Genomic DNA, 72089 nt, shown 5'->3' with positions numbered 1-72089 from the left:
TTAGACGTGGAAAAGGCATTCAACAGTGTTGAATGGTCATATTTGTTTTACGCATTGGAAAGGTTTGGCATTGGAAAGGTGTTTCCCAAATGGGTCTCAACACTGTTAGTGATCTCAAAACAGTTGTGATTAGCAATGGATTAGGCTCGGATAGCTTCAGTGTGGATAGGGGCTGCCGTCAGGGATGTCCTCTTTTACCATTGCTATTTACGCTAATAATTGAGTCACTAGCAGAAGCTATACGGGCTGACCCTAATATAACGGCCCCAAGGATTGGTACAGGTAAACATAAAATTACCCTTTATGCAGATGACGTTCTTCTATTTCTCAGTAATCCCCTGATGTCCGTGCCTCGCTTAATCCAAGTTATTAATACATTTAGTGTATTTTCAGGCTATAAAATTAATTTCTCAAAATTGGAGGCTATGCCAATGGGTGGCCTGGCTAGTATATCCCACTTATTGGACGGATCCCACTTTCCCTTTCGGTAGTCCCTGGAGGGTTTCTTATATTTAGGCATTTTTATTACACCAGTATTCGGTCAGTTATACAAGGCTAACTTTGTGCATTTACTGGAAAGGATAAGGCAGGACCTCCAGCGAAGGGGAGACCTTCCAATTTCCTGGCTAGGTAGAATAGCACTAATTAAAATGAATGTCCTGCCCCATCTTCTATATCCTGTGAGAATGCTTCCGGTGATGCTGCCGAGGCTGGCTCTATGTAAATTATATGGCTGGCTGGGTTCCTTTATTTGGAATCATAGACGGCTCCTCATTAAGCTGAAGAAGCTACAGCTTCCACAGGCAAGGGGAGGATTGGATTTCCCAGATTTTAGGAAATATCAGTTAAGTTCCCTATTAAGTTACATAGCTGATTGGGTCTTGTCTGACCCGCAATCAATCTGGCTGGACATCGAGGCTTCTCAAGTAAAATGCCCACTTATTAACCTCTTCTTTTCAGACAAGAGGAAAATCATCACGGAACAATGTAAAAACCTTATAATACTAAACACAATTAAAGCTTGGAATATAATGCAGCAAAATGAAGGCAATTTACATAAAACATCCCCCTATGCTCCGATAGTGGGAACATGGGGATTTCAACTGGGGCTTACAGATGCCACTTTCAAACTCTGGACATCCAGGGGTATCTCCTGTTTAGGGGACCTATTTAAAGAAGGGGTCCTGATGTCTTTTGAACAGCTGCGTCAGAAATTTGGATTACCTAATGGAGACCTCTTTCGATACTTCCAAATTCGAGACTATATACAGAAGAAGACTACATCATTATGAATCAGATAGAGAATGTAAAGTGTTATGGCCAATGGGGGTATCTTCCGTCAGCACTATTTATCATTTATTACATGATGAAGTATCAGGAGATATGGACAATCTGTTTAAAATATGGGATCAGGATTTGGGACTGGAAATCTCTATAGTAACGTGGAATGACATTTGGGAAAATGCCAGAAGAATCACCATCTGCAACAGAACTCAGGCCATTCAGTTGAAGATACTTCATAGGGCCCATATAGCACCGGACCGATTGGAGATGCTCCTGCCTTAAATTTTGCTAATGTGTCCCAAATGTAAAATAGAGGTGGCCACTCTTGTACATTGCTTATGGACCGGTCATAAGATCTGTAGATATTGGACTAAAGTAGCAAGTGCTCTGACAGAAATCTTAGGAACGGAAATTAGAGTGGACCCTGTATTTCTCCTTTTGGGCTTTTCAAACTTACCCTCCCTGGATATGCATGGGAAGAGGTATTTCCTATTCTCTCTTTCTATGCAAGGAAAAATATTTTGGTAAACCGGGTGGCTGAGCGCCCTCCTGGACTTGGCACAGATTAATCATGGAATGTATTCCCCTTGACGTCCTTCCAAATATGGTGCACCAAAAGTCCGCATTATTCCATAAAATATGGCAGCCCTTCTTGAATTACATAAATACAGATATTTTGGCCATCCTAACAAGGGCTTTTATTTAATTGAGATGGCAAACCTGGCTGGTCCGGGGCCCCTTGGGAGAGGAATCCAACACGAATACGGGTTTTGTTACGATTTGATGTTAATACATTCCGATTATGTATCTCACTACCCAATTTCTGTGTTATCCGTCGGGTTTTTTTTCTCTTCTTTGAATAATGTAAAAGACTTAATTATACACTCTGGTTAGTTGTAGGTGAGATTAGTAGTTAGTTGAGTTTTGTTTTTTTCTCTCTCAGTATCTTTTTTTTCTGTTTGATAAATTTTGGTTATTATTTATTTAAGATTTAATTGTATATCAATGTTTATACTTGGGCTTTTTTTTATTTGCAAACTTGTAAAAATATGTTAAATTTTCAATAAAAATATCTATTAAAAAAAAGTGGTAGCAAGCAGAGAGTGATGGTCGAGGAAAGCTTTTGTGACTGGAAGGCTGTGTTCAGTGAGATTTCTCAGGGATCAATGTTGGGGCCTTGGCAGTCTGTGGAATATATAAATGATGTAGACTTGAATGAAGAAGTCTTGATTGGGAAAAGGGGACATGAGATAGCTTTGGCAAATAGGGTTAAGGAGAATCCAAAGGAATTTTATAAATACTTTATGGCCAAAAGGGTAACTAGGGAGAGAATAGGGCCCCCTCAAAGATCAGCGAGGCAGTCTTTAGGTGGAGTTGCAGGACGTAGGGGAGATACTAAATGAGTATTTTGCATCAGTGTTTATTGTGGAGGACATGGAAGATATAGAATGTGGGGAAATAGATGGTGGAATCTTGAAAAATGTCCATATTACAGAGGAGGAGATGCTGGATGTCTTGAAATGCATAAAAGTGGATAAATTCCCAGGACCTGATCAAGTGTACCCTAGAACTCTGTGGGAAGCCAGGGAAGTGATTGCTGGGTCGCTTGCTGAGATATTTGTATCATCGATAGTCACAGGTGAGGTACCAGAAGACTGGAGGTTGACTAATGTGGTGCCACTATTTAAGAAAAGTAGTAAGGAAAAGCCAGGGAACTATAGACCGGTGAGCCTGATATCAGTGGTGGGCAAGTTGTTGGAGGGAATCCTGAGGGACAGGATGTACATGTATTTGGAAAGGCAAGGATTGATTAGGGCGAATCAACATGGCTCTGTACCTGGGAAGTTATGTCTCACAAACTTGAGTGAGTTTTTGAAGAAGTAACAAAGAGCATTGATGAGGGCAGAGAGATAGACGTGATCCAAATGGACTTCAGTAAAGGCATTTGACAAGGTTCCTAATGGGAGACTGGTTAGCATGGTTAGATCTCACGGAATACAAGAAGAACTAGCCATTTGGATACAGAACTGGCTCGAACTTAGAAGACAGAGGGTGGTGGTGGAAGGTTGCTTTTTAGACTGGAGGCCTGTGATCTGTGGTGTGCCACAAGGATCGGTGCTGGGTCCACTGCTTTTTGTCATTTATATAAATGATTTGGATGTGAACATAGGAGGTATAGTTAGTAAATTTGCAGATGACACCAAAATTGGAGGTGTAAGTGGACAGTCAAAGTACAATGGGGATCTTGATCAGATGCGCCATTGGGTTGAGGAGTAGCAGATGGAGTTTAATTTAGATAAATGCGAGGTGCTGCATTTTGGAAAAGCAAATCAGAGCAGGACTTATACACTTAATAGTAAGGTCCTCAGGAGTGTTGCTGAACAAAGAGTCCTTGGAGTTTAAGATTCATAGTTCCTTGAAAGTAGAGTCACTGGTAGATAGGATAGTGAAGATGGTGTTTGGTATGCTTTTCTTTATTGGTCAGAGCATTGAGTATAGGAGTTGGGAGGTCATGTTATGGCTATACAGGATGTCAGTTAGGCCATTTTTGGAATATTACGTGCAGTTCTGGTCTCCTTCCTACTGGAAGAATGTTGTGAAGCTTGAAAGGGTTCAGAAAAGATTTGCAAGGATGTTGCCAGGGTTTGAGGATTTGAGCTATAGGGAGAGGCTGAATAGACTGGGGCTGTTTTCCCCGGAGCGTAGGAGGCTGAGGGGTGACCTTATAGAGGTTTATAAAATCATGAAGGGCATGGATAGGATTAATAGACAAGATATTTTCCCTGGGGTGGGGGAATCCAGAACCAGAGAGCATAGATTTAGGGTGAGAGGAGAAATATATAAACAATAGGTAGACAGGATGAAACACTTCCTCTTGATTGAAGAATCAATGAGCCAGATTTAAGGAAAGGGGTAGGAGGTTTAGATGGGTTGAGGGGAAAAAGCATCCCACCCAAAGGATAGTAGGAATCTGGAATTCACTTCCTGTAAAGGTGGTATAGGCAGAAACCTGCTAATGTTACAAAACTAAATGCACAGTTTTTTCAAATAAACACCAATGGTTTACAATTCTTTTGTAAACATCATTATGAACCATATCTATGAAGGAGATAATCTTTTTGTCTGAACAAATAATTTTGTTCATTATTAAACTGAGGTGAAGGCAGTTAAGGGACCAAAAGGTTAAAAAGTGAAATATTTAGTAAAATCTATGAATTTAATACACGCTTTATTAGTAACACACTATTGATAACATAAATGTAATTGTATGCAAGTGTGCTTTTCGAAATCCAATTACAATATCAACAGACTCACTTGCCAAAAGCAATCAACGGTAATTGCATATTTTAACAGAGAAGAGCTCAGTTGTCAATCAACCATGTGTGTGACAGGAAACACAATCTTCAATTTCAATTTATGGCCCTAATCCCACTGAGAAAAACATTAAAAGGTTTAAGTCTCTGATTATAAGACATTCATCTTGCAGCTCAAGATTGATGCCATTAGGTTCTTGTTTACAATGTCAAGTATCCTCTGCAAAGCAGCAATTTGTATTTTCATAGAATGCAATTATGTGTTAAAAATAACATAAAATTAATCTTTTAAACAAATGTTGACATATGTCATCAATAATTTTTTTGCATTATTTCAAAATCAAATATAGTGTTGTCAAAACTACATTACTACTGAAATAAAGTTTATCTGAAATAAAATCAGAAAATGTTCAGGTCAGGGGCAACTTTGGAGAGAGAAACATCTTTTGCATCATGACCTTTATTCACTCCACCGCTGAAGGCTATGATTTCAACTGCTTAAGCTGAAAGCTTTGGAATTAACATCCGAAACCTTTCTAATTGTATCCTCCTTTCAAGTTGCTCCACTAAATCTATCATTGACCAAGCTTTGTCATTCATCTGTCCTATCGTGTGCTTGAATTTGTATCAACTAGTAACATAGACAAATCGATAAAGGCAATTCTTACTTTTCAGGAAGTCAAAATTTCTCAACCTATTTAGATCTATAGGAGGCAGCAGCAACTTGTATTCATGTTACACATTTAATTTTGTGAAATATCTCAATGTACTTTGCATTCTTATGTAAAAAAAGTTCTTGCATGTAAAAATATAATTCCTCAATATCAATTTTGTTCCAATATTTATTATCCAGCTGCACACATTCTCAATGTTAGCCTGAGTACTAGTTGACAAAATCAAATACACATATGGTAAGCAGACTCCATTGAGACTGCAACTTGTAACCATGAAGAATGTAGACAGGACAGTGCTCTCTCACCACTTACTCAGAATTTAAAGTGGGAGGTTATTGGAAGATGACAAATTTTAATGAAAACAGTATGATTCTGGGAAATTAGGTACTTCATGGCTGGATTCTGAAGAACGATGCATGTAAATAGTGAGCTTCTATTAAGAAAAATGACAAAAGGTGGTGGTCTCTACCTTCATGGCACATTGACATTATGTCTGCATCACTGTAGCAAGCGCCTGGGCAACTTGATGCCACCTGTCCAATTCAACTGTTTGCTAATGCTGTTGAGGTACTGCACTGTCCAGCCATCACCATTCTGCCAGATCTGGACCTGAGTCAGTACATATCAGTGGGATGACTGGGTGAATAAAGCTGAGACAGAAGCATGAGTCACAGTCACCATGATGTGGAAACAGCTATGCTAACATGCACTTCCCACTGATTGCCTTGTGTACCCTGAATCACATTATCATTGACATTAACTGACTGTGCTGGACAAAAGTATATGCTCTTATCCTCAAAGTAAAGAAGCAAATAATGCATTGAAAATTAGAGGACAGGACAGGAAGTGTTTACATGGACTGCAATCCCTCTGTCATAAGCTCAGGTCAGACTCTGTTTTTTTTTTCCAATTCCCCCCATATCGTTATGATGGAGCTATTACATAGTATTTATAGCATGGGAATTTTAAAAGGATTAATTTTAAAAGGACATGTATTACTGCACAAGTGAATCACTTGGGTTTCTCAGGACAACCCAAGTGATTCACAGCCAATAAAATAGTTTTTGAAATGCATAATATATAAATACCAGACAGAAAGTCTATACCCGAAACATAGTTTTTCTTTGTCATACAGCGACAGTCTCTATACCTATCCAAATTTCCACAATTTGCAGTTTTGTCTCTTATTTTTCCATTCCATTCTGTGATCTCGTTGGTCTTTTATTTTTAAAAAAAGTCAATCTGGTAATGGAAATCTAATTGGGATTGTGGTTTCTATAGTTTATTTTTTCTTAAGTACATTTACAGTTTATAACAATCAGATGCAAGAGAAAAATTGCAATGTAACAGCCTTTGCTGCCATCTAGTGAACATTTCAGAACAAAACCTTCTAACATCTTCAGAATAAGTTGGCAGTTACGTTCGTCAGAAAACTTTGCAATCTTCATTTAAAGACAAATTACAACCATATAACAAGTTACTAAAATATCTAATATTTAAATGAGTATACTGTTTTGAATATTCACATGCACACAAAATAAACTGATAACACTTCATTCTATTAGACAAGTAAATGTTCAGTTATTAAAGATAAAACATTTTCTGAATAATAATGCAAAAGTATATGTTAAAAATCTATTAATGCCACTGAATAATAACTAACACTGCAACAAATGGATTTTACAGTTACTTAATGTTAAGACAAATGTTTCATTGGGTAATATTACCTTTAGGCTACAGTTGTTTCATAACATAATGGATTCTGGGACCTGAATTATTATATTGATATTGTATTTTGCAGCTTAGTCTTCCTCCCTAGTGCATTGCTTCAATAGCTATTACAATGCAGAAGACTGAATAGTGGTGAAGGTTTTTCAGACTGGAGGCCTGTTACTAGTGGTGTTCCACATGGATCAGTGCTTGGGTCCACTTCTGTTTGTCATTTATATAAATGATTTAGATGAGAATATACAAGGCATGGTTAGTAGGTTTACAGGTGACACTAAAATTAGTGGTATCGTGGATAGTGAAGAAGGTATCTAAGATTACAAAAAGATCTCAATCAATTGGGTCAATGGGCTGAGGATTAACAGATGGAGTTTAATTTGGATAAGTCTGAGTCATTACATTTTGGTAAAAAAAAAGGGCAGGACTTATACAGTTAAAAATATGGTCTTGGGTAGTGTTGTAGAACAGAGACACTTAGAGGTTCAGGTACATAAGTCTTTGAAGTTTGCATCACATGTAGACAGGATGGTTAGGAAGGTGTTTAGCACGCTTGCCTTCATTGCTCAAGCCTTTGAGTGTAGGAGTTGGGATGTCTTGTTGAGCTTGTACAGGACACTGGTAAGGCCTCTTCTGGAAACTGTATGCAGTTCTAGTTGCCCTGTTATTGAAAGGTTATTACTAAGCTGGAAAGAGTTCAGAAAGGATTTACCAGGATGTTGCTGCGAATGAAGGGTTTGAGTTACATAGAGAGGCTGGATAGGCGGAGACTTTTTTCACTGGGGCATTGGAGGTTGAGGTGTGACTTTACAGGAGGTTTATAAAATCATGATGGGTATAGATAAGGTGAATGGCAAGTTTATTTTCCTTAGGATGGGAGATTTCAAATCTTGGGGGCATATTTTTAGGATGAGAGGAAAAAGATTTTAAAAAGACGAGGGGTAACATTTTTTTAAATTGCAGAGTGGTTTGTGTGTGGAAGAACTTCCAGAGGAAATAATGGATACACGTACAGTTACACCATTTAAAAGACATTTGGATAAGTACATGAATAGGAAAGGTTTAGTGGGATATGGGCCAAACACAGTCAAATGGGACTAGTTTAGTTTTGGAAACTTGATCGTCATGGTCAAGTTGGACAGATGGGTCTGTTTCCATGCTGTATGACTCTAATTCCATTTGAGGATAAAGGTGTTGATCCTTTACTAGATGTCTTCAAAATAAGCCAATAGGACCTTTGCGAACTGTCCATGATAGGCACTGGAGCAAGAGCCTCTTATAAAAGGTACAAATTATATTCAAGAAAAATTACAACTTCTCAGCATCACTCCTTTACTAGAACAATTTTATAGAGTTACTTCCCGATTATTCCCTTAATAACCTTCTAGTGTCTTCAAGGTTTCTAGGAAGATTTAACTTTGTTCTCCCATAGTTTAGCCAACATGACTAAATTTCCAAGAAGATGACTTGAACGTTTCCTATAAGAAACGGAATTTTCAAAATAATCAGGCACAGATAACCTACAGTTCAGATGAAAGGCAACTTTTTTTCTGCACAAATATGGCTAGACCTGCTGAGCATTTGCAGCAGCATCTCTATTTACTGCAAATAGCAAATACATTTTTTAGCACTCATTTCTTTTGTATTTAAAACCCCATTACACTTGAAAAATACACTTTTACTAAAACAGCCACCTAGTGTCAAAAATTAGAATTGCAAAGAGTTGAAAATAATTAACTTTACAAAATACATGCAATTAATATGTCCAGGAAATCATCCAGCAGAATGAACCAAAAGAATGACAGGTTTAGTGTGCCACGGAGAATCATTTGTTTCAGAGGACAGAACAACCATAATAAAGATTTTCCACTTATGTCCTTACCAAATGCCCACCACTGATAACAGAGCATCAGGACCTACTGCAATATATTTCTTATTTGTGGCTTTTGCAGAAAAATTATTATTTCCTCTCAAACCATAATTCTGGAAGCACGTTGGTGATGTTGAGTTGCTCTCTGGAACCGTTGCAGTCCATTTGGCGTAGGTACACCCACACTTCTACCAGGGGCGGAATTCCAGGATTTCAATTCAGCAACACTGAAGGAATGGCAATACATTTCAAAATTAGGATAGCGAGTGGCTTGGAGGGGGACTGGTTAGTAATGGTGTTTCCATGTATCTATTGCCCTTGCCCTTTGAGATGGAAGTAGTTGTGAATTTGGAAGGTGCTGTATAAAGGAACTTCGGTGAGTATTTACAGTGCATCTTGTAGATGGTAAACACTGCTGCTATTGAGTGATGATGAGAGCAGGTGTTGTGGACGTGGTGCTAATCAAGCAGACTCTTGTGTCCTATGTTCTTGAGTGTTGTTGGAGGTGCACTCATTTAGGCAAATGGTGAGTATTTCAACACACTCCCGAGTGTGTTTGGAAGAGTCAGGTGATGGGTTACTCACTGCAGAATTCCTATTATCTGGCATGCTCTTGTAGCCATTTATATGGCTGGTTCAGTTCAATGCCGGTCACCTCCAGGATGTTAATATTGGGGGATTCAAATATGCTAATACCATTGAATGTTGAGAGATGATGGTTAGATTCTCTCTTACTGAAGATGGTCATTGTCTGGTTCTTGTGTGACACAATTGTTGCTTGCCACCTGTCAGCCCAAGCCTGGTTGTCACCCAGGCCTTGCTGCAGTTGCACACATACTACTTTGGTGTCTGAGAAGTCACATATGATCCTAAACATTGTGCAGGCAACTCAACTTCTGTTCATATGATGGACAGGAGGTAATTGATGAAGCAGCTGAAGAATCTTTGGCCCAAAGACTCTACCCTGAAGAACTCCTGCAACGATGTTCTGGAGCTGAGATCACTGACCTCCAATATCCACATCCTTCTTCCTGTACATTAAGCACACCTCCAACCATGGATAGTTTTCCCTAAATCCAATTTATTCTCAAGAACTTGGTGAAAAAAATTAAGATTAGACTTAATGAAACTAAAAAACATTACATCACCAAATGAACCACTAATATTGGCATTCTGTACAGAACTTGTGTATTGGAAAGTATAAAAATATGCATTCTCTTGAGGCAGGAGCATGTTCGAATTTGTACCAACTAATAAGAGAGTCAGATGAACTCTTACATCCTCAGGTTTTGCTATTGTACAGAACTTCAGAACATGTCCTAAAATCTAGAGTGTGGCAAATAAGACACACAGGATAATATGTTGGATCTCCACAGATGTCACTTTATCAGTAAGTAGACATGACCTATGCTGAACATTTTTGAAACAAACATGCAGCCAACATCTTGAATTAAACTACATATCTTTCCTGATGTTTCTGGGGTCAGGAACTATAAATTCCATTTTGCCAAACACATCTTGACTGTTGAAGTCTCTGTTTCCTCTTTCTCCGAATTGCACAATTTTCACTTGTCATGTGTCTACAGAATATTGAGACTATAAAGGTATTTTTCAGTCTTTGAATAAAAGCATCTTCACACTGAATTACATGTGCTAAGCCAGTTGTATTCCTTGCAATGTATTCATGTCAAAACAATCTCAATTCTGCTGACCTTGTGCAACCCTTCAACAGCATTACTGCTAAAGTCCTTATGAACAAGATCATTAAAAAGATTACCTCCATGTAGGCTGTCCCTTGAAGAATACCAACACAATCCTTTCTAAAAGTGTAAGAAGCATGTTTTAAAATCAAAAAATGAGAACAGCCCAACTTCAGGTTTCCTCAGCATTCTTGGTCAGTTTTGTATGGAGAAGGCTGTTTGGGACCAGAATCATTTCAACAGAAAAGCTGTGCAACTTACTTTACATGTGCTGCAAATGACATCAAAAAGAACATTTTCACCATAGATTTTGTATTTATTTGTTAAAGGGATGTGGGCATCACTGGGCTAGCCAGCACATATTACCTGACCTAATTGCCCTTGAAAAGATGATGGTGAGCTCGCTTCTTGAACTAGCTGGTCGTTGGAATGTACGTAAACTAATCAATAACAGAATTGTTTCCTTTGAGAACTAAATCTTTTTGGTGGTATATTCTCTTAAGTATAGGCATACTACAATTCTGCACTTCTAGGATGAATGTTAAATTTGTTGACAACTTTTTGAATGCAATACCTGAAATTTCTGGGGAAAGAGGAATAGTAATGCAAAAAAAAATTAAAAGGAAGCAAAAGATAACTCGATGCTTTACAATAAATCTCACCTTCATACAGCTAAAAGCAGAGAACAGGACAAATTCTTATGGGGCTCAAAAGACGAAAAATCATAGAATCATAAAATCATTTGTATTTAGACTGAAAGACTAATTAAATAACAAATTTATCTATGGGAATTCCTGGTAAATGAAATGCCTTCATCATGCTGGGCGGCATGGTGGCTCTGTGGTTAGCACTACTGCCTCACAGCGCCAGGGACCCGGGTTCAATTCCAGCCTCAGGGGACTGTCTGTGTTGAGTTTGCATGTTCTCTCAGTGTCTGTGTGGGTTTCCTCCGGGTGCTCCGGTTTCCTCCCACAGTCCAAAGATGTGCAGGTCAGGTGAAGTGGCCATGCTAAATTGCCCATAGTGTTAGGTGCATTAGTAAGAGGGAAATGGGTCTGGGTGGGTTGATCTTTGGAGGGTCGGTATGGGCATGTTGAGCTGAAGGGCCTGTTTCCACACTATAGGGAGTCTGATCAAATCATAGCTGACAAACAGTGCAATGTATGCATTAAATCCACTTCATTCTAGAGCAAAGGTTTAACAACAATGAAGGGCAAACTGTGATTCTACCTGAAAAATGAATGGAACTGCATTCATGAATATCATGACGATGGACCTGGAAAAATAACAAGTTATATTTAATGTTCCAAGGTGCTCCATAGGTGGCTTATAAAACAAAATTACACACCACTGCATATACAGTGACATTAAAGGTGACAACCAAACACTTAGTCAAAGAGGTTGGTTTTAAGAGGCACCTTGAAGCAGAGGTATAGAATCAGAAAGGGAATTCTAGATGGTGCAAAGGCAGCTGGAAATCCAGTCAACAATGGCGGTGCAAATAAAGCTGAAGATGTCCAAGGAGCAAGAATTAGATCAAAGTAGATGGCCTGGAGGTTTGTGGGACTGTAAGTACAGACATTGGGCGAGGCAGGGCTAGGCCAAATTTTAAAAATCTGAGAATTTTAAAATCAAAGTGTCGCTTGGCTGGCAGGACGCTGGAAGAACACTGCAAGCCAGACAGCATCAGAAGGTGGAGAAGTAGATGTTTCAGATTACAGCTGAAACAGCGACTTCTCCACCTTCTGATGCAACCTGGCTTGCTGTGTTCTTCCAGCCTCCTGCCAGTCTTTGGATTCCAGCATCTGCAGCTTTTTTGTCTCCATCCTCATGAAGGCCAGCAAACACAGCCAGTGATCAGTGAAAGGGACATGGTACAATCAAGGACCCAGGTAGTAGAGCTTTGGATGACCTCAAGTTTGGGGAAGGTACAATATGGAATGTCAATCAGGAATTCATTAGCATTGTTTCTATGGCAAGCAAACAAAGAGGGGCAAAATCAGGTGATGTTACAAAGGTAGAAATAGGCAGTCTTCATTATGGTGGAGTGTTTAGTAGTTTGTTTCAGGGTCATATGTAATACTAGGAATTGCAGTGGGGTTAGTAAATAGGGAACTGAATTTGTAGGAGGAATTGGTTCAGTTTTGCCAGCAGTCAATTGGAGAAAATTTCTTGTCCTTTGACACGTAAGAGTAGAAGTCTGATTACTTAGCAATGATTCGAGGTTAAATAAAGTTGGGTGCCAAAGTACAAGTGAAAACTAATTCAGCAATTTTGGACGATGTCACTCACTGGAAGCATGTAGATGACAAATAAGAGGGTTTCAAGGATAGGTGATTGAGAAGTAATACCATTGGAGTGATATTCCAAATGATATTATGTCTATAATGAGATAATAAGAATAGATCCAGGTGAATGCAGTCCCATACTGCTGGACGACATTGTTGGAGAAGGGGGATGAGCTAATCATTTTAAACTGCAGACAGTTTTAGCAAGACAAGGAGAGACAGCTTACCTTTGTCACAGTTACAAAAAATGACATTTGTGTCTTTACAGGAGTTGTTTCCATGCTGTGCCAAGGATGGAAATGTCATTGGAGTTTTGAGAAAGATTGATAGATTTGGAAAACAACATGCTCAAGGGTGCTAGACAGGAACAAGGGATTAAAACTCGGGTGATAGTTTACAACACTTGTTAAGGGTTAAGTTAATTAATTTGTTAACTTTTTCTCCCTGTTATTTTTATATACAGATCAATTCTCGTCATCCACATAAAATTTACATGCAGCTTTTATTTTCTCTGAACCTAGCAAATGCCTTGCTGTTTCGATTGAAGATGGCTTGCACTTTTTCAACATAAATTTAATTGAAAGTCACTAAAAATGGAGCAAGGGAAAACCAACATTTAACTCAGCCTCATTGCTACAAGAACCACAGGGGCATGTGATTTAATATCAATTTTCCTATTGTGCCCAAATGCAATCAGTTCAAAAACTACATTTATACTGGAGGTTAATGTATTATAGAGTCATAGAGATGTACAGCATGGAAACAGCCTTAGTCAGTGCTACAGATAAGGAGGGTGCTAAAATAAAGAATTCCTTGAACAGGAAAATTCTGATTTTTTTTTAATGTAAATTAGGCAGATTATAACCCATTTACCATATACAATAGTGACAATAGAAGCAAGCACAGATCGATATATAAGGTTCTCTTATATATGACAGAAGTGTTGCATATAAGCTGCATCCGAGGTAATACAGCTTTTATATTGCACACAAAAGAAGTGTTGCACTCTTATGAACAAGAGGAAGACTGACAACTAAATGCAATGAACTCTCAAAATATTTGGTTTGTAATGCATAAATACATTACAAATAAGAATTATTTACAGAAACATAAACCAACACTTCAAGCACCTATTATAAACCAGTACTCCATGTTCAATAAAGCTCCAATGTTGTTAACTATAAAAAAGAGCTTTGTTATTCAACATTCTATAAATGAAATGAAAATAGAAAAGATGCAACACTGGTTCTATTTTCGTACAAGTTTAAATACAGAACTTAATACATAATTTGTAACAAACATTGGTTATGAAGCATTGTAAAGAGTATCGTTAAATCATTGCACAACAATCCCAAGTCATTTTAGGCATCCAATGTGAATTATATTGAACAATTCAACCTGATATAAGTATGCAGTTTGGTGCTTTTTCAGTATCTATAGTTTTTCTAGTTTAATAACAAAAATGTTGGTGATGGTCTGTTTTAAATGGTTAATTAATACTGGGTAATGATAGTAATGTTAGATTGAAAAATTTGGTTCTATTACAGCTTTGCTGAACACTAAGTACTTGTTAAGAGTGAACACTTGAAATGAAATTAATCATAAACGAAACACCACTTTTTGTGCAAGTATACAATACTTAAGCTAAGACTTGCATCCAAATATGGAGGCGATTCCCTGCTATATGTACGAAGGCTTGGAAGCAGACACAAAAGCCATAGTTTGAAAGATTATGGCTTCTGGGCTGTTTAGAGGTGTTGAGGAAGGGAAGAGAACAGATTGACAAAAATATTGACATGACTTAACACTTAATGTTGCCCTTTTCAAAGGCACAGAAACATACAATAACTTCAGATCAGCACCCCAGCTTTTGTTACTTAAATAATTCTCTGGTTTGCTAAAATACTGATAAACATTTTTGATGTTGACCTTTGCCCACCCAATTCTCACGTGCTGAGAACAACTTTTAATAAGAGTAAAGATCATGATTTTAAAAGGGATCAGAAGTAGGAAAACTACTACTTCGCTTTGTAAAATAAAACATATACAACATTTTGAGGTTGTCGCTGTGAACTGAAGTACAACCTTGTAATATTAATGTCAATTAAAGTATTAGTCTTCTTCTTGACATTATCTTCCATCTTCGCAGATAACTGCATCAGTCACCCCATTTTTGGGCATATTTCCCTTTTTTTATCCATACCCAGACACGGACATGCAGATGCTACAGTTAAGCAGTCACAGCTGGCCTTGTTGTCCAAACATTTCCATTGAAGCTGGCCTGTAAATCTGAAGTGGTGAAAGGATGCTTCTGTATGGAATCCAGTCAATGGTTAAGGTGTGGTAGCCGCATGGAATTTAACAAAAGCTATTGCTGCTAACTCTTTACAGAACTCTTCCAACACAATTACACCTTCTAGCAAAGTCATGTGGTCAATGCTGTGGAAGGGAGGGGGAGTAAAGGTGAAACAAATGAGCGTCAGAAAATATACTTTATCTGGGATTATTCATGTTTATTATCCAATTCTACATACAAAATTAAATCCAAACTTTTGATACAATGACATTTTAACAGTATGTCAAATTCTGTGCATTCCCTCAAGAAAACTGTCACTCTAATACTGTAAAAGCATAATATAAACAACCAAATGATAGATGGTCAGTCTGAAAAAAACAGATCTCATTTTCAATATCACAATCAAATAAACTGAGATAAAATTGAGGGAGACAAATAGTTCAAGTAGATTGAAAAGGAAGATGCTATATTTATATTTACAATTTTTTGAGGAAGAGCATAATCTAATTGCTAAGTGGCAAAAACGGCAGCTGCTAATGATTCTCAAACTTAATCTGTGATTTTATTGAATTGATTGATTGCAACTTCTCACTCTACAGCCAAACAGTGACATGCACCAAATGGCATTCTCAAAATCTGCACTTTAGTATAAAGCCCTTCCAGTCAGATTACTTTTCCAAACCCATTACTCCTTGTCATTGCACTGGACCATCTCTTAGAATGGCAAGTCAGCTTTATGGCTGCATTGCTATTTCACTTGAAAAGCCTGAGAACTATAGACCGGTGAGCCTAATATTGATGGTGGGCAAGTTGTTGGAGGAAATGCTGAGGTACAGGATACACATGTATTTGGAAAGGAAAGAAATTATTAGGGATAATCAACATGATTTTGTGCTTGGAAAGTCATGTCTCACTAACTTGATTGAGTTTTGAAGTAACAAAGAGCATTGATGAAGGCATAGTGGTGGTTTATATAGAATTCAGTAAGGTGTTCAACAGGGTTTCTCACTGTACACTAGTTAACAAAGTTAAATCACATGGAATAGAGGAGAACTAGCCATTTGGATACAAAATTGGCTCCAAGGTAAAAGATAGAGTGTAGTGGTGAAGGGTCCACTACTGTTCATCATTTATATCAATGAATTGGATTTGAATACAGGAGGTATTGTAAGTAAGTTGCAGATGACCCCACAATTGGAGATGTAGTGAACAGCAAATAAGGTTACATTAGAGTACAATAGGATCTTGATCAGATGGGCCAATGGGCTGAGGATTGGCAGATGGAGATAAACTTAGATAATTTTACATAAATTCAGATAGACGTGCTGCATTTTGAAAAGGTCCTGGGGAGTGTTGCTGAACAAGAGACCTTGGAGTGCAGGTTCATAGTTCCTTGAAAGTGGAGTCTCAGGTAGTTAGATAGTGAAGAAGGCATTTGGTATGCTTTCCTTTACTGGTCAGAGCGTTGAGTCTTGGAGTTGGGAGGTCATGTTGCAGCTGTACAGGACATTGATTAGGCCACTTTTGGCATATTGTGTGCAATTCTGGTCTCCCTCCTATAGGAAGGATGTTATGAAACTTGAAAGGGTTCAGAAGAGATTTACAAGGATGTTGCCAGGGTTGGAGGGTTTGAGCTGAAGGGAGAGGCTAAGTAGACTGGGGATATTTTCCCTGGAACATTGGTGGCTGAGAGGTTACCTTACAGAGGTTTATAAAATCATGAGGGGCATGGATAGGGTAAATAGACAAGGCATTTTTCCTGAGATGGGGGAGTCCAAAACTAGACAGCATAGGTTTAAGGTGAGAGGGGAAAGATTTAAAAGAGACCTAAGGGGCAACTTTTTCACTCCAACGGTAGTGCATGCACGGTATGAGCTGCCAGAGGAAGTGTTGGAGGCTGGTATGATTACAACATTTAAAGGGCATCTGGATGGGTATATGAATAGGGAGGATTGAGACGGATATGTGCCAATGCTGACAAATTTGAAAAGATTAATTTAGTATATCTGGCCAGCATGGACGAGTTGGGCCGAAAGGTCTGTTTCCGTGCTGTATATCTCTGTGACTCTATGAGTGCAAGAAGCCAGACCTCTCCAATAGACATTCAACATGCTGCATCCAGAAGTTCTCATTAATTTAATGGCTTTCTATGCTTTATCTGCTGTGGAAGAAGGTTGCTTATAATTAAAACCAAGTTTGTTTTTCTGACTGTTACCTTTAGAAAGATGCTACGCAACAAATGGAGTCTAGGTGACAAGTCAGTTCATTCAGAAGTGGAACAATTAAAAAGGGAGAGGAGAGATTTAAATATGAGGAATATCATCTGGGAACAACTGAAGGATAAAAAACAAAGTGTTGGAGAAACCCAGATGGTCTGAGAGCGTCGGACGACAGAGAAAGAGAGTTAATGTCTTAAGTCCCATAATTACTTTGGAACTGAAGGGTGGTGAAGAATGAGATTTTTTTTATGCCCATCTCTCTTCAATTCTCACGTTATTTGGACTCAAAATGTTAACCCAGTTTCTCTCTCCACAGACATGCTGAGATTTTCCATCACTCTACTTTTATTTTCAATCTCCAGTATCTGCAATACTTCGCTTTTATCTGAGTGAAGGACTGGCCGCAGCCGTAAAAAGAATATGAAAGCAACACAGTAGGTGTTTCCAAAGAGGACAATGGAGAGATTGATATTCAAAATAAAGTTACTGAACAAAAACAAGAAATTAAAGGCCAGGTTGTGGATGTATTTTTTTTACCGGGGGAGGCATAAGAAGAATGATATTGCATCAGGAAGCATGGTAGATTGAGAAGTAGCTTTAAGCACTTGAAACACAAGATGGTTAGTCACTGCAACACTGTGACTGCATTTCAAAATGCAATGAACTGGACATAAAATGGGACTAGACGTTTTAAAAAAACAACCTCTTCCACTGAAAGAAGAGTCTCAGATCAAACTGAGACTGTCAAAACCATAAAAGATCTCAAGAGGATAACTTAAATATTGAATTGATAACAAGAAGCATAGAAGTGGGAATTATCATGGAATAATGAAGGTGACAACTAATACCTATTTTCACGAAGCATTATTAGAACATGGCTTCATTACAAATGCCTATTAATTACTATGAAAGGGATTGGTTATGCATTAAAAAAGAATATAAAACGACATTAAGAAAATGAAAGGAAATGTGATTACATTCAGTATCGACTGCTGAAAAACTAGCCCTATATGCTACACACAGGCATCAAATCTTTTTTTAGTCATGTGCTTTCTGAAATTGGAATGATCCAAGAAATGTACATTCCATTTATAGGGCTCTGCTGCAACATCCTGAATTTCGGCACCTACCAGCTTTTTACCTCCAATTATATGCACAATATCAATATTATAAAAGAGTAATCAGAAACATTGATTAATTTGAACTTACATAGGTCCATCTGGTTCAAAACCCAGCAGACGTTTTCGGACAAGCAAAAGCTTTGGTGTGAAGTCTGGGATACGTTGTATTCGCAACATTAGATCTCCAACCACCTAGAAATTTATTCATGAGAATTTAAGGTAATAGCCTTCATGTTTCCACAGTACTTTTAAAACTATCAGAAATTAAAAGAAATCTAATTTTTAACAAATATGCGTAATTTTACATCTAACAATATGAAACACCAAAGTTATGTACTTACCCTTACAATAACAGAAAACAAAGATCTGCAGTTGGGAGCCAAGTTAATATAAGGATCTAGTAAGTATTCATGTAGGTGGGGATGAGGAAATAAAGATAACTTGGACAAAACAGATGTCACTTGCAAATTCACATCATATGGCTGAAAAGGAGAAAAAAAGTTCCAAGTAATTAGCATTTTGCAAAGGTAAGAATATACAGGTCATTTCAAAATGCTTATAGGTTCTCCAATACAAGGAGACATTAGAAAGAAAATGTATTGATTATGGATTCTATATTAACTGAAAAACCAAGCACAAAGATAAATCACATTTTGCATTCAGTATTAGCTAAAATATCTGCTTGAAAGTTTTGTTTGCACTTAGCAAAATTTAGAAAAAAATGTCATGTAATCATGATTCAAGTAACTTAAGATTATATCACATCATCAAAAATTAAGTATTCTATTTAATTTGTCTCATTACTCTTTCTAATAGTTTATATACATGTTACAGAATTGTCTTGAATCATGGTACTATTAGCATTTAGGGGTTAATTAGCTCACTTGGCTTGGCAGCTGATTTACGATGCAGTGATGGCAAAAGCACAGGGTGAATTCCTGTACTGCCTGGTCATCCTGAAGGTCCTGCCTTCTCAACCTCTCTCTCGACATGATAAACCCTCAGGTTAAACCACCACCAATCATGTCTCACTAATGAGAGCAGCCTCAATGATCCTCTGGTACGCTGGCAATTTTATCCTTTTTTTAGCAATAATAAAAAAGTTCCTTCAAAATAATTAATAGCGTTTCACACCAGCAGTTCAGAGGTGTCATGCCTTATCTTTAACTGACAATTCCTCTTCTCTTCAAAGCCCCACAAAGGTTGACAGGGCTCAAAGAGTTCACTACATTTTCTGCATCTTTGCTTTCATCACATTCATTCACTATCTCAATCATGATAGGGTTCCCATTTTCCTCATTTTTACATCCCACCAGTCTCTGTATTCAATGGATAATTTTCCATAATTTTGGCCACCTCCAATGTGAGGCTACCACTATCTTCCTTTGACCTTTCTGGAGATACAATAGGGGCTGGGTCTGGATGGGGATGCTCTTCAGAGGGTCGGTGCAGACTCAATGGGCCGAATGCCCTCACCACCATGTTTTGTTTCCTTATCTTCACATTTTATTTCTGTATCTTCGTAAGTTTGTTTTCTTTTTTCCTTCTTTTTGCTGACATACAGTAAAACATCTACTGTACACACATCTTTTGCTTATTTTCTCGTTTCATCACCAATTCTTTTTAGTTCTGGTTGACCAGTGGTGCTGACATCAAATCTCTCCAGTCTCCCATGTTATCACAAAACATCCATTTGCTCCACCCTGCTCTTGTTAAAACTTATTGGATGTTGAAATTTTTCCAATTCTAACGTTAAGGTATGTGAACCATGTTTCTCTATCCATGGATGCTGCCCAAACTGTTCAGTAGTTTTAGTATTCTGTATTTTTAGTTCAGATTTCCAGCATCTGCAGTATTTTATTTCTTAACTGTCATAAGGCTATCGTTTTTGAAGTGCAAAGCTGCATTGACATAATTGTTAGATTTCAAGGTCTACTACCAACTCTAACAGCAGAGAGCATTGTATCCACCTCAATTGCACCAAACCTGATGCAGTCACTGGGTTAAAAAGTAGAAATATGCCACTTCCAGCATGAAAGTCCTCACCTTGATGAGTATATCAGTAATAAAAAATTCTGTTTATTAAGAGTAACTTCACCTAAGAAACACATATCACAAGGTGTTTAATTGTGGAATACTAACTCCATACTGTAATTCTGAGTTTAATTCAGTACAAAATGAATCTTTGATTGCTTTACACAGCTGGGTAGGTAAGGAAATACACCAACCACGTAAATTACTGCAGTGAGGGCATATCATCTTCATTTCTAATAGGTTCATAGAGATGTACAGCACAGAAACAGACCTTTCAGTCCAACCAAATATCCTAAATTAATCTAATTCTATTTGCTGGCACTTGGCCAATTTCCCTCTAAACCCTTCCTTTTATATGGATTTGAGCTATAGGGAGAGGCTGAATAGGATGGGAGTGTTTTCCCTGGTACATAGGTGGCTGAGGGGTGACCTTATAGAGGTTTGTAAAATCATGAGGGGCATGGATAGGGTAAATAGACAAGGTCTTTTCCCTGGGGTGTAGTAGTCCAGAACTTGAGGGCATAGGTTTATGGTGAGAGGGGAAAGATTTAAAAGGGACCTATCAGGCAACTTTTCCATGCAAAGGGTGGTGCGTTTATGAAACGAGCTGCCAGAGGAAGTGGTGGAGGTTGGTACAATTACAACATTTAAAAGGCATCTGGATAGATATAATACAAGTACATTTTTAAAACACCGATGTACATTTTTCTGTCATAAATAATCAAAATTGTTTCAAAACTTCACAGTACCTGATCAAGGATTCTGCCCATTCGATCAAACAGAACCTTTAGAAAATGTCCCTCAAAGAAAGGAGTTTCCAGATTGCATTTCTCCAAAGGTTTAGGTATTGAAGGCCAGTCCCACCTCATACAGTTACCACAACAATCTCGGAACTGTCGATAAAATAAGCAATAATGAATTCCGGTAAGAGAAACAACTACATCAAAAGACTGCTCTCCAGTCATTCAGTAGAAGTCACAGCATTCAACTACTTTGAAGCTAAGAGTACTTGGAGAAATATTTGAATTTGAGATTTAGCCATTGAAAACTGAAGAAGGATAAAGTTGCCACAAATGATTCCAAAGCAATCACATTATGAAGACCTGTAAAGTAAATGTTCTTCCCTACTTATACTGTATATAACCATTTCTTAGGAACAGATTAATTTCCACTCATTATAGAGCACACAGAAGTATTATTTGATGCATTGAGAACATAAGAAATAAGAGAAGACCATATGTTGGTCAAGGCTGCTCCACTGTTCAATATGATAACCTAAAGGCATGGCATTCATCCACAAACTCCATCAACAAACACATCGACCTGGACCCAATATACCAATCACTACATCGGACAGCTGAAACTGACAACCGGAAGCTGCAGGGACAGACCACTATAAACACCGGAGGAAATATCAAAGAAGCGCTTCGCAGGAGGCTCCCAAGTACTGATGATGTCGCCTAGCCAGGGGACGAAACGTTTGCAATAAAAACTTCCAGCTTGGCGAACAGAACCACAACAATATGATAATGGCTGATCTTGGGCTTCAAGTACATTTTCATCCTTGCTCCCAACACCATTCCATTCCATGAGATACCAACAATCTGTCTCTCTTAGCCTTAAATATATTCAATAATTGAGCATTCACATTCTCTGGGGTAGTAAAGTCCAAACTTTTACACCCCTTTGAATGAACACTTAAGTGCTTCACCTTTGCAGAATAATAATCTTACTTGTCTTACCTGTCTATGTGCATCTCTGAGGTACGTATCATATCCTGTGCCTTCTACATAGTAAGATGACTTCGCTTCATCAGGAACAAGACACAGGAAACTAAAGTATTCGAGGAATTTAGAACAGAAAAGTCAAATACTTTACATTATACAAACTATTTTACTTTTGATCATGTTAACTATAATTCATGACAATATTTTGTACTTTAATATCACTGCAATGTGTGTCAGTTTACATATAGTAAGATGATATTTGGATATTTTACCAGATATTTTGGAACTTAAATTTTCAAGACATCATTAAAGCTTTCAGGTGGATATAAAATATTCTACATCACCAGCTAATGGGAACAATGTGAGTTAGTGCACATCCTGGACAATATTAATTCACTAAAGCTGCTTATCTGGTCACCTTCCCAATTATTGCATGACAACTTGCTGTCCAAATATTAGTTGCTGCCTGTGTGTCACAACTGTAAACGCACTTCGATTTTAGAGTGTTTTGGAATATCCCGAGGTCATAATAGAAATTATGCAAATGCTTTATTGTAAACTCATCACATAAATCTATACTCTCTTCCAATTCAAAGTCAAGTCATAATTATGATTTGTTAAATAAGCCCACCAATGGAAATTTAATGTCTGTGCATGTCTGTTCAAATTCTTTAAGGACACATTAATAGATTTACATTATTCTTCTGCTGGTGATTCCTCTGAGCGAGAAGGATGTTTGCCATGATGGAGTGTAACGTTGGCAATAACTAGCATGTGGAGGCCTCTAACATTGTTTCACTGCAGCCACCAGGTGTGGAGTTCTAGCTGACCAGGACAATCTCTTGCTCTTACTGCCTGCTTTGTGAGGCCTGCTATGCCCTGCTCCATAAGAAAAAGCATTCTGTTTTCACTCTACCAAACCTTTCATATTGACTAAATAAATGTTACATTTAATTCGGAGAAGGTACAATTGATCTTTGAAAGTACCTATTTACAATTTTATGAACTTCTGTTTTCCCATCAGATTTTGTATGGTCTGGTGTTGGCGGTGGGGAAGCAGTCAGCCAACTGGAACCCAACAGTCTGTTATCAGGTGACAAATCTGTAAAAATAGGATCTTCTTCCAAATCTCTGAATACAGGACAACAAGAAAACCTTATTAGAAAATATAGAGCATATTTAATTACAAAACAAAATCACTCAGCACTGCCGCTGGGATTTAACGAAGCACAATAATGGATGTGTGGAATTTACTTGTTTTATTCATTTTAACTGAAAGTACCCAATATACCACTGTAGATTGTCTTCTTTTAAACATAGATTTTGTCTGGTGAGACTATTATCAGTTATTTGACCTTATTGTCTATCATGCTGTCATGCTGTTCACAAATATGTAGTGCTTCAACAAGCATGGTTGTTCCAAAATGAAAGACAATCAACTGTCATGAAAATTAGGAGACGCATGTGGACTTGTGAAGTTTCATAGAATAGAATCCCGAAAACAGGTCATTCGGCCCACCAAGTCCACACCGACCCTCTGCAAAGCATCCTACCAGACATATTCCTATCCAATCTCTATAACCCTGCATTTTCTATTACTAATTTATCTAACCTACACATCCCTGGATACTGCGGGGCAATTTTGCAAGACCACTTCATCTAACCTGCACATCTTTGGGCTGTGGGAGGAAACTGGAGCATCTGGAGGAAACCCACACAGACACGGGGAGAATGTGCAAATTCCACACAGTCGCCCAAGGGTGGAATGGAAATGAGGTATTTGATACTTATTCTCCACTAATAATTGTCATTAGAGACATACCTTTATACTGAAGACTTTTGGTTTAACAGAAATTAACAAGTAAAAATTAAAGATGTATTAAAAAGCAAATTAAACACCTACTGTTTTTAGATTTTTTTTAAGAATGTTGGCATTTAGAAAACATCGATGCCCTTTTAAGTCACAATAGCAGTCATTAATACATTTAGCAATACTATTAATATTAACATTATAATGAGCTAACAAATTGGTGAAAAAGATCAAAACCAGCAAGTAACAACTCACACTGCTCCTGCTATCTGCCCATTTTCAACAATATCCTTGTCCTCCTGGCAAGCTGGCTTATTCTCAACATAGTTCCGTTCCTCCAAATTCCTTAAGACCATACTGTAAATAATGTGTTCATTTGGCTTTTGTAATAGATGCTCAAACATTCTTAGTGTCATTATACTGATCTGTAAAATAAAAAGAAAGGCACAATTACAGTGATGTTGGGGAATTCAACATACAAGTCGACTAGGAAAATCAGGTTGGTAGCAGATCAAGAAAAGGAATTCATGGAATGTCTCCAAGCTGGTTTTTGGAGCAGCTGGTGGTAGATCCATTAAGGAACAGGTCATTTTGGATTTGGTGATATATAATGAGGTAGTGTTGATTAGGGAGCTTAAAGTGAAGGGGGCAGTGACGACAATATGATAGAATTCATCCTGCAGTTTGAGAGGGAGAAGACTGAATCAGATGAAATGGTATTACAATTGAGTAAAGATAACTACGAATGTATGAGGGATCAGCTGGCCAGAGTTGACAGGAAGGGGAACCTAGCAGGGAAGATGATGGAGCAAGAATTCATGGGGATAATTCTGAATGCACAACAGAAATTCATCACAAGGAAGAAAAAATATACTAAGGATAGGTCAAGGCAACATGGCCGACAAGGGAAGTCAGGGACAGCTGAGAACCAAAGGAAAAGGTGTTGAATGTTGGTGGGGAGCCAGAGGACTGGGAAGCCTCTGCAATGTCAGCAGAGGACAAGTAAAAAAGCAATAAAGGAGAGAAGTTGAAATATGAGAGTATTAGCTAGTAATACAAAAGAAGATTGCATGAGTTGTTTTAGATATATAAAAGAGGAAGGCAAGAGTGGACATTATTTTGCATGACATATTGCTGTCCAAAAATTAGTTGCTGCCTGTGTGTCACAACTGTAAACGTACTTCGATTTAAGAGTATTTTGGAATATCCCGAGGTCATAATAGAAACTATGCAAATGCTTTATTGTAAACTCATCACATAAATCAGTACTCATTTCCAATTCAAAGTCAAGCCATAATTATGATTTATTTAATGAGCCCAACAATGGAAATTTAATGTCTGTGCATTTTTATGTCTGGAAAATGAGGCTGGAGAAGTAGTAAGGGGGAACAATGAAATGGCAGAGGAAGTGAATAGGTATTTTGCATCGATTTTCACAGTGGAAGACACCAACAGCATTCCAGGATTCTAAGAGAGTCGGGGGCAGAGGTGAGTGTAGTGGCTATCGTAAAGGAGAAAGTGTTAGGGAAGCTAAAAGGTCTAAATGTGGATAAATCACCCAGACTAGATTACCCCTGAATTTTGAAAGAGATAACTGAGGTGATTGTCGAGGCACTGATGGTGATCTTTCAGGAATCACTGGAGTGGAATCACAGGATTGCAAAATAGCTGATGTAAACCCTCCTTAAAGGAAGGAGGGAGAAGACAGGAAACTATAGGCCGGTTAGCCTCATCTTGATTATTGATAAAATTTTATCACGTTTGTAACAGCCCCAATGAAAATGTACCTCACGGACAGCAAAACTCCAATGATCTGACAACGTATTTGCTTTTAGGGACAGGTTTCTTAAAGCCAATTGTAATAAGTTCATCTCAGAGCTTGTTTTTGGGTAATTGGGTAAAAGCCCTTGTCCCTGATTGTTGCCTTAGGCAGTATCTGTCAGCCACAAAGTGGCCTAAACACAGACAAATTGGTACCTCTGCCTTTTACAACCTCTTTTGAAAAAAAAAACAAGGACAATATAACCTTGTTAATGGAGCAACAGCATCACACATTAAGAGAAAAATAACAAATGGAGAGAATAGAGTCCCTTAAAGATCAATGAGGTCATTTATGTGTTGAAACTCCGAAGCTGGGAGAGATACTAAATTAATATTATGGGTCAATTTTTACTCGACAGAAGAAATGGAGGTGATAGAGCTTGTGGAAATAAATATTGATGTTTTAAAAACAGTTCACATTACAAAAGAGGAAGTACTGGAGGTATTAGAAATGTAAAGATGGATAATTCTCAGAGAAGTAATTCTTCGAAATTTACATCACAAGTAGATAAAGTGGTTAAGATGGTACTTAGCATGCTTGCCTTCATTGCTCAGACCTTTATGTATAGGTTTGGATTCCCTTATCTTGGGAGAAAAAACCTTAGTTACTCCCTTATCCAAGCCCCTCATTACATTATAAATGTCTATAATGTCACCCCGCAGCTTCCTACATTTGAAGGAACGAAGTCCCAGCCTATCCAGCCTTTCCTTTTAACTCAAACCTCCAGTCTTGGTAACATTCTTGTAAATCTTATTAAACTGGAAAGGGCACAAATAACATTCTTCCAGTAGCAGGGTGACAAAAATTGGCCTGACCAGTATCTTGTACATGACACCTCAATTCCTGTACTCAATGCTCTGACCAATGAAGGCAAGTATGCCAAACTCCTTCTACCTGTGACGCCACTTTCAGGAACCATGTACCTACACCCCTGGGTCTTTGTTTGACAACACTCCCCAGGGCCCTGCCTTTAACTGTGTAGGTTGTGCCTCATGTGTCTTATCAAAATGCAACATTTATTTGTTTTATAATCCATCTGTCATTCCTCTGCCCACTGGTCCAATTGATCAAGACCCTGTTGTACCTTCTTCACTGTCCACTAGCCATGCCGCTATATTTTCATTCAAAATTATTTAAATGATGAACAATAGTGGACCCAGCACTGATCCGTGCAGCACACTGCTCGTCATATGTCTCCAGTCTGATCAACAACTCTCTACCACCCTCTGTCTCCTACTGTCAAGCCAATTTTGTATCCAACTGGCTAGCTCTCCCTGGGTCCCACATGATCTAACCTTATGAACCAATCTACTATGCGGAACCTTGTCAAAGGCCTTGCTAAAGTCCGTGTATGTAACTCTTCAAACAACTCAATCAAATTTATAAGACATGATTTCCCATGCACAAAGCCATTTAGTGCTGAAAAGGATGTTTAGTTAATGATCCCAGGGATGAAGGACTTGTCATATGAGGAGCTTTTGAGGATTCTGAGTTTGCTGGAGTTTAGGAGGAGGAGGAGGAAGGATTTCATTGAAACTTACAGAATACGGAGAAGCCTGGATAGCATGGGCATGGGGAAGATGTTTCCACGAGTAGGAAAGACCAGGACCAAAGGGCACAGTCTTAGAGTGAAGGGACAACCCTGTAAAACTGATATGAAGAGGTAGTTCTTCAGCAGAGGGTGATTGATCTGTGCAACTCATTGCTGCAGAAGACCGTGGAGACCAAGTAATTAAGTGTTTTTAAGATAGATAGATAGGTTCTTGATTGGTAAGGGGGTCAAGGATTATGGGGAGAAGGCGGGAGAATTGGGTTGAGAAACACAACAGCCATGACGGAATGGTGGTGCAGACTCAATGGACCATTTGGGCTAATTCTGCTCCGATGTCTTACGGTCTTATGTCGCATGCAGTGCATCTTAAATCATCCAATTAGTTGCAATTTTACAATCAGTAAATCATTTTACCAAAAGAAGGCAAAGCTATAATATAGGCTCAATCGTTATAGTTCAATTGAAACAGCTTAAAACCATACTACAGGCAGTAGAACAAGACTTAACTCTGGAAGATAGGCATTTTAAGCCATTTCTTCATGATGGGTGCGATCTTTCCAATGCCTCCCCACCTCAAACTTCAGTGTATCTAAAGAATGGTGTCTAGCTCAGCTCCTTGGACAGCAATGAACGTTTCAACAGAATCAAAAAAAACCCACTACCACTTCCATATTTAACATTAGCAATTCTAACTTCAATTTCAACATGTGCTGATTTAAGAACTTAAAGGAAGTAATACCCATGTAAACTGGAGGTTTTTCAAAACTTTATTGCCTGTGTCCTTAAACTACATCCAGTCATTTATCACCTACATGCTTGTTCTTTTACCTTGGCTCTCAGCTAAATAATTCCTGTATTTTAAAAAGGTAATTTTTATTTTCAAAATTTTCCAAAACCTCACCTCTCCCTCTCTCTGTCATCTTTTCCAGCCTACAATTTAACATATCTATGCTCATTTAATGTCAAGCTTTGAAGCACCAGTGCTCCACTGTGCCATTAGCTCCCTTGACCCTAAGCTGTAAAATACACTTGAACCACGAAGAGGTTTTACCACTTTCAAACTCATTATTTCTTAGTTTCTTTCCTCCGACGAGAGCGGTTACTTTCAGCATAGGTAAGGGCGAAATAATTGCATTTCCACCCATAATTCTTTCAAATTGCGCCTGGTATAGATATTGAAATTATTAAGCTCATCATTTGAACTCAGCTGGCGACAGAACAACTTGAATGATAATGGATTCTATTTCCTTGCCCAAATGGTCCAAGCTACATTTACAAACAAATCTGCTTAGAATAATGAAGAAATACAGAAAATGCTTTTCAAAAGGGGTTATACGTATTTATAAAATATCTATATGAAATAAAGCAGATTTTGTACAGCTAAATATTTACCTCATCTGAGAGATGGTCACAGTGTTCTATAAGTCGATATCGTAACTGATGCTTATTTTCTCCAACTGTTTCAGATTGTCTCTGATCTCCTAAGAGGAAGAAAACTAACTCTTGTAGCATTGCACTTGACGTGATCTGGCGCATGGTGCGATTTAGCAGCGATATTGATGTCAGAATACCAATTTCTGATCTGTATAAACACAAAAAAACAGAACTTTACGCATTAATTATGGTGGCTTTATGGACAAGAAAGAATTGTGTGATGTACCTTGAGAATAGGGTTAACTTCTCTAAAGAAATACTTATAGAAAAGAGTGATTTTTAAAAAATGAAAGTTGAGAAACAAGTCTGCAAAAGAATACTTCACAGCCTCTCACACTGTTTCTACCATTGAACCTTCTACATTTCTCTCTTGTAATCAAGCTGTCTGATTTATTAGAAATGGCAAAAACCAACCCTCTACTTTCCAAATCCCAGCATCTCATAAATTACAAATTTTTGTTAATAAACTTCAATGTCAATTAGTTTAAAGATTAATGAGCACTGAAAACTCTTTTGTGCACTGCTTCCCCGAAGTTGAACAAAAAAATGATTACAGCAAAAAGTCGAACCAACTTACGTCTGAAGCAATTGTGGTTCCATAACTGGAACAAAAAATCTTTCTCGAATAGCCCTTGCCAAGGCAACTGCAGTGAGCTGTAAAATGAAGGACAGCTTAAATAAACAGCTGATGTTTACTTATTCCGTACATTCGAAAATATTCTAATTAAATTGCAAAATTCATGCAATGTTAATCTCTAAACATTAACACATGGAAAAAGCAAGACAATGCCAGCTTTTTGGGTTCATTGATACTAATTCTCTCCTATCTACCACTGAACTATTCAACTGCATCTTAAATTGCAGTTGTCTCCGCAGACTGCCTCACGTTTTAATCCAAACATTTATCTCTCAGTATATATGTTACTCCTTAACACAAATCTATTTTAAACAAATTAATACCTTTTGGTTCTGTTCAGTTAACTTACTTCAAGTCATGTTTTGGTTTATGTTAGGAACATTACGTAACAAGTTTTAGAAAGGAACGTTTTTTGTTTTTTTAAAAAAAAATCTTTCTGCATTATTCATCTCTACACTCAAGATCAGTTTTCTTACTTTTCTGTATGCCCTCCCAAACCCATGTAAATATTTTTATTTCACTAGCAACCAGAATTAAACACATTGCTTTACAAGTGCATTGTCAAGACTTAATATAAACTTCCTAAGTACCTGTATGCCACAATAGAATGCAATTACACTGTCATATTGTCACAGCATTGAAAACACTGGCCTGAATTTTGCATCTGTAATGGTGAAATGTTGTCCTGACAACAGTAGAACTAAATGCATTCTGGCATGGGTACCAACATGGTTAAGTGTAAAAATCTAGAAATTGATAGAAGTGAGTCTCTGTCCCTTCACAGGGTGTGCTGTCAAGTTCCCATTGAGAAGGTGATGTGAACTTTGAATTCTACTTACTCTTGCCATAAATGCCCTTGAAAAGGTTATGCCTCATCTTCCTGCAACAATTTGGTTCTATTCTGTGATCATTCACAATAAAAACTATACTTTAAGCTCTACTTGCAATTTTACTGTACAATTAAAAAGGACTATTTACTGTCTTACTGCAGGCTTGGCTTATAAGTTCATTTTACTTTATTATTAGCGTATTTTCAGTTTGTTTTTATATCTTAGTCAATCATCTACATCAGGCAACAAAAAAGGCCCTTTTGTATTTAATCTTTCATATTAATCAACTGTCATTGGCAAAATGCTAGGAGTCTACTGTAAATGATGTAATAGCAGAGCATTTAGAATAACATAAGATAACCAAGCAGAGTCAGCATAGCATTATGAAAGGGAAATCATGACAAATTTATCAGAATTCTACAAGGAATTAATAAGCAAGATAGATAAAGGGAAAGCAGTGGAAATGTAATAAACGTGGATTTCCAAAAAGGTGAATGACAAGATATTTACATAAGGCTGCTTAATAAGACAAGAGCCCATGGCATTAGGGTAGTATATTAGCACGGATAAAGGATTGGATAACTAAGAAGACAGAGAACTGGGATGGGGGGGGGGGGGGGAGGGCTAACATTTTCAGGATGGCAACCCATAACTATTGTAGTGCCAGAGAAATCAGTGCTGGGGCAACAATCATTTCCAGTATGTATGAATAACTTAGATGAGGGACACAGATGTATTTTCAACACGTTTGCAGATGACACAAATATACGTGGGAAGGAAAATGACGAGGATTACACAGTCTGCAGAGGGATAAAGACAGGTGAAGTGACCGCATAAGAATTTAACAGATGGAATATAATGTGAATAAAAAAAGTGCAGTGTGGCAGGAAGAATAGAAGAGGTGAAAATAACATTAGTTTTGCTTGTTGCCTGTATAGGGTCTTTCAAGTTCATTAGCAGCTGTTTTAGTGAGTTGGTGGGTTTGTGGGTTACCATGTTATTTTCAAAATACCGCACAAAGACTGTAACAAACACAACATTGGACAAACAGGCAGAAAGCTAGCCACCAGGATATTGAACATCAACTAGCCATAAAATGATGATGACCCTCTCTCACTAGTAACCTTACATACAGAGGAGGAAGGACACCACTTTGTCTGGGACAACACATCCATTCTAGGACAAGCCAAACAGAGACACGCACGAGAATTCCGAGAAACATGACATTCCAACCAGAACTCTATCAACAAACACATCCAGTTAGACCCCATCTACACTCCGAGAAAAAGAACAGGACCTTTAAGGCCAAAATTTCGATATAGCAGTGGTTGGCAAGCAGTGGAGCTGATATTCTGCACTCAATACCTTTACTGTTTACCCTCATTGCTGATGAAGGGCTTTTGCCCGAAACATCGACTGTCCTGCTCTTCAGATGATGCTTGACCTGCTGTGCTTTTCCAGCACCACGCTCTTGACCTTTACTATTTCATCTTTTTTGTTCTTAATTCTAAATATCCTTTAATTAACTTCTGTACTCATTGCATAGGTAATTTAGTTTTTTGTTTTCTGGCATAGGTATATTAAATTGGGTTATTTAACTATGTCAGTGAACTATCTTCGTATCAACCAATTTTATTAGAGCAATGCAAAAGTGTCTAATCAAATATCACATTTGAACAATTATCAATTTAGCTTACCATCTTGGATATAAATGTGTTACCCAGGATAAACAGGTTAGCAGAATTCATTTAGTGCATTAAAGAGTTATAGCACTTTTCAATTGGTTATTTCAGTTTGTATGGAATTTAAATGTATTGAAGATTGAGTTTGAACGAAAAATAATTATGCAACTCATCAAATTAATTTCTTGAGCTCATAACTGCCATTATGGTACTCAGCTGGATTTAGTAGCTCCCTCATACTTTGGTACCTAGTACCTCAATTAACAGGATATTTTTTAGAGTTGTCTTGGGAATAAGATGTATTGTGCATGCATTTTTCTATAACACACAATCCTGCTGAAATTATGTTGCTGCCTTCATGAAAACATACTCTAGACAAGCTTCCAGTCACTAAGGGTATTCTACACAACGTTAACACAAAACTTCAATTTTTCAATGAATTCACTTTCTATCCCTGTTGTTCAAACCTTGTGGGCTTCCTTAATTAATTGGTCACAATAATCCAGCCAAGATAGGAAAGAGATGAGGGCACGCTTTCCCGGAAAAGCTGTGGCATCTTCTTTATGGCTGTAAGAGTCTAATCTGTAAAACAGAAAATACAATTTGTAGAAATAACCTGCACATTGTAACAACATATTTAACAGAATTTAATCCTTAAAAGACAGGACATCCAAAAATGCTTTATCATTGATAAGCACAAATTAGACTCCAGGTAAGAGTTCATGACACATTTATGAAAAAAAGTCAATTTTCAATACGACATAAAAACAAAATCTGCTGACATTTGCTTCAGATTTAGCAAAATGGATGGAATGGATATAAAGATCTGGAGCAGTCACATAGAACTGAAGAGGTGGTAACTTGTCCTCTGAATTCACCCCATTATATGAGTTTTAATTGATTTATTTTGCATCCAAGACAGATGGACAAACATCTGTGGTTAACTGAGGGATGAGTGGGTGGGTATACGATGGGTTTGGAGCAGGTAGTTGGGTTGTTAGCAGTAGTCAGGTTGGAATGTTTGAGGAGTTGGTCAGGTCAGTCGATCAGGGTGGAGGGTGTGCAGTTTTGGATGTGGTAGGGGGTCTATAGTCACATCAGTGGGGTGGTGATAGGAGAGAAAATCAACACTGATGGGGTTAGTTGTGGCGCTCAATTTAGTTACATGGGTTACTCTGCTATGCCAAAGATTAAACTGTGTAAAAACATTGAAAACGAACTGGGGATATTCTAAATCACAGAAGAAACGTACTGGACAGTTCACTAAAATGTTAATCTTTGTATAACTTTTGTATTGCAAAAGGTAGTATGGTGGATTCATTAAGTTTTAAACCATACTCTGATTTTCACAAATATAGAAGGCTCTCTATGTCCCCAAATGCTCTCTCATCTTGCAATGGACACTTCCAGATTGGCCTGACCCACAAAATCTACTTCAGATTTATTTCCCAAGATATTTGGGGTGATGAACCTCTCATCCTACTCAGTCTAGTATATGTGTGACATCAGTCCCATAGTTAGGTTAACCTGTCAAGGTGACTGGGGTTCAACAAAAAATATTCCTAGCCAGTACTGCCTACAACCTGAAAACAAAAATGTTTAAAAAAACACCAGTCTTACTGCATTTGTTGTGTACCTCTCACCTAATGCCACCATATACAGCAAAAAACATGAGAAATGAAACTGGACACTGACGGGCATAAGAAAGATACCTACAAAAGAAGCTAACAGCTGAAGATGTTACAAACAATACCACATTATCAGACTCGAAAACGAACTATGCCAAAAATAAAGGAACTGGACAGAAAGATTACTTTAGAAAAGTTAATGTCTTGCGAAATGATTTCATAAATGATTAAAATACAAAGCTAGACACTACATTTATCATCGGTTAATAAAGTAGAAAATAAATACTTTCATTTATGATTCATCTAACAGAAGTAAGAACCAAAGTTCTGGAAGAAATTGAACTGTAGACTAGAATCGATAGTCAATGCCAGATAAATGAAGAAATATCAAGGTCTAGATATTAAGGTCAAGCTGAGAGCACCTTACGATCCTAGCCTACAGCATTAAGATGTAAATTGCTAATCAGGAAGTCTGCCTAAGTTTTTAGTTAAAAAAAATTAAGTTCTCTCCTATTCAATACAAGGTACAGACTGATGCTTTATAAATGGCAAATTGTTTTGTGGTCTGAAAGGAGTTCTCAAATCTTTTACCCAGGTGTTTTTCTCTTGCGTGATAGACAAAAGACAGGGAACTGAATCAGACTTAAACAAACTCTTCATTTAATTTTGTAGGCACCAATACTCAAAGTGAAACACATATTTATGGCAACATTTACTTCTTACTTCGTCTAACTTAATTGTAACTCACTTCATTTAACCCTAACCCTAACTTTAACTCTAAATTTGGCTTGAAACAAATACTACCCCAATTTGAGTGAAGTGGCTAACTTTGCTCTCAGTGGAGATCTTGCCTAGTGGTTCTTCGTCTTCTCTGAAGATAACTTCAGGTCACGTGCTTCTCAAGTATTAATCTCTTGCAAAATCCATTGCTCTGCTAACCTTTATTACAAAATGTGCTCGCTTCCAGGAACACATCTGGCACTCAGCCAGTGAATTGACCAAACCTGATCAGACCATCCAATCCCAGCAATGGAGTTTTGTGGTAAACAACTCCCAAATGTTTACACCAAGTTATAAACAGCTACATTCCATGCTCCATGTAAGGTAATATGGTGCCAGTATGTCCGGCAGATCACCATATGACCTCCCTTATTTGGTCAACACAGCATCATAGATTCCCTACAGTGTGGAAACAGGCCTGAAAACAGGCCTGAAAACAGGCCCTTTGGCCCAACAAATCCATGCCGCCCAGGAAACTGCAAATCACAGCTTACAGGACAGGTCACAACATGGTCTGGCTGCAGTTTTAACAGAGATCAGAACTTAAACTAGCTTGACCAAAGTTCCCAGTGGGCTTGACCAGTCTCATAGCCATTTTACTGGTAGCAACGTGACCAAGTTCATAGAAAACTTTCATTTTCAACTTAAACTACTAGTTGAAACAGACTTTGCCTGTCAAGCGCATTTCATTGCAGACAACATTTGACCAAATGTTAAGAGGTTTCACTTAAAAAGTGGAAGACCAAAATTCCAAAAAATTAAGTTGACCCAAGTCAGTCAAATGACCTCTTTTCCATTTTTTACAACACATTGGATTCCATGCCTTGTGAGACTACCAACTGCACAACTTCTCTCCAGTTAGATTCAAAGGTAAGATCAATCAGAATACTGCAACTTTAACTTGTCAGTGAAAAGTAAAAACTGCCATGCAGTAACACAAATCTTGTTGTACAATTGTACCGAGACCACTGTCAACAGTCTTTCAACTGATTGCAGTCCCAAGAAATCTTCGGACTGTAGTCCAAAATGACATGTCTTTTTCACCACATGCAGAATCCGCTGTGTATTATCACTTCATATTGTAGACAAAATTGGAAATAGTCATTTCTATGTGTAAACCACTATGCTTTGAATGTTTGGTTTAAAAAAAACTAGATATTGACAATTTTACATAAATAGTATAGTTTACTTGAAGGTAAGAGCAACTTTAAGACCTGCTGAGTTTCTCTTGCATTCTCTGTGGTTGTTTTAGTTTTCCAACATCCACTGTATTTTGTCTTTATTCAGGATTTTAAATAGTTGAGGGGGAGGACAATATCAGTACTCTCTTTATTCTATGCCATTTGTAATTATTTAATTCAGAAGAAGTATAATAGTGAGTGGTTAGTTTCACTTTTTCTCTTGTCTGCAGCCTTCCTATAATTGTAAACAGAAGTTTAAAGAACATGTACAGAGGAAACTCGATTATCCGAAGGACATGGGAGGAGAGTATTTCGTTCTGTTAATCAAATGCTGGATAACATTGTTGGCCACACATCGGGACCTTGTGATTTTGTTCGGATGATCCGAAATTCGGATAATCGAATGCTGGATAAGGTTCCTCTATACTATGTCTTTCATTTAGCAAACAAATCTGCTTTCAAGGATACTTATTGCAAATTATCTGACCAAATCTACTCAGTATCACCTGCATTTGCCAATGCAAAGTATTGGAAAAAAAAAATTGAAGATACAATTTTATTCTACTTACCCCCAGTTAACTGACTCCAAAGATTCAATATCCATTGGATCTATCGACTGTGGCAATGCTCTATAGAGCTTACCCAATCTTTCTGTAAGCAATTGGCAGAGAGAAGTGTTGTCAGTCAGGCACTTTGCAGCTGCTGGCTCTGGCAAACTAACTAGCAGCATTAGACCCTCAGAAGCTTTAACAACAATTCGACCATCCTGGAACACAAACAGAAAAACAGCTGGTTGGAGCTACAAGCAGAAAATACAAATACTTTGCATGATTCAACCAATATTCATGAAAAGACCATAAAATTATCATACAGACTTCAAATACAAAACAAATCTGATATCAGTGTTTTTAGCACTACATATTTCATTACATAATTTTTACTGCATGCTTTCAAGAATGTAGGTAATACGACAAGTAGAAAGTTTCTTCTAACATCTTTTATTGATAAGTAATACCTTTTCAATAAGAATTTTGTAGATGCTAATTAATGTGTTTGCAAAAATATTAAACTTGAACGTTTATTATTTAGTTCACAAGCTCTGAAAGTACCCGTATAAAAATCTGACCCTGAATGATTTCAGGTTAGGTGGACTGGGCATGATAAATTCTGCACTGCAGGGTTTTTCTAATCTTACTTTTGATAAATCAATAAAAGAACGTAACTGCAGCATCAAATGAAAAAGGATAACCTGCAGTTTTAAAAGCAGACCTACCGGGCTTTTACTGAGGTTTATTAATGAATTCACCAGATTGTAATCTTGGCTTTGACGGAGATCAGAAGAATTTGCAGTGGCTGTTTGTAATGAAAGGGTCATGGTATTTAATGATGTAGAAAGATCAGTACTGTGTTCAGACAAGTCACTCCTGCTGTTCAGTGGACTGACTACAGCTCTACAGGTAGCATTGCACAATCCTGTACTAGTGTTGGCTTCAGGAGGTTGCGCTTGTTCCATCTCTGATGATATGTCTGCAGGCACAACAGTATTTTCTGAAATAGCTACTTCTGTTTTCTGTGGGTTGGCAACGCCTGTAGCTCTAGGAGATTTGCTCTAGGGAAAAAAAAAATTTGGTTATAGCAGAAAGCTGAAGAGAGATTTAAGCATGCAGGAGAGTAATGAAGGCACTTTGGTGTATTGAATCATTAAAATACAATCAAAACAGCAATTTGTTCAAGCAAGTTGCTAAGAAGTGTGAAAATATCAAGAACCATTCTCTCAGCACGAAATTACCATTTACATTATTCCACCCACAGATGACTCTGAACAGAGTAAATTTTGAAAGCTTTATAAATATGTTGATCTATTTTTGTCAATTAGTGTGATATGAATAGAAAAAATGTGTTGAATAATTATTTTAAAATTTTACACAGTTTATAACAAGCCTAGCTTAGAACATGGGATCTTCATTAAGCATATTTAGCTTGAAACATCACTAAATAGATCAGATCATATTATATGAAATAAAAGATTAATACCGTGATCAAGGTGAAGGCGGACAATGCTGTTATTCCTCCTTTAACATTGTGGTTGCATTTCTGATTCACAGCTTTAAGCAAACTATATGCTCCCATAGGGATCTAATTGAAGCCAGAGTCAGATTCCATTGAATTTTTTTTACCCAGAAAACAATCTACATGATGAACTACTGTATCATGGGGAGACAAAAGGCGTTACATGCCACTGAACTTCTTGCCTTTAACCTGCTCCTGTAGTTACAGTAGGTATGTGACTGGTCCAGTTTAGTTTTTACTGCTATCACTCAGGATGTTGATAGTGGGGAATTCAATTATGTTAATGCTAGTGATTGTGGATGGTCATTTCCTGGCACTTGTGTGGCATGATGTTACTTCCACTTATCAGACCAAACCTTGATGTTGTCCAGATCTTCATGCATATGGACACTGACTGTTTCAATATCTATGGAGTAGTGTATGATTCTGAATGTTGTGTGATCAGTAGTAAACTTCCACACTTATAAAGTTAAGGCCAATGATGAAGCAGCTGAAGATCGGGCCATGGAGACTATCCTGAGGAACTCCTGCAGTGATGTCCTGGAGCTGAGATGACCAACCTCCAAGAATCACAACAATCTTGCTTTATGCCATGTGTGTTTCTAACAGAGTTTTTTTTTTCCTATTGATCCAAATTTTCCTAGGTTCACTGATGTCATACATGGTCAGAAGTGATCTTGATGAGAAGGCAAGTCACTCTCAAACATGCAATAAACCAAATGAAATAGAGCACATGTAGACAATTCAGTCCTTCAAAACTGCTCCATCATTCAAGAAGATCATGAATGATATGTTAATATTTGAATTTCAAATTCCCATCTACGTTCTTCATTCTCCTGCTAAATAAAGGTCTATTCACTTCAAAGTTGTGCAATCCTTTGAGCAGATTCTCCTTATCTGTCTTGAAACATTGGCCCCCTAACTTTAAAACAGTGCCAAAGTTATGGACTGACTCACAAGAGAAAACATTCCTCCCTGTCCACCCTGTCATGACCATTCAAGATCTCATTCAATTAAGTCAGGGTCTTTTTCACTTATTCAGATTGCAAATATGCTTGCTGAGCTGGTAGATTTGTTCTCAGCTGTTTCGTCACCATGCTAGGTAACATCAGTGATCCTTCGATGAAGCACTGGTGATCTGTCCCGCTAGCTGTGTCGTGGTCTGCTGTGGTGGGTGATATCACTTCCGGTTCTTTTGCGGAAGAGGTCCAAATCAATATGTTTGTTAATGGCATTCCGGTTTGAATGCCAAGCCTCTGGGAATTCCCGTGAATGTCTTTGTTTAGCCTATCTCAGGATGGATGTATTGTCCCAGACAAACCAGTGTCCCTCTATGTCTGTGTGCATGGATAGCAGTGATAGTTGGTTATGCCTTTTGGTGGCTAATTGGTGCTCAAGTACCCTGGTGGCGAGTTTCTTGCCCGTCTGTCCAATGCAATGTTTGTTGCAGTCCTTGCAGGGTATTTTGTATATGACGTCTATTCTGCTGGTTGTTGGTATGGGGTCCTTTAAATTCATCAGGAGCTGTTTCAGTACGGTGGTAGATTTTTGGGCTACCATGATGCCTAGAGGCTAGAACAGTCTGGTCATCTTCTCCGAGATGCCTTTAATGTATAGCAGGGTGGCTAGAGTCTCTGGGCATGTCGCGTCTTCTTGTTATTTCTGTTGTGTAGGAATCAGCGGAGTGCGTTTTCCTCGGCTTCTCCTAATTCCTGGATGCTGCAATGTGCTGTGGCTCGTTTAAATAATGCTTTGATGCAACTTCACTTGTGGGTGCTGGGATGATTGCCCCTGTAGTTCAGTATCTGGTCATTGTGTGTGGCTTCCTGCAAACGCTGGTCTGCAGCTCTCCATTGGCTTTTTGTTCTCCTATGACATCTAGGAAGGGAAGTCTGTTGTTGCTCTCTTCCTCTTTGGTGAATTTTATACTGGTAAGGATGTTCTTTATGTGTTTTTGTGTTTCTTCTAATTAGTAGCATTTCATGATGACAAAGGTGTCATCCACATAGCGGACCCAAAGCTTCACTGGAATCCAGTGGAAACAAGCTCAGCCTGTCCAATTTATCCTCAGAATACAACCTGCTCATTCCAGGTATCAATTGTGTAAAACTCTTCTCACTGCCTCCAAAATATTAAATCCTTCCTCAGATAAGGAGAGCAAAACTGCACTATGCCATTTTGAAACATTATTTACTCTTAGGTATCTTTCCAAATAATCATACAGATACATTCTTTTAAACAGCTGCCATTAACAAAAGCAAGGACTCAACACTTTCCAACATGCAACCTTGGTTTCAATTAAACTATGTATTTTCACCTGGAAAGGTTAAAATTGATGCTTGAATGCAATATTTTATAATATAAAACAGAAACCAACTATAAATGACACCATGACAAATCCTGCAAATAAAACACACAAGTATGTAATGTAATGTAATCTAATGTAATCTATTACTAGCTGGAGAAAAAAATGCCAAAGAGCACTGACTTTAAAAAGGACAGAGATTATTTCATTGCAAGTTGTCATAAGAAAAGCCTGCAATGTCTTTTTGGCTTCATGCATAAAATTTTCAGTTGGGTAATACAGAGAAATCTTTCAGCTTTCAGGGAAGTATAAAACAAATCTGGTACAAATTGTGCCACGTCTGGATACAATTCAAACTCAATATTTCATTAAAGTTGGTTTCATTATTTCTTAAAAAATCTAAACAATATGGTTTCCATTTTAGTGAACATTATTATACATCAAATTTTTAGGTTAATTTGCTCAATATAAAACAGTAGCAATAGTGGTAAGAAAGGTCTAAAGCAACAATTTTTTTTCAGCCAATGGAGAGCTGCAGATAAATGTACAGCATTCCACCATGTTCTGATGGCAAGGATGCCCTATGACACTCATGTTCAACAGTGTCCTCTTGTTATCATGATCATGCTGTGGTTTGGGTGGTGATTAGAAATCTGTCATAAATAAAATTCAAATTTATTTTTAAAACACATACACTTGTAATTTGTTTAATTTGACAGGCCTGAACAAAATTTATATTTAGCGACATTTACATCATTTGGCCAACAATTCTGTTTTTATACTTAGTTGGTATGCTTGGCTTCAGAAGGCATTAAGAGTTGTTTATCTAACACAAGACATGCAAGATAAACTAGATATGATTAGCAGGTTCACTTTCCTATAGAAAGAATAGCAGTGAACTAGTTGGGGGCTTATAAAAATAAATGTCATGTTAATGAGCAAATAATCAGATTTATAGAACTCTTTTCGGTCAATACCTTATCCTGCTTGGAACTTTGGCCTGAAACCAATGAAAATGTTGAATACGAAAGATGGAAATAGACTTAATACAGGAATACAAAGTTTAGAAAATTTGGAACAGTTTAGAAAGGCAGTTTTGAAAGTTAACAGAAACTTCCCTCATTTATTCAATGTAGTATATAAGCTACTGTGTTGGAGGGAGGGAGGGAATCATCAAACACATTTTTTCTATTAGGTCTTTTTTGGTCAATAATGTCATCACATCAGTTATGCAGATAATAGAAGGAACAATCAAAGAACTAAGCAATAGTTATATATATTATAAAAATGGTTACAGCACGATATACCTACCTCTAGGAAAAAGTTGACCAAATAGGGATCTTGTTTCAATTTTGCACAGACTATACAGAGAAACTGTATTTCCTCATTTTCCGTGGGGGCAGCAAGAACTTCACCACAAAGTCGAATTAATTTCTTTGGAAAAAATATAACATTGAAAAGAAGAATATTTAATAATAAACCCATGTTTTAAAAAACAACTCTTTTGCATATTCACACATATTAAACAAGGCACTGATTAATAAGGACTAGTTTGAACTGAGGTTCACTCTCTAGAATGTTCTTAGCCACCACTTGATATAAAGCATATCAATTAGCCAAACTGAAAAACATTTGTGATTTAACTCAATTACCACAATAATGATTTTTACGCTAATGTAAGAGTTTATAAATTTATCCCTTTTTCTGCAATACCCCAATCTTAACTCAAATAATTCATGCTGTTGTATAGTTCTAGACTGCCAGTAGCCTTGGGCATCCTGATGCAATAACCATCTTCCATGCACAAAAGTGACAGCCAAGACTAGGGTTCGTTCAACAAACAGCTGCATTCAGTTCCATAAGTGCTGCCCATTTTCCGATAGTCCTTCCAAATGGATATTCTACATATGCAAGTTTAAATTGTGGAAAATCATAATAGTCTATGTAGCAGGACTCAACTGCTGTCTTGAAAAGTAAAGTTTTCAGAATACATCACTTGATCACAAACAGGAGCAGGGATTCAACAATTTTTCTTTTCTACTCTTGGATATTATGACTAAATCTATGTATCACCTGCTATTCGGGTAATGGCTATTTAGATCATTATAGAATAGGTACAATCTTAGGACTTCCTTACTTAAAAGATTTAGCTCTACACAAGACAAAACAACTATCTTCTAAGGTGAGGAGCAAAAGCTCTTCCTATGTAACATAACAGAAAATTTGAAGAATTAGGCCTTTATTTTCAGAGTGACTGTCAACTGTCTTGTAAGTTTTAGTTTATAATCTTCTTCATTCAATCTTAACCAGGTGCCGGCTCATCTGTTTACATCATAGAAATATGTATTTGCTCAAGTTAAAACATATTTAGCACATCACTGTGGCACCTGTCACTTTTAAATACTGTAATGAGACCATACCTGGACAGGCCGATGGACATTTATGTGTGGCAACAGAGGTTGTTTAATTCTTCCTAGTAATTTTGTATAGAAAATTAGGACTTGTTGCTTCATGCCTGGTGGACACTACAAACCAGAGAAAAATAAGTAGCAATGAGAAGTTAAACACACTTCTGGAAAATAAATTATTCAAATTACATAACATAAGCAATTATTTGATGACAGTGTATGATATACACATTTAAACTTGAATGATTTGCTCCATCAATTTTCAATGGCAATAGCATTATTTTGGCTTTAAAATACTGAAACAACATTTTGTTTTTTAACAAAAAAACCTCTTATCAGCCTAATTCTTTTATATGTTGATCTCAATCATGACAATTTTATTTCCAATAATGCTGATGCTCACAGTCATGCTGACTTTCATGCAAACAGCATTCTGGGACTTCTTAACATGATACTTGCTGATGCATTGCATTATGTCCCTCTTGCTCATTACCTTCAGAGAATTAATTTACAGTTTTGAAGGTTTTAAAGAATTAGGCATATGTGTGTCTTCAAATGAAAAAACTCTAAGAGAAAAACCTACCACATTTAACAAATACATCAGGTTTGAGGACTTAACAAAAACCACTCCTCAGAAAAAGTGACATTTTCGTGCTATGTTGGCACGTTATTATAAATTCAAATATAAACAATACAAAATGAAGCACAGCAAGACAACGGACAAAGACATGTCCCTCCTTGACATGCTCAATGCTTTCTATGCTTAGTTTGAGCAGTGCGCCAGTAGTGCGGTGATGCCTGCCCTGACAGCCCCAGACACGCCTCTTCCCTCAGTCACCGCTGCAGATGTCAGATTAGTCTTCCTGGGAGTAAACCCAAGGAAAGTGACAGACCCAGAAAGTGTCCCCAACTGAGCACTCAGGTCCTGTGCAGACCAAGTGACGGACATATTCACTGACCTGTTCAACCTCTCCCTCCTACAAGCCAAAGTCCCCACATGCTTCAAGAAGACCACCACCATCCCTGTACCTAAGAAAGCACATGCAATGTGCCTTAACGACTAGTTATCTCCTGTCACTATCTTGATTGTCTTGAATAGTTGGAATAGTATTTAATTTTACCCATATATAGGTATTCATAATGAGTCATAAAAGATCAAGTGATTATGAAGCGCTTTATGCTGAGAAAAAACATCAAAAATAAGCAATTTGTATTACATGATCTAAATGCCAAGAATGTTAGAGTTACTTCTCTCCTATGCAAACCTTTAAGGGTCTAAAAGGATTGGAACAAGTGTGGGCTGTAGAGGAGGAGGAGGACAATGAACAAGATTGAACCAAGACGTGATGCCTGGAAAAGTTTTGAAGAGGCAATGACTATCTTTAATGAGTGCTCCTTGATAGACAGCATGATTCAGGAATGAACAGAAACATTAACAAAGCAGTCAACAACTACAGAGAGCTCTAAAAAGTGAAAAAATAAACCAAAAGTGCAGCTATCACAGAAAAAAAAATCTTTACAGGTCCAACTGCAAAGATACTTGAAAGGGATGGTGTTTAAAATCCTCCAGCGGGTCAAAAATGCAATGTAATGACCGTCCAAAAAGTATTCCCAATCCCAAGACAAACTCATCTCCACTACAATTCACCTGTTCCCCTAGTGAGACTTGACAGCTTGGTGAGTATCCAAACTTAATGTTTTCTTAGCTTTATTGTCATTGGATAGACCTGAGAAGAGTATAAAGGCAGGAGGAGTATAGTTAAGAGAGAAATCAGGAGGGAAAAAAGGGGACATGAGATAGCTTTGGCAAATAGAATTAAGGAGAATCCAAAGGGTCTTTACAAATACATTAAGGACAAAAGGATAACTAGGGAGGGAATAGGGCCCCTCAAAATTCAGCAAGGCAGCCTTTGTGTGGAGCCGCAGGAGATGGGGCAAATGCTAAACGAGTATTTTGCATCAGTATTTAGCAGAAAAGGACATGGAAGATAAAGACTGTAGGGAAACAGATGGTGACATCTTAAAAAATGTCCATATTACAGAGGAGGAAGTGCTGGATGTCTTGAAATGCATAAAAGTGGATAAATCCCCAGGACCTGATCAGGTTTACCCTAGAACTCTGTGGAAAGCTAGTGAAATGATTACTGGGCCCCCTGCTGTGATATTTGTATCATCAATAATCACAGGTGACGTACTGGAAGACTGAATGTTGGCTAACTTGGTGCCACTGTTTACGAAAGGTGGTAAGGACAGGGAACTATAGACCAGTGAGCTTGACATCAGGGGTGGACAAGTTGTTGGAGGGAATCCCGAGGGACAGGATGTATATGTATTTGGAAAGACAAGGACTGATTAGGGATAGTCATCATGGCTTTGTGTGTAAGAAATCATGTCTCACTAAGTTGATTGAGTTTTTCGAAGAAGTAACAAAGAGGATTGATGAGGGCAGAGCGTTAGATGTGATCTCTATGGACTGCAGTATGCCGTTCGACAAGGTTCCCCATGGGAGACTGGTTAGCAAGGTTAGATCTCATGGAATACAGGGAGAACTAGCCATTTGGATATAGAACTGGCTCAAAGGTAGAAGACAGAGGGTGGTGGTGGAGGGTTGTTTTTCAGACTGGAGGCCTGTGACCAGCAGAGTACCACAAAGACTTTTATACATTTATATAAATTATTTGGATGTGAGCATAAGAGATAGAGTTAGTATGTTTGCAGGTAACACCAAAATTGGATGTGTAGTGGACAGCGAAGAGGGTTACCTCAGATAACAACAGGATTTTGATCAGATGGGCCAATGGGCTGACAAGCGGCAGATGGAGTTTAATTCAGATAAATGCGAGGTGCTGTATTTTGGGAAAGCAAATCTTAGTAGGACGTATACACTTAATGGCAAGGTCCTAGGGAGTGTTGCTGAACAAAGACACCTTGGAGTGCAGGTTCATAGTTCCTTGAAAGTGGAGTCGCAAGTAGATAGGATAGTGAAAAAGGCGTTTGGTATGATTTCCTTTATTGGTCAAGAGTATTGAGTACAGGAGTTGGGAGGTCATGTTGCGGCTGTACAGGACATTGGTTAGGCAACTGTTGGAATATTGCATGCAATTCTGATCTCCTTTCTATTGAAAAGATGTTGTGAAACTTGAAAGGGTTCAGAAAAGATTTACAAGGATGTTGCCAGTGTTGGAGGATTTGAGCTATAGGGAGAGGCTGAACAGGCTGGGGCTGTTTTCCCTGGAGCGTCGGAGGCTGAGGGGTGACCTTATAGAGGTTTACAAACTTATGAGGGGCATGGATAAGGTAAATAGACAAAGTCTTTTCCCTGGGGTGAGGGAGTCCAGAACTAGAGGGCATAGGTTTAGGGTGAGAGGGGAAAGATATAAAAGGGACCTCAGGGGCAACGTTTTCACGCAGAGGGTGGTATTTGGATGGGTATTTAAGAGGCATTTGGATGGGTATATAAATAGGAAGGGTTTGGAGGGATATGGGCCAGGGCTGGCAGGTGAGACTAAATTGGGTTGGGATAACTGGTCGGCATGGACAGGTTGGACCAAAGGGTCTGTTTCCATGCTGTACATCTCTATGACTCTATGACCAGAATGTTAACTTTGTTCTTTGTTAAAATATTCAACATAATTAAAATTTACAGTGGGCAGGTCATATACAACTTGTCTATTCATAATCTATAACTTCATTTTTAATTGTTATGCATTTGCTTGGTTAATGATTCATTACTACAGGCCTTTCAAGAGTTTAAAACCTGCAATCCATTCAGCATGATTAATTAAAAGTAATTATTCAGCATTACTGCTTAAAACATACATCAGCTTTTCCCAATGTGTACAGAGTCTCCAAGATCTTGTGATGAAGCAAGTACTCCATACAGGGGCCTGTCTCGCCAGATTCCCTTTCATGTTCTTCTTGAACCAAAATTTCTAGCATCTGATCCAGATGAGATGGGATGTTTGTATCTGTTACTGGAGCTTTATCATCTGTCAAAAAACACAACAGCTCATCTTTCGTGGTTCACAAATTCCAATTATTTATTGCAAGTCAAACACCTAATCAAAAGCAAACATATGCAAATAAGAAACAAAATACAAGTTTTAATGAAGTTTGGTACCAACCTGTGATACAGGCTTCTTTTTACATGTTAAATATTGAATTCAAAAGGGGCTAGGAGGTGAGAATAGAAGCAAGTCACTGAAATAATTGTGACTTGTTACAGTTTTATTCGTTGCAAATTCAAGAGCCCAGGGATGCCCTCCTACTTGCATGCCAGATGAAATCCAAGTTTTAACTGAATGAAACCATTGGAAACATTTACTTAGCAAATAAAAATATATTTTACAAAAAAAATTAACCAGATGTTCATATTTTTATAATCAGAACCATAGACAAATGTAGTAGAAGGCTAACCTTTGAAAGAAGTGAATAAACTACATTCAAAGAATGAGAATTATAGAACTGATTGAACTGTCATCTTTTTTTATTTGTTAAATACAGGATTATGGCAGGATGATGCTGAAAATAAGAACATGTGAAAAACTTAATTATTTGATGGTAGCACAAATGGTGCACCAAAAATTCCACCAACTTTGAATTCCAACTTAGGCAAAATATTTAGCAATAGCATGCACAGCTTCCACACGTACACATCTTATAAACAAGGTTAAGAACACAATCACCTGTAAACATGCGGGTTTATAATGAGTGGAGAAGATTGTCTAACAATCTAGAGATATCGTAATAATACGTATCTAAAAGGTTAATTGTTGAATTAAAGCAAACGACTGGTAGGATCTATTGTATGCTGCAGTTCCTAATGGCTTCTACACACAACTTCAAAGGGACATGGAAGAAACACAGGGCATGGAAAACACGACTAGTGAAAATATATACTGGGCAATTCCAAATTAGTGCTGCATTTTATTGAGTAATGCACATCATCGCAAAAACTTCAATAACTGATTCTGAAGCAGAAAAGACAAGATAACACCATTACAGTGCTGCTGATGACTAGAAAAGAGCCAAGAACTAAGTTGTAACTACAGTTTTTGTAAACTCAGATTAGGGAAAGGTTATTTGACTCTTAAAATTTTAATATGAAATTTATGTCTATGAATTTCCTTATTGCAAGCCAAGCCTTGCTTATAACAATTATGATTGTTCTGTTGAGTCCCGTTTGATGAAGCTGCTCAATTAAAAAAAGTTGATATATCAAACAACAACAGTACTTATTTTCCCATTGGTTGAGCACCATATGTGCCATAGTTCTTGCTAAATTATAGCACTCACAAGGTGTGAACTTTTAACTTTATCAAACATTTGCCACTAAGAATTTGTGAAGCATTTTTGACAAAAACAGCCAATTTTGATTTAGAAAACAAGTCAGGAACAAGCCATTACAAACTGAACCAAGGCATACTAGAAGACAATGGTCAAAACCAATCAATTAAACAAACTGAATTAGTACTTAAATATCATATGTTCACTATAGCCAAAATGTGACACTTTCATTCCTGATTTCTCTGTGGCAAATTTGAAAACTGGGTTGAATACTGAGGACACTTGAAAATTACTATGTGAACAGGCAGGTGAATTTAATAAATCCTTAGATAGAAACTGAGCCAAGGAAAAGTCAAACACTAGTCACAGTACTCTTTAACAATGTCAGCTATGCAAAGCAATTGGCATGGCAAAAATTGTTACTAATCATATTGCAAGTTTGAACTTGCAAAAATTATGGTTAATTAAATACTCCACCTTCTACTTCCTACTGATATGTTGGTTGATTTTTTTCCATTCACCATATTAATTTCAATTCATCAGTGTTGTTACTTTCTCCAATGAAAAAAAAACTCTGCTGGAGGTTTCCAGCTGCTTACTGAACCAGCTGCTCTGACAGTCAGCAAACAATCTGTTCAGTTCAGCAGCACAGTTTAAAATTAGAGGTTAACAAAAGAGCCACTGAGAAAGATGAATCTTACTACTTGAGATGTCCAAATCAGTTGCTTTGTTAAAGATACTGCATACTTTTGCTCACCATCACCTGAAGCAAATTCTACTTGTAAATTATTCCTGTGAGCTGAGCACTTGCTGACTGTGAAATCAGTTATTACAATAACTACAAATTGCCTTCATGGTTAGCTAGGCAGAATATAGATACTTAAATAATACTGCTGGTTAAAATTTGAAAAAAACAAACTGAGCAGAAAACTTCATTATCTCCACTCACTTTTCTAGTTAACAATTGGCTCTGTTCAAACTCTGGCCAGGATTTATTTTGTGTATTGCAGTTCATAAATACATTTTTGCTGACACAGGATAAAGCAAATGAAATAAAAAATAAGACCCCTACCTGACGTATCAATGTAATAGTGAGTAATGGCCTTCCAATGAAATACAAAGTCTTCTTGCAGTGGGAGGGAAGGAGCCAACTAAACATTCAAAATAGAAATGATACAGCAGGTTAGACTTCTTGAAATACAGAACTTCAATGAATGCTGCAAGCTAAGTATTTCACTGATGTACAAAGTTTAACTGACAAACTCATTTAAGAGTCGTCTCCTACAGCTTTATAATAGAGGGGAAAGTTCATTTTTGAAGAAATATGCAAATTTTTTTTAGATTCCCTACAGTGTGGAAACAGGACCACTTTGTGAAGTGATGTGGTATTACAATACCACAGACTGGCTGTGCTATTTATGCCAAGTAACTTTTTAAACTTTTACTTCTTGTCATCTCTTTCTTGCAACTCCATCTTTCTTTCCCTTCCCAATGTGCTTTCTGTACAAAATGTCTGCACAATCTGGAAGCAGAATTAATAAGGTTCAAAAAGAATAAAGTAAACATTGGTTTGCATTTTTGAAAGGGCATGACAAAAGGCAGGGGAATGGACAGAATACCCCAATTATAATGAATAACCAAATGTTTGGGAGTAGAAACGCAACTGTCACTGACTTTGGCGAACTGCATATATGCATTTAGTAATACTAAGACTATTTAGAAGCCTTTTTTTTCTATCTTGAGTGACGTTTTATGTCCAAAGATCAGACTGCTAATTTTTAGAAAATAACATTTGGGATATTATCCAATGGCACCTGCTTTCTACCTTCCTAATTATCTAAATGTTATTACAAAAGTATGAGGAAGGAGCAGAGCTCCAAAAGCTTGCAATTACAAATAAACCTGTTGGACTATAACCTGGTGTTGTTTGACTTTTGACCCAGTCCACTCCAGTCCAACTCCGGCATTTCCACATCATAATTCTCTATCAAGCATTACGAAGTAGTTAAGATGAAGTTTTGCAAACAGTTCAACACCAGAAAAACTGAAATTATCCACATTGTTTCCACCTTTACATAGGTATCTCTGACTTAGAATCCATTCATCTCCCTGGCTGTTATGTCAGGCCTGTTTTCTTTCAGCTGGCACAAACTGTGACTGAGTAGTCTGCTTCCATGACATGAAATTTCTATGCTTGTATACAGCATCTGTAATCTCCTACTATTGTATGTAGCTGTATATACCCTCTGCACCTTCAGATCAGTCTATTCCTCATTCATCATTCACTTTCAGTCATTATGTCCTCCTTAAACACTGCACTTCAGGAATCACAAAGCAAATACAACTGGTCCTTATTTGGGATTAGAAGTCTGTACATGCTATGCCTTTAAAGCACTACCACTTTTTTTTCTGGAATGGCTGATCACTGATTCTATTTCACAATTTTCTATTTGTCTTCTCTGTACAACATTGTTTAAAATTGAGTAAGCAGCAGCCTTAAGCTGTTGATTGACAATCTTACCTTGGGTTTCACAAATTTAAAAAGTATATCTGAAAGTTACCACAAGATTAGATCTGTGTAAATCTGTTTACAGCATGCTTAGATTTCGTTTGGAGGCAATCAAAAATACAGAATCACTTATAAGATATCATGTGCTGAACTGAATATAACTTAATACAATTAAACATGTATTCCTTTTTTCGACTTTGATAATATTTTTACTATCCCAGTAATTTACTGGTCAGAAACATTTAGTTCAAATAAGTTTCAAAATGGTAGCTCTTTTCATTGTTCATTCATGGGATTATGTCACCAGCTGGACCAACAACCATTGCCCATACCCAACTGTTCACAAGAAGGTGATGGTGAGTTGCCTTCTTGAACTGCTGCTGTCCATGTGATGTAGGTGGATCCATCATGCTGTTAGGGAAGACTATCTAAGATCTTGACTCGTAAGTGAGAAAACACTGGTTTATTTCCAAATTAGGAAGTGTGTGGCTCAGAGGGGAACTGACAGGAAGTGGAATTCTCATGCATCTTCTGCTCTTCTTGGTGATCAAGGTTACTTGTTTGGAAGGTGCTGTTGAAGGAGCATGAGTGAATTGCTCCATTATACAAACTCTTACATTGTGAGTTGGTGGTGAAGGAAATGAATGTTGAAAGTGATGAATAGGATGTCAATCAAATCAAGGATGAAGCCAAGATTGTGGAGGAAAAAGTGAGGATTGCAGACACTGGAGATCAGAATCAAAACACTGGAAAAACACAGTTGATCAGGCAGCATCTGAGGAGCAGGAGAGTCGACATTTTGAGCATAACCTCTTCATCAGGAATTTGAAAAGTTAACTTTCCTCAGATGCTGCTTCACTGGCTGTGCTTTTCCAGCGCCACACTTTTTGACACTGAAGCCAAGATTGTCCAGATTTGTTGGATGGAGTTTCCCTCATTTAGAGAAGCAAAAGAGTATTCTGTCACACTCCCAACCTTGCACCTTGTTAATGATGGACAGACACTGGGGAGAAAGAAGTTATTCATCTCAAACTTCATACATTAGATCCCCTCTTTTAGCCACAGTATTGATATGACTGATCCAATTCAGTTCCTGGTGAATGGAAACCCTCACTATGTTCATAGTGATGGCAATTTAGGGTCAATAGTTAGTTTCTCATGGTAAAGATAATCATTGCCTGGTACTTCTGCAGCGTGAATGTTGCTTGTTACTTAGCAGCCCAAGTTTTGATACTGTCCAAATCTTCCTGCATAAGGACACAGACTGCATGAGTATTTCAAGAGCTGTAAATGGTGGAAACTGCGCAATGAACAATTTGACATCATGAAAAGAAAGGGTCATTCATGAAGCAGCTGAATGCATGGATTTAACTACCTTAAAAAATTCCTGCAGTTAATCACTGGAACTGAAATGATTGAACTCTAACAATCACAACCATCTTCCCTTGTCCTCTGCAACTCCAACTAGTGGAGGCTTTCCTCCTGGTTCTCATTAACTCCAATTTTGCTCGGGACCCTTGCTGCCATTCTCAGCTGAATATTGGCATGATGCCAAGGATTCTCACTCTTAGTTCAGCTTTTTTGTTCATGTTTGAACAAGACTACAATGAGGTCAGGAGCTCAGTGGCCCTGCAGAAACCAATGTAAGAGCCACTGATAGCACTGTCAATGAACCTCTACATCATTTTGCTGACAATTAACAAGTTTGAATTTGCTTTTCAGAGTCAGGTTATACCTGAGCAAGTTCCCACACTGCTGAGTAGATGCCATGTTTCTAGCTGTACAGCATAGTTTGGCTAGGAGTACAGCTAGCTTTGGGGCGTGTATTCAGTACTATTGCCAGAATGTTGACAGGTTCCAGAACATTTGCAGGATCCACTGCCATCAGTTATTCCTTGTTATCACGTGGAGGGAACTGAATTGGTGGAAAACTGGAATCTGTGATGCTTGGGATCTCGGGAGGATGACAACATGGATCTCGCACTCAGCTCCTTTGGTTAAAGATGGATGCTTTAACGTTTTCACTGAAGTGCGAGGCTCACCCATCATTGAGAATCAGTATACAATAATAAAGTTTCCATTTCCAGCAAAAGGACCTAATTTATATGTAAAACAGTTCTTAGCTTAGACCTGTTGAAACAGTGCTGCAATTTTCAGTGTGGGTAGAATGAATAGACCGACGCTGTACATTTCTGTCCACTTGTACCTTGAACCAACTGCAATAGAATCATCAAATCCAGTCCTTACTGTTGAATGGCAGAACTTAGTGGATTTGACTCATTCTGGTATATTGCATAACTGTAGGAGGAATCAGGACAGAGTTCTCCCTTAAAATATTAGGGTATGCTAATATCATAGATATATTGCAAAAACCATAAATTTAGAGTTAAATATAGCCACTTCCTGACACATGCCCTTTTTAATAATGTTAATGTGCACGAGTTCAAAGGTGCAGGACAATAATTAATTTGCTACGTGAACTAGGTATTGCTAACAACTGCCCCAAAATACTTTAAAATTGATCAGGCTGACAAACTGAATGAAGATGTTCAACATATTACAAATCACTTCTAATGATTTATTCACATGATAGACCAAAAGATTTGCACTATTCAGGAATGCTAGAAAGTGGCAAGTCATAGACTAATTGTTAGTATTCAGCATTCTGTGGTGAAATACTGCATTGCATGTCTCTATATCATAAACCATAACTATAAGAAAATCAAAGTCACATAAAAAAGATAAAAGCTAAGTATTCAATAAAGGACTCCAAATACGTATGTATATGGACTTTGCCACTTTGCCACAGTAAACATAGTACGAACACCTCAATATTTTGTCAGCAACCTGAGTAAAATCTATTTTGCTACGTCTTATTTAAGCTGATCCTTCAAATATTATGATCTCAGTTAGAGTGGTTAATTCTGAGTTAGGAGAAAGTGAGGAGTGCAGATGCTGGAGATCAGAGCTGAAAATGTGTTGCTGGAAAAGCGCAGCAGGTCAGGCAGCATCCAAGGAGCAGGAGAATAGACGTTTCGGGCATGAGCCCTTCTTCAGGAATGATTCCATCCTAACCTGCACATCTTTAGACTGTGGGATGAAACCAGAGCACCCAAAGGAAACGTGGTAGTGAAGGACATTACAGCTGAACCTCGATTATCTGACATTCAATTATCAGAATTTTGGATTATCTGAACAAGACCACAAGGTCCCGATGCTTGGTTAAACTGTGTTATCCGGCATTCAATTATCTGAACAAAATACTCCCCGAGCTCATGTTGTTCGGATAATCGAAGTTCCTGTATATTAATCCAAATTGTTCCTTTTTTAAGGGTCTAACTCTTTAACTAAAGTTTTTTGGTCGTCTACCGTAATATCCCCTTTGTGGCTCACTGTCATATTTTAGCAAAGTTCTTATGAAACACTCTGAAATGTTTATTGTTCAGAAGGTGCTAACAACTATAACAGTTGTTGCTGTTGTATCAATATTAAATTTTGGATCCTCCTTCATTTGCACACTAGCTATAAAGTATTAAAACACGCGTCCATATTCAAGGTTATTTAAAAAGTGCACAACTGAATATCGTTTAGAATAAAATAATGTAATCAATAAGCAAGTTTCACACAAAAATTGTACCTCATTAGTATTTTAACTTGCACAATCTCCAAGCTATTTAACACCACTGAAACTCTCTCACTTATGTGCAATTTGATGCAACGATTCAATTCTGCTGCGGTGTATTATTCTGAAGTGTTAACAATCCAACAGAAAGGATCCTGTCCCAATCATTTACAATTTAAAAAGGATTCCTGACTTTTGGCAGTGCCAGTCAGAACACAGCACTTTGTACCTTGCACCCTGATTGTCAACTGATGAAACCAGTCCCACAGACAGGGTGAATGGATATCCCTCTATTAATCTAGATAAAGAACTGGAGCTTAAAGGACCCAAATTTCTACTCACAACAATTTTATATCACTGTTATACTTCTTAAAATTAACCACAAGATTCAAATGCATGCTAAACCCACTAGGTGATGGTAAATCCAAAGCTTAATGCCCCAAAGAAGAAATAAGCAGTGTCATTCGTACTGATGCGCACTTAACCCAAAACAATAGACAGTGACATCTTGTAATGGTTAACAGAACATTGTTACTGCATGGGTGATCTTCAGCTGGTCCCCTTCAGCAACATTTCATGATGAATGATACACAATTAAAGGTTCATCCAACTGAACATTCATTAACTGCATGAATAGTCCATCATAATTAACAATCGTTAAAATTTGTTGAAATGTTTAGCTATTGCATCGTACCTTCTGTACTGTATTTGCACAACCTTACAGTTATCTATTACCAAACAAATTCAGAGAGCTGAAGTTTAATTTTTTTCTCTAAATATGTTACAACAAGTTAGTTATCTAATAGATTAAGTGCACTCCCCAGTCATTGCACAGGTTTCAATGAATAGAAACAGGGTGACAAACATCAAATTTAGGCAGAAATAATATGATGCATATCTGAGGTGCAGCCTCGACCCATACTAGAATATATTTCCTAAATTAGAGAGGTGAGTTTGCAACACCGTCAGCATTATTTGGTTAGATTAACACAGCTATCAAAATACAAGGTTTAAATTTGCAGTAGCACATTTTGAGGTAATTTAGAATACAACTTGGTGCTGCCAACCTCTTTCTCTTCAATTTTGCATGATCTGACTCAATTTTCTTTCTTCAACTAATCCTAATTATTCAAAAGCTTATGCAATGGAATCAACAGCAGGCCCTCTCAAACCAGTCATTGGTAATAGTACAGAAAGGTAAAGTGTAATGAGGGATCTGTTGAAGCTTGTTAATAAAACTAAGTGGCAATACAGGTTATGTTAGGTAGGTAAAACACATCAGATTTTAGTAATGGATTCTCATTAACATTGACTGTACAATATCGTTAGAGTGCCTTTCATTACTTGGCCTAAAATACCCCAAACAAATTTAAAGTTTATGATTCTCTGTAAATCACAATTTGTTTTCCAACAGGACCAAAACACAAACATCAAAATTAAATCCTTTTTGCTAAATAATCCTCACTGAAAATGGATAGAAGTAATATTTTCATCGTTTGTTAGTCTGTAAACAATATATTTCATAAACTCATAGATTAGTCCTACACTGAAAGGGTATGGCCCAAATTAGAATTGATTAGCATTTTGGTGAAGATATAGATCTAGACTCTGAAATATTTTTAAAGGATTCATTAACATTGGGAGAGATGTTGAATTGCCTTTTGTTTAAGGGTACTGTTGATTGTTTTATCCAAGGTCTTTTTAAAAAAAATTAAGGATTGCCTCCACTGCCACTGTAGAATTTGTCACAGCTGTCAAAATATGAGCAGAGTTTTCAGAGGAAGTTGTTGGATGACGATTAGCCAAAAGCTGCCTCAGTGAGATGAAAGCAGTTGGTAATTACGGACTATCATCCGGCTGGGAGAAAATCTGAAGGCAACCTTGAGAAGTGTCAAGTTGAGTCAGCAGAAGCATATACTTTACCCTGTTGTTATTTCCACTGTCAATAGTTAAAAGGTCATCACCCTTTATAGATTAATCAGTTTTTGCAAGGAATAATCATAAAGATAAGTATAATGTACTTGAGCTAAGGTGATACTAGTCTCTGTTAAAATAAAACAGAAACTAGAGCCGTACCTCCTCAATATCTGAGCAATTATTTCCCCCAATACAATTTTATGTACAGCTGATTTGAAATCATTTCATTTAAAGTTTATCTCCTGAATAAAGACACTATTCATGGCAATGGAAATCTACACAAGATGATTTGTTGGCAACTAAAGCTCTGAATGATATTTGCGTATGAACAATCTTGCAGTTCACACCCTTTTCAAAAAAATACAATTTCCAAACTCCAATTTGGTACAGCGCTGAAAATGTGTTGCTGGAAAAGCTCAGCAGGTCAGGCAGCATCCAAGGAGCAGGAGAATCGAGACAAGGTGGGGGGAGGGGAAATGAGGAAACTGGAGAAATCGGAGTTCATCCCTTGTAGTTGGAGGGTTCCTAGGCAGAAGATGAGGCGCTCTTCCTCCAGCCGTCGTGTTGCTATGGTCTGGCGATGGAGGAGTCCAAGGACCTGCATGTCCTTGGTGGAGTGGGAGGGGGAGTTGAAGTGTTGAGCCACGGGATGGTTGGGTTGGTTGGTCTGGGTGTCCCAGAGGTGTTCTCTGAAACATTCCGCAAGGAGGCGGCCTGTCTGTCCAATACAGTGTGCAGATAAGCCAACAGGGACGAGGCCACATTGAATTTGGTACTGGGTAATGAACCCAGATACAGAGGAGGCCGCATCGGGTGCAGCAGCATTCTTATGAAAGTAATATTTTGAAATCAAGATGCAGCATGAGCAAAATTATTGTATTCAGTATAAAATGGATTTCCCAGTTTTATTCAGAGGACTGGAGCAACTTTCCCCACAGCTTAACCTCCATGCCCTAGGAACATTGGACCTCAAAGCAGAAGTAGACCATTCACTTTTGCAAGTCTGATCTGTCAGTCAATAAGTTCACAGCTGATCTGGTTATGGTCTCAACTCCACTTTCCTGTCTGCACCACATATTCTTTCATAATTAATTTAAGGAAAATCTGTTGAATTTTTTAAATTAATGTATCCCTATCGAGTGCACTCATTGTTCATCCCCTTTGAAAACTTGGTGGAATACCACTGAGGGAAACTTTACCAATCACCAAACCTCTGTCATGTGTTAGCTTGCCAGCAAACATTTGAAATGAGATTGCTTGAAGTTTATTTTAAAGCAAAATGAACAAAAAACAATTGCTTTCAATATCAGTACATGTAGTATGGGATTGAGCCAGACTGACCAAGTTCCAACTTTGATCACTGTGGTGAATTAGCTGATCTCAGATGAAATGGCACTAACATTATCATAAGTGGTCGGAGTTTCTATGGGAAAGGTGACAGAAGCAAACCCCAGTGTACATGGTGAGTGAGGACAAAAATCAGGCTCAGCTGCAACAATCCGTACAATCAAGGTCCAGCACAAATTATCACCTTCAATTAATGATCAAAGGAAAGTGCATCAATATAGATAATGTCATAAATTATGATAAGGGCACTCCAACTTGACACTACAATATCATTCCAGCTGCTTATTGTTACTTTTAATCAGGAACCAAGTTACAAGTTTTCAACTTACTGAAGCAGTTCAAAATCTACAATAAACTGCACAAGAACCCGACTAAAGGTTAGAAAAATAGTGCCCAAACACAGAAGGCAAACAGTTGAGCAATCAGAAAATTACTATCTAATGCAATACTTGAGATATATATAGTTCTGATATTTTTATGACAATCCACGTCTCCCATGCAATTCTTAATTACACAACAACCTGGCTTTTGCAGCAGGAGAACATAGGAGCAGGAATGGACCATTCAGCACACCGACCTACTCTGTCATTTCATCTTGTGGGTCATCATCTACCTCAATATTATATATCTGCACTATCTCCACGATTAGAGGATTTGAGCTACAGGGAATGCCGTTTTCCCTAGAGTGTTGGAGCCTTATAGTGGTTTATAAAATCATAAGGGGCATGGATAGGATAAATAGACAAAATCTTTTCTTGGGGTAGGGGAGTCCAGAACTAGAGGGCATAGGTTTAGGGTGAGAGTGGAAAGAAATAAAAGCGACCTAAGGGGCAACCTTTTCAAACAGAGGGTGGTACATGTATGGAATGAGCTGCCAGAGGAAGTGGTGGAGGTTGGTACAATTGCAACATTTAAAAGGCATCTGGATGGGTACATGAATAGTAAGAGTTTGGAGGGATATGTGCCAGGTGCTGGCAGGGTTGGGATAGCTGGTCGGCATGGACGAGTTGGACCGAAGAGTCTGTTTCCGTGCTGTACATCTTTATGACTCTATCTCTTGATGTCATTAGTAATTGTAGAGCTATCAATCTCTGTCTTGACTTTACTTGATGACTGAATTTCCACAGTCCTCTGGGGCAAAGCATTCCAATGACTCAACACCCTCTAAGTGAAGAAATTCCCCCTCAGGTCTTTTATTTCAGGAATGTCTCTCCTGGTTCTTGGTCACACAGGCAGCAGAAACGTGTTTCCCACAGCTGTCTATCCTTTTAAGAATTTTCTCAGTTACTATAAAATAATCTCTTATCGTTCTAAACTCCAGAAAATACAGGCCCAGTCTCCTCAATCTCTCCTCACAAAACAGTCTCATCATCTCTGCCGTATTCCCTCAATGGTAACTGAATCCTTGCAGTAGGCAAGGGGACCTGAACTGCATTCATTGCTCCAGCTACAGTTACACCACCGTTCCATATAATTGAAGGGAAACTTCTTTGCTCTTGTAGCCAAATATTCTTGTAACAAAGGCTAACATACCAATTTCTTTGCAAAATGTTACAGTATGCCTGTTTTTAGTGACTTATGAGGAAGGACACCCAGGTCACTTTGGACAGCAACATTTTCCAATCCAAAAAAAAATAAAGCAAGCATCTCTCAGTACTATTAAACAATATATCAGACAGGAATCTTGCATGAACACTCCAGCACAGTATTATCAGGAATTTATTGTTCGAGTTGTTCTGCTCGTTCCAAAACTTTGCCATAACAGTACCTACTTTACTGAGACTCAGAACTAAAATATGCAAAATATATGCTGCTGAATTTACACTACAGTTACCCAAGACTTTTGCCAGAAAATGTTTGGGCTTGTGAAATTTTAACAGTGTGATTAGTCTCAATTACTACCAAACAATTACTATTGGCACAAATTTCACTTTTATAAAACATAAGAATTAGGAGCAGGAGAAAATATGGCTGATTTTGCCTGCTTCATCATTCAGTATAATCATAATTGATCCTCTGTTACAAATTTACTTTCCTGCCTGTTCCCTATTTTCCTCGATTTCCCTCAGAGATCGAAATCTGTGAATCTCAGTGCTGAATATATTTAATGAAGGGGCACCTACTAACTTTAGGGGAGAGAATGTCAAACTTTCACAATCCTTTGAGTGATGGTATTTGTCCTCATTTCGGTCCTAAGTGATTGATCCCTTCTCCTGAAGCTATGTCCCATATTCTGAACTACCTACATGTTCAGAACTACCCAGCCAAGGGAAACATGCCTCCATCTGTTCAATAAGTGTTTCATAACTTTATCAGGCTTCTTTGCAGTTAAGATTAGGAGACTAATTAATCTACTAGGGATGCAAATCAAACTATCCTGCAGATACTTCTTCAATTCCTATTAACTTAAACACATATCTGTACATGTAAAAGAAGAAGAATTTGGAAATCCTCTGCCACACTCTTGATAATTCATTTATTTTACTAAAGAAATATCTTTAACTATAAAGAGAGCTTTACAGAAGTAATTTAGTGATCAATTCAAACCTCCTGTCAACTGTCAGAGATAAACTACTAACTGGGGACAAAGGAGGGAGAAATTACTGAAAGCAATTTGATTCATTACGCTGAAAAAAAGACAATAAAAAAATCAAAATCTTCACTGAGAGGTAACAAGAATTTAAAAGAACACTAAGTATTCACATTGCAAGTCAGCAGACAAGCTTTCTCCCAAACCTCAAAGTGACATTTCAATCTGACAGCCACTGGATGGGGAGGTGGGAGAAAGAGAGGAGCAACAAACAGCTCATAATGCATCCTGCTTAAAAGAACAGAATGTCCCAATTGCTTATGCTTTTTCAACAGTTATATATTAATGTATATACAATACAATACAATTAAATGGTAAATGTAAAAAAAGATTTTCAAACTTAACTCATCTTGGGCAGAAGACCCCAGGACATTCATTAGGTCATGATGTTCCTCTGTTAACATGAATGTTATCTCCATTATTCCTTCACAATGAAAAGTAGGAGTTATCCCCGGTTACTCCTATTTACCCTCTGGAAGTTGGTTAGCTCAGTTGGCTGGATGGTTGCTTTGAGATAAAGTGTGACACCAGAGGGAGTTCAGTTCCCGTACCTGCTGACGTTACTGCCTTCTCAACCTCACCCCTTGCCTGAGTCATTGCGACCCGAAGATTAAACCACCATCAGTCGTCTCTCTCTAAAAGGCAGCCCTATGGTATTCTGGGACTCTGGTGTCTTACTGCTACCACTATTAGTATTTATCCCTGAATCAACACTGCAAATAAATTATCAGATCATTGCCATTATGCTGTTTGCAAAAAACAAATGTAATGCTTCTACACTGCAGTAGTCACTATACTTCAAAAGTACTTTATTGGTTTTGAGACAACCAGCAATTATGAAAAATACTATATAATTATATTATTAAGAAAATATTTTATGCAACAGCCATCACTGCCCGTTGCAGTTTAGGACTGCAAATCAAGAGAGTATGTCAGCGAAGTGCTCACACACTGAAAAATTTATAAACCAGAGACTGAGTGCAACAGTGTTGGTCAAATCATATGGGGGAGGGTTGAGTGAGATGTGCTCTTGAAAATACTCAATTGCTTTCTAAAATAGTGTTTGAAGGTCTGGACAGGTGGGTTGTTTGGAGATTTGGGCACTCTCTCTGATGCTTTGATTTCAGCTTTGCATATTCACCATGCAAAGGCTCTTTATGTTTTTGGTTACTTGCTGGACTAGCCTTCTCCATTTTGGTTAGTCACAAGCTAGGGACCCCCATGAGTTCCTGAAGAAGGGCTCATGCCTGAAACGTCGATTCTCCTGCTCCTTGGATGCTGCTTGACCTGCTGCGCTTTTCTAGCAACACATTTTCAACTCTCATGAGTTGGCAAGTTATGTTTGACTTCTTCAGGGTTGTTTAGAGGACATTTCTAATGTATTTTCACTGTGCTGCTTGGAATCTTATGTCTGAGATTCAATTGGAGCAGTTGCTTTGGGAGTCAGGTGTACAAACTATTTGTCCCTCTCAGCAGAGCTAGTTTTAAGTGATTAGTACTTTGACACTTGACAAAAAGTCATAGAATCCTGTTGGACAGCCTTTATTGCCTCTAGATTGAAGGATATTATGAAGGCATCATTGGTGGTATTTCTCCATTGCTTCGAATTGTGCAAGACTCTGAAGCATATAGAAAGGTGGGGATCACTGCTGCCTGGTAAACCTTGGTAGTCTTGGGTTAAAGATCCTGGCTCTCAAATATGTTTTTATCTCCATTGGCTAAAGGCTGAGCTGGCACATTGCAGGTGATGATAATTGTTTTTGTATGTGTCTGCCCTCAACAACACAAGGCTCCCAAGATAGAGACAATGGCCCATATTTCCAGGACCCCTCTGTTCTGAGGAAGTGATGTGCTGTGGGAAATGACTCAAAGAGAATTTTTACTTTCCAGTTGTTTGTAAAAGACCTTTTCTTGCCATTTGCTTTGGTGAAGGGGTCAGAAACAACATGAAAGTCTGTTTCTTAGTGAGTGTGCACAATAACACCTGCATATTTAAGATGTCTGACTGAGGTTGGAGTGCAGCTGCATCTCCAGCATCTGCAGTCCTCACTTTGAGGTTGGAGTGCTTTTGGATGGCAATGCAGACTGAACCATTTCCCATCTGTTCTGTCGAGTACCTTCATGCCTGCAGGTAATTTACTGGAGTTGAAATGCAGAGAGGAAAGTGGAAATAATGTAACCAGCAAGTTCAGAAAAGTACAGAAGTCAGATGACAAATGGGTACAAATCTGATGATTGTCTAGACTCTGACCCAGACTCCTCACTTTGACCTCAAATGACAGAAGAATAATCATATGTTTCTGACACCTATGATTTTAAAGCTGAAGCACCTGTAAAATGTTATTACCAAAAATGGTGCAGGTATCTCAGCAAACGTATGTTATAGCATATGATTACATATGAAAGTACATAGAAATTATGTAGCTAGTTATCATCTCCCTCCATTACCTTACCTGTTCCCAGTCTCAGAAACCTCCAGAACACTCCTTTTTCTCCAAATTCTCAGCTTCTCCAATTCCAAACTCCTCTGCTCTTGACATCCCCTATTCCAGTCACCAACTTGACCCCACATATAAGATCCCCATCCACAAAACATCCATCCTTCTCTTAAACCCAGTTATTTCACTAAACGTTTGGTCAACTCTCCTAATGCCTACTTCCTTAAACTGGTCTTCATTTTGTTTGCCCAATATGCCTCTGTGAAGCAGTCTAGGTCGTTTTTTTCCCCCCAAGTTAAAGTCTCCATATAAAGAATAGTGAAACAGACCAAAATAAAAACCTGACATCACTACAGTTCAAATAATCCATTAAATTATAATTTTAATGTCATATATTTTCATGAAGCAAAGCTGTAACTGATACTAAGCATAAACAGTTGAATGAAATAATTTTCCACACTCCAAGTACCTACAGACCAAAATTATTTGCCAATGCTATTTGTTATAACATAGATGTCTTAGAGCAATTTACATGCCATTGTGTGTGTGTGTGTGTGTGTGTGGGCGGGGGCGGGGGGGGAAGAAAAGAGGAAGAAGAGAGATAGAGAGAGAGAAAATGGGATTGAACAATATATAAAAGAAAATATCAAAAGGTGGAACCTAAACCAAAACATGCATAAAATACTTGGCAATGGACTTCACTGAAGAAGGGCTTATGCCCGAATCGTCGATTCTCCTGCTCCTTGGATGCTGCCTGACCTGCTGCGCTTTTCCAGCAACACATTTTTCAGCTCTGATCTCCAGCATCTGCAGTCCTCACTTTCTCCTAATGGACTTCACTTTCAAACCATATGACACATTAATATTTTGTGAAGAGGAATGAATTATTGCATAATAGCACATTACAAGTTGTGTATAAACGTGTGCTTTCCAAAAGACACTCAGATTATCTCCATTACTTATTTTGCCTTTAGACCGTTGTTGAATATATGCCTTAATTCCTAAATACGACAGGCTGCATTCAAATTAAACTCACACTTATGAGCGATTACTCGTTTGTACATCTATTATCTGTGCACAAAGGAGGTAGAAAACAAAGTAACTGATAAATAAATGATTCTGTGATGATGATGATTATTCTGCAGTATGTTTTTTGGCAGATAGATTTTCTTATATTGACTCGAGATCTTTGCCGTTTCACGACTGTAGGATTCTGCCATAACCCAAACAAAAGCAGCTCCTACACACAATGGGAGGGGGAGATAGGGCAGTGCAGAAACAAACAGCTGCTTCCCAGAGAGAGAAACAACACTGGAGCAGCCGCTGTCCTGTCTCCCTCGGCACTGCCCCAGGATAACTGGAATATCACACAAAGTGGATGAGCAGCCAAAATCCTGGGAGGATACTTCAAACAAATATCAATAACATCAAAACCTGACCACTCCGGAGAAGGTTCCCCAAATAGACAGGAATAAAGAAATTGAAGCTCAAATTCATTCAGATTGATAGAATAAATTGACTGTTACCCCCGCCCCGTCCTCAGGTGGGGGCACTCTCACTTATTTGCTCCAACTAGGTAGGCCTCTGTGGGACCCCGATGTAAAGTGAAAGGAAGCGGCCCGGGGCTGGCTGTGGATTCGCAGCTGCCTGCTGGTTCCAAAGGGGCAGTACTCACCGCCTCCACCGCCTGCTGCAGGATGTTGGTAAATTTGGTGAACATCTTGGCCTTGGACTCGCGGATCTCCCGGCGGATCTTCTCCTTGGATTCCTCAATCTTCTTCCTGGTTCGATCCAGCCTGGCTGTTCATGCGCCTCGCACACAAAATAACAGAACGGGGGGGAGAAAACGACCCAGAAACGAACAAATCGAAGGTACAGGGCGCGGGCAGACCCCGGTGATCAGACAGGCCGACAGTAAACATTCAACACCTCAAACAACACAAACACACGACCGACACCGTGGCACCACAAACACTGACTGTTGGGCCAACTGCCTACGCGGTCCTCCCAACGCCAGGGGGCGACGCCCTGCCGGCATCACCTCATAGTGCGGTCATCCTGGCGTCAGAAGGCGCCCAAGAGCACAGTAGTATTCGCTGACTGACAATGTGGTCCTCCCAACAGCAGGCGGCGGTGAAGAAGCATTTCCACCCCTCCCCCGGCCCGCAAACACTGACAATATGGTACTCCCAACACCAGGGAGCGATAAAGAACACAGCCCATTCCATGTCGCTGACTGATAATATGGTCCTCCCAGCGCCAGAGGGAAGTGAATAACACAGTCTGTACTGTCCTACGAATGTAAAAAGAACATTGATAGTGTCTCTACTCTTGGATAGTGAGGCATAGATTCAAATCCCACCTGCTCCAGTGGTGTGTAATGGCATCTCTGAACAGGTTGATTAGAAAAATAGATGAAATACAAAATACATATAAAAGTAAATACCATGGATGCTGGAAATCTGAAATAAAACAAAGTTCTGTAGCAACTATGATTTGGAGATGCCGGTGTTGGACTGGGGTGTACAAAGTTAAAAATCACACAACAGGTTTAATTGGAAGCACTAGCTTTTGGAGCGTCGCTCCTTCATCAGGTGATTGTGGAGGACGCAATTGTAAGGCACAGAATTTATATTGTACGTTGCTCAAAAACTGCATAAATTCATGTAAAACTCTTATCTCACTTTTTAAATTAGAATCAATCTAAACACCATGGCACAGACAGAGAACACAGGGGGCTAACACCTTCAACATATTGTCGAGGTAACACCAATTGTTACAGCTAACCTGAGAATGCAACTTTTAAAAAAAGGTTTTGTGATTTACGCATGAAAGAAGTGAAATTATCATGGTATTCGAACAAGTGAAAGACTCAACACTCAAGGTATTTTGCAAGGTATAATTTCAGTTACATCACACTGTAAAATTTTGCTATAAATTCTGTGCCTTACAATTATGTCCTCCACAATCACCTGATGAAGGAGCGGCGCTCCGAAAGCTAGTATACTTCCAATTAAACCTGTTGGACTATAACCTGGTGTTGTGTAATTTTTAATTCTGTAGCAACTCAGCAGGTTGAGCAGCATCTGTGGACAGGGAATTTTTTGAGGCAAGTGTGATGCTTCTTCAGAATTTGGGAAAGCAAATCTTAGCAGGACTTATACACTTAATTTCACTTATCAACCAGTCAGCATGCAACATAAATGTTAGTTTTCCCCTTGAATTGGTATTTTTGTGAAATATCCTGATGAGTGTCAGATGAAATGTGTCATTTTTCAGCAAATTCAAGCTCTAATATATATATTGTTTTGTTTGTTTGTCTATTTCGTTTGTTTATTCCTTCCCACCATGTGCACGGCAGATACTCACATGATTCGGCCAACATTGTCTCTCTCATACGCTGGATGGCCCAAGGCATGGTATATTGGCAAAATTAGGTAGATGTTATGACAACAGATGAATGGATACTGTGTAAAAATCACCAGATAGGGATGTCCCGTCCCAATGGGGGAACACTTCAGCAGTCAAGGACATTTGGCCTCGGATCTTCGGGTAAATATCTTCCAAACGGATTTTGAGATACACAACAACGCAGAATCACCAAGCAAAGGCCGATAGCCAAGTTCGGTACCCATGAGGACGGCCTCAACTGGCATCTTGGGTTCATATCACACGACAGGTGACCCCACCATGCTATATACTCTTATACAAACATACACACACACAACACACACTCTCTCACACACCCGCACACTCTCTCACATGTTTGTACTGCCTCGCACTCTCACTCTCTAGTGCACACGTGCATGCACACTTTCTCACATACATATACTCCCTTATACGCATATGCACAGTCTCTCAAGCATACACACACGCACACATTATCTCACACTCTCTCACACACTCTCACTCACAAACACATTCACCCACACAAGCACATATACTGTCTCACACAATGTGGAGGTGCTGTTGTTGTACTGGGCTGGGCAAAGTTAAAAATCACACAGCACCAGGTTATAGTCCAACAGGTTTATTTGGAAGTACAAGCTTTCAGAGCCCTGTCATATCATCAGGCAGCTAGTGGGGTAGGGTATGTTACTATAAATTCTGCGCCCTATGATTCTGCCTCACTAGCAACCTGATGAGGGAGCAGCACTCCAAAAGCTTATACTTTTAAATAACTCTCTCTCACACACACACACACACGTATACATACACACACACACACACCATTTGTAGACAGTCAGTCGATGTGGCATTTTATAAATTCCCACTTTGAAAATAAAATCAGTCTGACTCCAGGTTAAGACACAGACCTCCATGAAAAGTGCATTATCTGACCTGAGATGCCACCTCTTCAATATTGATAAAACCTTAAGTTATCTTGGGCCAGTGACTTGAAATAAATCTGGTATTTACATATTATTCAATCGAAACCTGCACCTTCATTCTAACTGATTAAAGATTCAACAGACATCTTAGGTGTGTTCAATTCATTTGCATCAATTGTATGACTCTTTGATCTTTTCGTTTTAAATTCTGTGTCTAAGGTCTCCCTCTTTCACTAATACTTGAAGAAGGAGCAAGGATCTGAAAGCTTGTGTTTTCAAATAAACCTGTTGGACGAGAAGCTTGTGTCATGTGATTTTTGACCTTGTCCAGCCCAGAGCAACACCGCCACCTCCACATTATTCCTTCTTTCGTGCATCATATGTATGTTTTCTTATTAAAGAACTGCAGCCTTGTGGGAATATGTTTCAGCAACTAACCATATTAAACAATTTCAAAAATTAAACAGACGATCTATGAAGCCAGGTTTTATTCTGGGATCTGACTTTGTTCCGTTTTACCATTAGCTAGAATTGGAACACAGCTGAAATATTTGGCTTTGCAACTTTGCGAGCTGAATTTTATCAAAGGTTCCAGGACCTGAATATTGAGACTAAATGAGTGCCCTGAGCCAATAGGCACTACTGTTTTCTTGAAGGTGGCCTCCTCACTAATTTACGTTGGGCTTGCTTTCAAATGACAGGACCAGCAACTCTGAAACCTTAGCCACTGGAGGCCTCAAACAGAAGTGAAATAAAAGATAATAATACCGCAAGTGGACAGTGCTGAGGATTGTAGGAGAAAGCCTCCCTTGGGGGTGATCATTGCATCTTCATTCTTTGACCCCCAACACCATTTTCAGCCTTGCAGCCTAAGGGCAGCTACCTCCATAAGACCAACAGCTTTCCCATATGGCAGACAAACCTGCCTACCATCAAGGAATGCCCTTGATTATTCCAAATGGTTGTCCTCTTCTGGGCCTATCTCTTGCCCTTCTGTGCAACTCTTCGCTATTTTACCGGCACCTTCACGCTCACTATCTAGGGGCCAATGATAAAATTCTGCCTGATCATCACAATCCTTAAAACAATTGATTGTCTGTGATGCCAGCAACTTGCCACTAGAGGGCAGAACATGACAGTAAATTAATTTTTCAATTGTCAGGATAAAATGCATATTGAGTTACTGCTGGCATCTTATGGAATTAACCATAACTCAGTCCTCCGATTGTAGTGAGTAAGTAAATGCAGCAAGGTTTCCTTTATGAGACAGAAATGGGATGGAAATTTAACCTGGAGTGCTAAATGGGTATCTGTGGATGTAAGTAGTTAACGTGGTCAAAATGCCTTCGGGTTCAAAAAGTTAAAAGTTCGCCTTGTTGAGCATAACTCACTTTGGTAGAGTGGGTGAACAATTTAATTCTGTTAATTGGTCATTTCTAGCTGTCCTTCAACTTACTATCAGAGTTAATAGCCCAACCGCAGGTTTCTGAGATAGAACAAAGAACGGGGAATGCTTGAAATCTGAACCAAAAACAAATTGCTGGAGAAATCCAGCAGGTCTGGCAGCATCTGTGGAAAGAGAAACAGAGTTAATGTTTCGGGTCCAGTGACCATTCATCAGAATTCGTAGTAGCTAGGAAAGGGTGGGACACATATGAAGACGGGGGGTTTTGGGTGTGTTCAATTGTGTCCGACCCATTTCCTGCACTTCTGCTCTCAACTCTTCTTTTCCCTCCCATAACACCAAAAGGGTCTCCTGGTTCTCACTTTCCACCCCAACAGCATCTGTATTCAAAGGATCATAAGATGCCATTTTCATCACCTTCAATGGGATGCCATCACCAGACATATATTCCCCTCCCATCTCTTGTTAGCATTTCGCAGAGACCATTCCTCTGGCTCTGTCCACTCCTCCTCCACTGTTAACACCTCTCACACCCACACAATACCTTCCCATGCAATCACAGAACATGCAACACCTGTCTATTTACTTCTTCCCTCCTAACTATTCAAAGCTCAAGACACCATCCAGGTGAAGCAGCAATATATTTGTACTTCAGGAGACAGTCTGGTCTGCAGATGCTGGAGATCAGAGTTGGGAGTGTGTAGCTGGAAAAGCACAGAAGGTCAGATAGCATTCAAGGAGCAGGAAAATCAACGGTTCGGCTGATGAAGGGCTCCGACCCGAAACATCGATTTCCCTACTCTTCGGATGCTGCCTGACCTGCTGTGCTTTTCCAGCAACACACTCTCATACTTGTACTTCATTCAGTCTAGCCTATTGTATTAGCTGCTCATTTGTGGTCTCCCCTACACTGGGGAGACAAAACACAGTCTGGGCGATTGCTTTTTGGAACACCGATATTCTGTCTGCAAAAAGTACCCTGAGCTTCCAGTTTCCTGCCACTTCAACACACCATTATGTTCCTGGCCAATATTTTTCCAACAAGGCTCAGTGTAAGCTAGAAGAACAGCACTTCATTTTCTGCTTGGGGTCCCTTCAGCTTTCAGGATTCAATATCGACCTCAATAAATTTAGGCCCTAAACATCTTCGCCTTTAAATTGCATTTGTCCCTGTTCACTAACTTTCAGTGATTTCCTATTTAGAAACTATTTCTGCCCATCCAGAGTTCCTAATTTTTCACCAATAAGAAAATGTTTAAATCTATCTTTCTTGTTGGATGACCTTACACTTCTCTGCATTGACCTCTATCTGCTGTAGTTTTGCCCACTCACATAAGTTGATTAATGTCTCTTGCTACACCATTTACTGTGCCACCCACTTTGGTATGGTCAGCAAGCTTGAATATATGTTTCTCTGATCCTTCATATATGTTGCTTATGAATTTGGTTAAAAACTGAGGTCTCAGTACTGATCCCTCATGGACACAATGAACTTAACCTTCCCAAGTACAGAACATACTCATCACCCAACTCTCCTAACTCCGAACCTATTCTCTACTCATGTACAAGTTGTTTTGTTTTAAGGCGCATTTTATCAACGCAAGTTCACTGTAACATGATTGATGAATAGGGAATGCTATTTCTCAAGCATGAACTTTTAAAATGTGTATTGGTTTTAACGTGATTGCATCGCCAACACTTAAGTGTTATTTGTATTGTGTGATTCTTGTATAGTGTGGGGTTGCACAGGAATGCAACTATCACAGGAATGCAAGAAATCATTGTAAATAGATTGCCAGTGACTTCATATTTTTTTTTGTTAATTTTTTCTTTCCTAAACTTGTGCCTTCCAGAAGTCCAGATAAATAATATCCATATGTCCATATTCATCATGCTACTTCCTTCATCAAATATTCAAGAAGACCTTTTAAACATGACATACCCATTACAAATTCATACTAACTCTCACTCTTCAGCTCCTATTTGTCCAATTGCTTAGTCGCCCTGTGCCTGATAATAGATTCTAACTAGCAATAGATTACATTTCTATGGGTTCAGTCTAAGTAACCTGCCTTTATGATAATAAATAAGAAACAGCCATTATGAATCAGCAAAATGAAAATGAAATAAAAAGTAACCAATGAAAATATATTGAACTGAAATTGAATGAACTGCATTTTTTTCAGGGATACTGACCAAAATACAAAGTTCTAAGAACAAACTAAAATCAAAGCAAGATTCCAACATAATCAAGTGCTTGTTTTCTGTTTAGTGATCAATCAGATATCACTTTATATGAAATCACTACAGTGTCAATACTTTAACTAATTCCTTGGGTGAGAGTGCTTTGTGAAGTCTTGAGTTTGAGAAAGCAGCTGTGTAATTGCATGTTATTTCTTTTATCCTGCACATCTCTCTGTACCCTACCAGATAACCTTTCCCTGTCCCTTTATATCCATGGCTCTTCTCTTTATTCTTCTCTTCTTCCTTTCCTCTGTCCTTATATTTGTCTCCCGTCATGTACTTCTCTTCTTCCCATCCCATCTCTTCTTTTCCCATCCACTTTCTCCCAAATGTGCATCACCCTCCATTCTCTCTCCCCATTTGCTTCCTTTAATCATTTTTATGGTTCAGTTATACCTCGCATTGATACCCTGCTTGATCCAAATATACACTTTGTCTTGTGTCACACTATGACATGCCATAGTTCATTTAGTAGTACCATGTCTACTGGGATTAACAGTTTATTTCATTGGAGCATGTTATGAGACAGTTTAAATGATAATGTACACTGTGTGATGATGATGCTCCTTTATCAAGGCTGTGTTGTACTTGTTTTTTTTCAGAGCAGTTGTAAACTCAGAGACTCCGGAAGGTATAGATTTGAAGGGTTTTAGGGCCAATTTGATTAATGCTAACAGATACTACCTCAGGCAAAAGGCTGTCAAGTTTTTTTTAAAGCACTTGTACAATGAAAGGGGAGTGGCCAATCCTTCCAGCTCAATTTTTCTCTGATTTGGTTTGATTTTAGCAAGCAGTCAATTGTTGTGAAGTTGCTGGACCCAAAGAAACAGGTCCATGCTGATCCTCCCTCTCTCTGACATCTCTCCTGTAAGAAGCTATGTTGGATTTTCCCATTTATTTTGCAAAAGGGTGTTTATGGGGATTGTTGCAAGTATTTGGAACAGCATCACTAAGTTAAGACAGTCTGTTGGGTTTTCAGAGGGGTTAAGTTATTTTATATTCTGGTCAGTTTTGTTTGTGTTTCATTTGGTAATCTTGCAAATAAATTCTGTTTTGTTTGAAACTAACTGGTTGGGCCAGCTGCATCACTCCTGGAATATCCACTAAATCCATGTTTAAAACAACACGCAAAGCTATGATCTGGGCTACTTTTTTGAAATGTTTTGAGGGGTCTGGCCTGGTCCTAGTGCCAGTACAGTGGCTCAGTGGTTAGCACTGCTGCTGCCTCACAGCACCAGGATTCCAGGTTCAATTCCAGCCTCGGGCAACTGTCTGTGTGGAGTTAGCACGTTCTCCCCATGTCTGCGTGGGTTTCCTCCTGGTGCTCTGTTTCCTCCCACAGTCCAAAGATGTGCGGGTCAGGTGAATTGGCCATGCTAAATTGCCCATAGTGTTAGGCACATTAGTCAGAGGGAAATGGGTCTGGGTGGGTAACTCTTCGGCGGATCGGTGTGGACTAGTTGGGCCGAAGGGCCTGTTTCCACACTGTAGGTAATCTGATCATAACAACCACAAAAGCAAAGAATGGGATATTGTGAATTTTCACCAAATCTCCATATAGCAGGCATCTTTCTTCATGATTGTAATCTTAGCTCTGCCTGCACAACATTACATAGACAGATAAATTCCCCAAGTTACTTAATCGTCAGAATGCTTCCCTGATTGCACCAACTGTGATTTTTACTCAGGTTTCTAGAAGGGTAGGTATGTTACTCACAAAAAGCTGGTGCCCCTATCCTGCGGTATACAACTAAACAGTTTGGGACCTGATTATGTCATTATTGCAATTTTAACTAGGAACTGAACAATAACATCATTGAGGCTTTCTTAACAAGTGAAGGCTGGTTAAACCTGCCAAAAGGAAGAAGAGGCCACAATGGGAGATTTTACATTTTCCTTTCTGAGACCAGGAAGAACATGAATATTAATGTCCCACAGAGAAAAATCGTAGCTTCCTTTTGCTTTACTTCAGTAGCCTAAATTAATCATCGTGAAATCTCACCATAACT

General features: G+C 38.4%; 1 protein-coding gene across 1 annotated transcript; it reads right to left on the bottom strand.

Moving 5' to 3' along the window:
* Positions 1-13681: 13681 nt before the first annotated feature.
* Positions 13682-64102, bottom strand: fhip2a (FHF complex subunit HOOK interacting protein 2). The gene is made up of 17 exons (XM_043712807.1): positions 63776-64102; positions 48750-48828; positions 46211-46380; positions 42404-42508; positions 41295-41417; positions 36882-37217; positions 36178-36374; positions 32487-32601; positions 29448-29524; positions 28829-29018; positions 24318-24487; positions 23240-23383; positions 22268-22358; positions 21275-21418; positions 18833-18973; positions 18580-18683; positions 13682-15294 (listed from the first exon to the last, which is right to left on the bottom strand). Exons 1-17 carry the CDS (start codon positions 63818-63820, stop codon positions 15189-15191), a joined length of 2337 nt encoding a protein of 778 aa, XP_043568742.1. The 5' UTR covers positions 63821-64102; the 3' UTR covers positions 13682-15188.
* Positions 64103-72089: the final 7987 nt, after the last annotated feature.

Source organism: Chiloscyllium plagiosum, chromosome 22 (genome assembly GCF_004010195.1).
Source record: "Chiloscyllium plagiosum isolate BGI_BamShark_2017 chromosome 22, ASM401019v2, whole genome shotgun sequence".
Classification (NCBI taxonomy): Eukaryota; Metazoa; Chordata; class Chondrichthyes; order Orectolobiformes; family Hemiscylliidae; genus Chiloscyllium; species Chiloscyllium plagiosum.
The sequence above is the reverse complement of the archived record's forward strand: the minus strand, read 5'-3'. Positions and strand labels throughout refer to the sequence as shown.

Coding starts and splice junctions, on each gene's coding strand:
- fhip2a (XM_043712807.1), bottom strand. CDS start 63,820: ATGTTCACCAAATTTACCAACATCCTGCAGCAGGCGGTGGAGGCG. Junction 36,375..36,881: donor TAAACCTCAGTAAAAGCCCG/GTAGGTCTGCTT, acceptor TTTGTGTTCCAG/GATGGTCGAATTGTTGTTAA. Junction 21,419..22,267: donor TCAGAGATGCACATAGACAG/GTAAGACAAGTA, acceptor TTTTATCGACAG/TTCCGAGATTGTTGTGGTAA.